Source organism: Vombatus ursinus, unplaced genomic scaffold (genome assembly GCF_900497805.2).
Source record: "Vombatus ursinus unplaced genomic scaffold, bare-nosed wombat genome assembly UNPS02014832.1, whole genome shotgun sequence".
NCBI classification, from domain to species: Eukaryota; Metazoa; Chordata; class Mammalia; order Diprotodontia; family Vombatidae; genus Vombatus; species Vombatus ursinus.
Genome location: NW_020954610.1, coordinates 73,711,302 through 73,783,390, shown reverse-complemented (window position 1 = coordinate 73,783,390; position 72,089 = coordinate 73,711,302).

Here is a 72,089-nt window from a genome sequence, read left to right as displayed (position 1 = left end):
TTGTTTCAACTAGGATGTTGTAAATGAAGTAATAACTTGCTATAGCCCACAGGTGGTTTAGTTTTCAAATATAATGGAGTCATTTCATGAATCAGGCTAAGGAGATTCTATTGGATGAATCCAAGTCAAAATTGTCACAATTACAGAGGTCAAACAAACAAACAAACACATAAACATGGTATGGTTCTTGGAGAGGATTTTCAACATAGTGATAAAGCAGTATAAATTTCTTAATGATCTAAAATAGGTAACCAACCTGGAAGGAATATGCACACAATACTTTCTTGGCATACATGATGGCAAAGACTGCCAAAAACAGATACAAACACTGCAGAGCAAAATTAAATACACAGACAAGCTAATGGAAGTACTTCAGGGGCCTGTCAAATGTCAATTATTTAATCTAATCAGATGAGATTTGGCTGACAAGTGAAAATTTTTCTATCAAGATTATTGAACTCTGATAATAAAATTTGAAATAACCTCAACTTCATAAAGCATGTAATACAAAAGAACTGAGATGAGCCAAGAGTATTTAAATAAAGCAAAATCTTCAGTAAAATGTTTCTTGGTGGTCAAATACTCACTCAGGGATTGATTTAGTTGCCCTGCCACAGTGTGATTCATGCTTGACTTGATATAAATTGAACAGCAAGACTGTTTTCCGATTAATAGTTAAATGTGATGTGAGTCACCTACTTTTCAATCAAAGCTCTGCTTAACAGTGCGCATGTGCACGTGCGTGTGCACACACACACACACACACACACACACACATACACACACACACACACCCCAACAAATACATTCAGAAAGGGAGATCTATGGACCAAATAAAGACATTTAAGTTCTATACTGTGACCCAAAGTTCCTCTTATCTTAGCGAGGGAATGAGGTCCGCAGAGGTTATGGCCCATATCCAAGAAAGGAATGTCCTATCTCAAACTAAATACAATAACAAGGAACTGTAATTTGCAAGCATTAGGTTGGCATATTAAAAATCAAGGGTGTTTTTCATCACAGCCATTTGATCAGATTAAGCACTCAGTGTTCTACAAAACACAGCTTGTTAGCCTCAAAGTCTGAAAGCATCTCTAAAGTTTCATAGAAATGCTAAGTAGTCTCAGACATCTATGCAATACTTAACATCTGGGTGAAATCCAAAAATTCAGTCAGTTATCTGAATCTTTTCTTTTAGAAAAAATACAGATCATTAATTGAATTTGTTGTTTGGACAAATGAAAATAATTGATGGAATCATTCAGATTTTTCCAAACTATTTGTATTATTTGATTCAAACTTGCTTCAGCAAGTTAAAGGCTGTAGGAAATCTCATACATAACTTTAAACTTTTCATTCTTCCACTCTCTCAAACACAAGAAAAAGGGAGGAGTGGGGGGCTGAGCACAATACAAATGTAAAAACAAGAATTTGTCTTCTAAAATCTTTTCCCAAATGGAAAAAATTTCCAAAATCTAAGACATTCTCTCAAATACTTTAAAAATTTATAGCAATTATAAATGCAAATAAAATATTTAAAAATAAGATCAGATTTTCTCTTTTTTTTTCTATGCATATATTACCAGAAAATGTTGGCATCCAAGTCAAATTGACTCTTAACAACTTATGCTTAGGTTTCCAGTCACTGGAATGTAAACCTTGTGTTTGATGACTATTTTCAGTCAGTGACAAGGTCTAAGAAGAAGCATCCTTATTAACTTTTTGAACATTAGCAAATCTGCTGTTTTAACCAGCAATATCATTCTGTCCTAGGGTCCTACTAGCAAACTTATACAATCAAAACCAAGAAATTACTCAAAGTCATCACTTGACTGATTTAAAAATCAAGATGAGCTTCTCTGCCATTTGCTAACCACAACGGGATATATGATAACAGGAAAAAGACCCAAACACCTAATTTATATCTAAAAACCCTAAAAATACTTCAGTTGTAAAGAAGAGATTCCAGAACAAGCTGAAGAAGGAATGTGAGTGGACTTTCCAAATGTACACAGGCCCCGTGGTTTTTAAAATTAGACTTTTAATTGCATTTCCACAGAAGATGAACAAATTGATGAAACAAAGGCATAATCAAAATAAGCTGGCTAACTGCATAGCAACCATCATTAACAGGTTTCTTTAAGAAAGTAATCTGACTTGATATTTAGAAAGTAACTTGGTTGAACAGCAATATAGCCCTTTCATAGGGTTCTGGTCCTCTACTTAAAAATATGAAGGCTAAAAAGAACCACTAATTTTCTGAGTGTTCTAGGAACATATTTCCTATACCTAGGGTAATGAATTGGTCTTTAGCTCAGGATGTAAAAATTTAGGGGGCATTGAAAGGATTTGTACTAGTTTAGTAGGCAGAAACAGTTGAGCTTCCCACCCAGTTACCAAGAATAATCAATTAAAATAGGAAACTGTGATCAGTGAATTGGTCTAACTATTCTGGTAAGCAATTTCTAATTGTGCTAAGAAAGTCACTAAAATGTCCATACATTTTGACCCAAAGATCTCACTGTTAGGCTTATTCCCCAAAGAAGATCAAAGATTGAAAAAAAGTTCCCATTTGTACCAAAATCTTCATAGAAGCATTTTCATAGTGGTAAAGAACTGGAAACAAAGACACAGGAACAGATACATAGTACAAAGAACCTGGTAAACAATATATACAATGATTACAATAATGTAAATGGTAAGAATAACAGCCCAAAAAAACCTACTCCTAAAATTAAATGTTTTTTATTTTTAATAACCAAGCTTTTCCTGAAGAAAAAAAAGATGAGAAAATATAATTCCCTTTCTTATTTTAAGGTGGGGGGACTATGACTATGGAAAACTGCATATTCCATTAGACTTGGGTTATGTTTGTTAATGTAACATGGGTTTACAGAACATGTATGGATATTCTTTACCTCTTAGGGGTGACTATATGTATGGCTCAGCACTTGGACCCCCTGAAGATTATGGACTTTTGACTATTTCCAGACGTGAAGTGGCTCAGAACTAAAAAGATTCATCATTTTGATATTATGAAGAAAACCTTGAGTGGTCCTTTGGTCTTCCAAGGTCACCTCCAAGTTCAAATATGTCTATGTCAAGATTGATGATGTTCAGTACATCTACACATGAAAGGAAAAAACCAAGTGGAAAAGGTAGCCAAAGACCTAAGTGTAAGTTCATCTAGTTAAGTTCCCAGCTCTAGTTACCATGTGGGCAGGATTACCAGAATGCCAAAGCAGAGAAGGTCTAACATTTCCCCACACTTCTCATTGAAAGTCTTAGCATTCTATGATGTCTCTCAGAGAATCAAAGTAAGGCAACTGAAAGCTGCCCACTCTTGTACACTGTAGCATACAACCTCAAAGGTAAGTTACCAGAGAATCTTCTTGCTGGGCAGAGGGGGCAGAGGGAGAAGAAGGGCCCAGATCAGAAGTGTGCATCAATCCAATACTTCAAGGTATGGCCAAGAAGATGTCATCAGGGTCATCGGAGAGTTCAAGTATTGGGGAAAATGACGAGGGATTGAATTTCACAAAGAATCTGAGACAATTTGTAGCACACGGTTTCTTGCTGGTGCACATAAATGCATCCCCAAAGCTAGACCCACTTTTTGCTTTTCTACAAATGTGCTTCACCTATACAGCTCCCGCTACTGAACATTCCCTTCAGAGAAAATGGCTCTCTCAAAATAGTGGCAACCAGTGTTGCCATGATGTGGATTTTTCATTTGTAGTAGCTGAAAGAAAGGTCAATGAAAGTACTGTGATCATTTAGAATTGGAGCTCAGTTTCACAGCTTTTCCTTGTCTCAGAAACTCTATGTGATAGAAAGAAGTTCTCTGAGCAAAATGATGCCAGTGTCAAATATGAAGGCAGCATAATCTATATGAATAATTATAATATTATTTTATTATAAATAAAAAGGTCTTGGACTTTTTCTTGCTTTTCAAAAAACTATCTTTAATAAAGTTTACTTTTATCTTTGTTATAAAGGACCTCAATACTTGGAAATTAATCAGAAGTGCTGGCCACCTCTTTAGCAATGCCAAGAGGCCAGATAGATATGTCTGTTTCCAAATAAAGCTGGCAAACTTGGCAACTGAAGCAGCTGTTAAAATGGAAATGCAATCACAGGAGGAGTTATCAGCCTTATGAATTGAGGAGTCTTGACACTACTTGACATTCATTCTCAATTACCAAGTTCAGGTTTCTTTCCTTCATTTCACAGCACTACAGAGTACCTCAAGTAAATGAGTGGATTCTAGGCACCCATGATGGCGTAAGTAGCATGCTTCACTTCTTTGAAGGACTCAGGTCAGCCAGCAAAGCACTAGGCATTAAATTATGTCTGACAGTAGCCACAGGCTATTAGAAATGTAACCCCCCCCTTTTTCTTTCAGATGTTTATCTTTGAAGAAAGCACTCACTCATTTATTGCAGTCATAAAGTCTGTTGTAATGATAAAAAATAAAAAAAGGCATTTGACCTATGCCTGCTTGCTGTAGCAGACCGCTGAAAGCTTTAATTGCCTTCTTTCACACTTCTTTCACTCATAACTTACAAGGTGAGGTTTGTGTAGAGCACAAAATTAAGGAGAAATGATGAATAACCACCAGGATGGGATCCTGAGATGCAGCAAATAATTTGTCAGCTACCAAAAAGTGCTTGACTTCATAAGCATGAATAGGACAAGGGTTCTGTTCAGATCTGCTGTGGATTTGCTGCAACGTGTTTGCACTGACTTCAATAGAAACAAGATACTGAAGTGTCTGGGGCTCCAGTGAAGTGAGGTATTTTAGTGACTCAGTTAGGCAGTCCAAGTGAAATGAGATCAGTGTGGACATTCTGCACTTAGGTCACCCGCAGGACATCTAGGAATGGCCAAATAAAAAAAATGTTTTTGTCTTTTAATTTTTTTCTTTCCACTGGTAGAGGGACATGAGAAACAAGTGTCACAGAAAAGATGCACGTAATGTTTCTCAATGCCACCCACTCCCTGGGGAAAGGAAGTAAGTTCATTTGGCACCATTAAGATAAGCAGTACTAGATTGAATTTTATGTTGTAACTGTTATTACCACTTAATCCCACACAGGCATAGGCTTCATCAAGAGTGCTGTAGTAACCAAACTACACACTCTGACCAAGGCAAATACCCAGCGCACATCACAGGGCTAAAAGAGGGGAAGAATGCCCAATGCAAACACTTTGGAAATGCAATTGCACCACAACCCCTCCATACTTCCCGCTTCTCAAACTCCTTCCTGGCACTCACTCTATCATTTCCTGTCAATATCATGCAGTTCCCCACCAACCGCTGCTTGATGATGACTAAAGATGACTCTCGACACCAAGGTTGGTTTCATCCACTCTGGCCTATAACATTGATCTGCCTGCTTCCTGAGTGACCAAAATCTTTTAAAACTGAAATCAAAAGACTTGTATGAACAATGCAGAATGAAGTGAGTAGAACCAGGAGGACAATTTGTATAACAACGACAATTTTGTAATAAAACCCAATTTTGAAAGACTTTAGGACTTCAATTAGTGCATTGACCAACCATGATTTCCAAGAACACACAGTGGAAAATGCTACCTATTACTTGATAGAAAGATGATGAACTAAAGATGCAGAATAATACATACATTTTTTTGACATGGTTAATGAGGGTATTTGCTTTGTTTTGAAAGAAATTATTATTTTCTCTTATATTAATAACAATTATTAAATTAGGATTAAGGTTTTTTTCCTTTTATTTCTTCATTCAGAGACCACCTCCTGTAGGCCATTCAGTCTCTGAAGGACATTGCTAATAGATGAGATTGCCCAAATCCTCTGGCTACATGCTCTATGATCTTCGGCAGGGACCCCACCCCACCAGAAGAATTTTCTTCTGTATAGAGTGTAAACAGAATCTAATCTAGGTGAATTCTTTCCCTTAGGAAATAAGCCCATGTCATTGTTCCTCTCCATTGGAGATTAGGTAACCCAGTTTATGAAGGAGAAAACTAGAATGGTCTGGGTAGATATGGATTCCTTTGTCCAGATTGCTGGAGATGGCTGAGTCTCATGATTTCAAGTCGCATTCTCAGCTGGAGGAGCTGAAGACTATTAGCCCACCTTCTCATTAATATATGTACCATTTCATTAATTGTTCACCAATCAGGATTGACTTTCACCTGTTAGAGGCACCTCTTTTTCCAAAGGTATCTAAGCATTCAGTGGTCTCCATGGTTTTGTCTTTGGTTACCAAGAGAAACCACTGACCATAATTTATTGATTATCATGTAGACTAATTAATAAATTGATTCTTAATTACCCAGAAACGGTCTCTCAGGCTTTTCATTCATCTCAGTTTGATGGGTTGGGGTTATTGCTTTTCTTTTTTCCAATGGGAGGAAAGAAAATAAATGCTTGTTCACTGAAAATAAAATAAAAATTTAAAAGGAATCGAAACCCACCAGGCCACTCCCTAGCTGCTCACACAGCAATGAGAACTTTAGAAGAAACTTTATCAGGCTGCAACCACCGCCTTCTCCAACACACACACACACACACACACACACACACACACATACACACTTCTTCCAGCTTCATAACCTTTCTCATGAGGATGACAGCATGGGACAAGGAAAAAGTACTAAATTTGCAGTCATCAGACTGGGGACGGGTTAGTTTTGCTACTAGCTACCTATGTGACCTGAGGCAACTAATTTCATCTTTCTGCCATCTTGATGTAAAACTAAGGCCTTGGACTGAAAGATCTCTAAGGTCTCTTTAAGCTCAAAAATGCTATAGTTGTAACATTCCAGCACTCTCTAGCACCCATGCTTAGCCAGCCTGGAGAGCAGCACCCTTTTAGAATCATAGAACTGAGATGTGGAAGAGATCTTCAAGCTCTAGTTCAACCCCCTTATTTTACAGAGGGGGAAACTGAGGCCCAGAGAGAAGAGGTGGCTTACCCAGGGTCAGACAGCTAACTAGTTATTAACAGACCTGGGATTCAAAACCAGGTGCATTTGTCACTACACAACACTGTCTTCTCCAGGGTAGGAACTTTGCTACTGAACAAATGCCTTAGTTTAGGTGATATTAAGCTAAATGCTATCCTAGAACACTGGGTAACAATAAATCATATCCTTTTCTACATCTAAATTAACCAAGAAAAGGCATAAGGCTAATTTATTTATAATGTGCACTGTAAAGAAGATTTAATCATCTTCTAATGGATCACAGAAAATTTAAGGTAACTTCTTTTTAAATACCTTATGAGATCATTATCATAATTAAAAGACATCCAATTCATTCACCCAGACTGATGAATTCAACAACTATTTTTGGAGGCACTTCAGATGTACAACGCACAGTCTTAGGAGCTATAGGAGCTACAGAGTTGAATGAGGCCTAGCCCTGTCTGTCAAGGAGTATACAAAATGGTAGCAACTCTTAAGCATCTCTTTGCAAGAAATGCCATATCAAGTGCTACACAGAACAATTTATTTTTATTTATTTTTGCTTTTTGGTGAGTCAATCAGGGTTAAGTGACTTGCTCAGGGTCACACAGATACTAAGTGTCAAGTGTCTGAGGCTGGATTTGAACTCAGGTCCTCCTGATTTTAGAGCTGGAGCTCTATCCACTGCACCACCTAGCTGCCCCTGCACAGAACAATTTAAACTGATGTGACACCATTCCCTTAGAGCTTAAACAAGAAATCATAACTTTCTTTTCTGCTTTCCTTCAATGGATGGAAAAGAATTATTTTTTTTTCATTTTATCCTTCCAACACAATAATTTCCCCCAAAGTAGCATCAAAATTTCTAAATTTAATGAAATTAGTTGCTTTCTCTCATATCTTGTCATAGTCATTCTATAGCCCTTTATTGCATATGTACTGTACGCAAAATTTGGGTGAAACATTTGTTGTGTAGTCCTCTCTTTTTTTTGTCTCTGATCTATATTTATTTATGTCTGACTGATGTATGTAGCAAGGGCAGATCAATTAACAGGTATTGCTATTTACTTTTCTTGCTCTTGAGAGATATTTGTACTTTAAAGTTTTATTTTTTTTTTTTACTTTTGATTGTAGCTGTTAGGAAGCATTTGTTGAGCTTTCTACTAGGTAAGATATATAAAATTCAAGCATCTAAAATGAAAATATGCTTTCTTTACTAAAAAGGAAAATTTTATAGTTAAATAATCAATTTGGATTAGAAGAAAAATAAATAAAAATATAATTTTTGTGTGCTAGGTTTGTGATTTCAATGGTACAATGAACTCCAAGTAAATAAACTTCCTCTACCAATGCAAGTTAGCCCCTGCTCTGCAATTTAAAGTATTGGAGAGTTGCTTAGAACATTGAGAAGCTAAGAAACTTGCCCAGGGTCACATAGGTAGTTAAGTGTCAGAGGTAAGAGACTTGAATGTAGGTTTTCCCGTCTCTGAGTTGAGCTTTCTATCTACTCACCACATTGCCTTTCAAAATAATCTATGATTTGTTTTTTCTCTATAGACACTGGTTTGGTCTCTGATTTCAAATAAAGAACAGCTCTCTCTCTCTCTCTCTCTCTCTCTCTCTCTCTCTCTCTCTCTCTCTCTCTCTCTCTCTCCTTTTCTTCCCTTCCTTCCCCTCTATTTTCTGGCCATTAAACTGATTTTTTAAACCACTGAATATTCATTGTTTACTAAAACTGGGATACTCACGTTCAAGCTTATCTTTAATAGTATTTGCAAAATTGTGAAGTGTTTTCTGATCTTCAGATCCTAAACAGACAACATCAAATCACTCCAGAAAGTTCTTGTCATGGTTTATGTGCCATTTTGTATACACTCCTACCCCTCCAAAATGTATGCATTTTAGTTAAATTTGGTATAAAGAATGAATGAATGAAAAAATATTTATTGAGCGTTTATTATATGCCAGGCACCATGCTAAGTGCTGGGCGTACAAATATGAAAAGAAAGATAGCCTCTACCCTTAAGGAGCTTACCTTTCAATAAGGGAAGACAACATAAAGTATAAGAAAATAATAATGGCCCAGGAGGAGTGTTTTGGCCTGAGAAGTCACAAGATTATTGAGTAGAGGCAAAGGGCAATCACCTAACTTTTGCAAGGATGTAGTGTTGACTTAGGTGCAGAATGTGTGTGTGTGTGTGTGTGTGTGTGTGTGTGTGTGTGTGCGTGCGCGTGTGCATGCATGCACTTGCATGTTTTATGGTGAGTGGCTTGGGGAGTTAGAGAACCTGATAGGAGACATGCAAAAATTGACTGATTTAGGCTGGTCCATCCCCAAACTGACAGAATCTACTGAAGTGCAGATAACTGATTTGTGGCTTTAAAAACATGCAAAAATGAATGTAAAAACAGTTCAAAAATATTCAGTTAATAGAAATCTTATTTATAAAAATCCACTCAATAACCAAGTCCAGTTTATCTTCCCATCAAAGTATATCTTATATTCATTCTTTCTCTTCATTTCTATTATCATCACCCTAAGTCAGACCTGGATTACTGTAATAGTCTTCCAACTGGCCTCTGTGACTTGAATTGAAGTGCATACTATAATTTATTCACAATCCTAATGATTCTGGCCTAAAGAAACATAGTGACCTCAAGCTGAGTACCAAATTTTTACAACTAAGAAAAAAATGTAGAAATGAATCATGAAAATCTATCAGAGAATAAACATTAAATGCTCCTGATCTGCTTTAAGGAAAATTTAAGCCAGCATATTCCTTAGTGGGTTCAGAGCTCTGTTCATATTAGACATGGAGTAGTAATATCTATGCTGTAGAGAGCTAAAGTACTGGGAATTTGGAAAAATGTACTGAGACATAGACATAATTCTTGTCAGAATCTGGGCTAGAGTGGTGGTAGTGCTGGTTCTCTTTTGTTCTCAAAGAAAACCAAAATGACATCATTATGTTGGGATCACTATGTTGAATAGTATGTCTGACTGTGGCTAATCAGACCAACATAAGCTTGGAAGGCTCTACCACGGGTCAAGTACAAATAGTCCATATGAGCATTTAGAATGAAGATGTCTCTAAATTTGCACATCTCAAATGAGTAAGACTGTATCCAAATGATACCAGAGAACTGAACTTTCCTCAATTTAAACACACACACACACACACACACACACACACACACACACTTTAAGCTAGGAGACTAATCAGTTATAGATACAATTCCAAGAAGCATAAACGTCCGTCTTGCCGAAGCTGAGGTCTGCCAAGTCTTTTTATGCCAACACAATCATTTAGGGTATAATTAGGTGTGACTTGCGTTCACACTGCAGCATGCCATTCTCTCTGTGCTAGAGTGACACTCAGAGAAGAGATATATTGATATCCTACAAATAGCAGCACATTTGGAAGAGAAGTAAATATGGTGCTGGCCTATTACTTCTCATCTTAAACAGGTAGCTAAGAGGCTAAAAGATTTGCAGTTCACTTTCAGGAGGGAAAAAGAGACAGATTGAACAGGTGCTCAACAGAAAGTTCAAGAGAAAGAATAGGAAAATAGTAATACTCATTTATATACAATCACTTGCTAAGTATTATCAATTCTACTTCTGCAGATCTCTTGCATCTGACCCCCTTCTCTCCTCTCACACAACCACCACCCTTTTTCAATCATTCAGCACCTCTCATCTGAGACTATGGCAATAGCTTCCTAATTTGTCTCCTTCCCCACTAGCTTCTGCTTTTTTCAATCTATATATCTGCTGAATTAATAGTCCCAACATAAAAGGCTGATCTTATCAAACAATAACTCAAATCTTCACTAGATCCCCATTGTCTCAAGAATAAAACTTGGCAGGGGCAGCTAGATGGCGCAGTGGATAGAGTACCGGCCCATTGGAGTCAGGAGGACCTGAGTTCAAATGCGGCCTCAGACACATAACACTCACTAGCTGTGTGACCCTGGGCAAGTCACTTAACCCCATTGCCTAGCCCCCCCCCCCCAAAAGTAAACAGAAGAATAAAACTTGACCATTTTCATCTATACACATTTGCTGGCTCTCCAGCCCTGCTTTTAAGCCTTCCAACTCGTAAAGCATTCTCAGGCCTGGGGGGCAGCAAGTGCAAGAGACAGGAGTATCGAGCATAAAGAACAGTGAAAAGACCAACTAGTCTGGGCCTGGCTATGTTACCACATTTCTAGTTCATACGCCTCTCTCCAGAAGATTTTCTTTCAGGCTGTTTTGTGGCTTACATCCTATCTCCACCAATCCCACCAACCCCTAGCAAAAATTTCATAATTATTCTATTGATGGCCCAAACTTCTACCCAATGTGTAACTCTGTTGCTACACATACTAGAGAAGTGCAGATCCAGTAGCAAGGTATTTAATTAAATCAGGAAATAACACAAAGAAAAGGAAATCAAAGGGTAGAATATTCTCTCCCTCAATACAAAAAGTGGTGCACGTCTCTTACGTGCCTAAAGGAGTAATAATCTAATTTCCCTCATTCTCTTTAGCTCTCAGCTAGGTAAAGTCTTTTTGCAACTCACAGACCAAGGCAATGATTTTTTTTAGTATGTACTTTCTTTTCTTCTTTAAATCCGTCCTGGGAGCCCATTCAGTAGGAGAGAATAATTGTATGCTCCTGCTTCAGTTCAGTAGTCATTTTTATGGCCCAGGCAATGAAGGGCTTCAAGACAACATGGTCTCCTTCCCCCCCTTTCTCAAACTTTGTGATTTGAAACTCCAATTTGTAACTCCATCATGGGTCACCATTCCTGTTTCTCTATCTCTTGCCTTATAAAGACTCCTCACTCAAAGTCCTTATACCTGTACCATGCTGCAGGCTCATTGCACAGTCTTTTGGGAAATGTTCTTTTAACTCCAAATCTTATGAGAAATGTGGTTCTATGAACATACCCTTCACATCACATTCCAGGCAAACTGTACCACTAACTAATCTCTGAATTTGATACTCCATCTTCTGACTTCATTCTTATCTATAAGCTGTGACCTATTTATTAATAGAGTTCTCCATCTTCTCTTAGGAAGTTAGGTGGTGCCATAGTGCAGAGTGCCAGACCTGGAGTCAGGAAGACTCATCTTCCTGAGTTCAAATCTGGCCTCAGACACATACTAGCTGTGTAACCCAGGCAAGTCACTTAACCCCATTTGTCTCAGTTTCCTCATCTCTAAAATGAGCTGGAGAAGGAAAAGGCAGTATCTTAGCCAAGAAAACCCTAATGGGATCCCTAAGAGCTACACATGAATGAAAAATGAACAACAAAAAAGCTTAGCAAGATAATAATAAAGTTGTTTTCTTTGTGACTCCTTATGGATTGCTTTTTGTTTAATTTTTTGTTGGTGCTTTTTCCTTGTCTTTTATGAAGTGAATTTTACTAACTACATAATAACAAAGACTTTCATTTCTGATTTTGCAACTAAATTTGTCACCCCATGTACATACTTAATTTGACTTTGCAATAGTTTCTCCATCTGCAAAATGACAAGAATATTGTGGGATTCCATGACCATTTATAAAGTCCTTTTAGACCGTTCAATACTAGGTATCATATGAATAATGTAATTACTTAAAAGTACAAATATGTATATATTTCTTTCATTGTTTTTACTGTTTGCAGATGCTAAAATGAAATTTAACAGAGATAAATTTATAAATTCTTGCATTTAATTTTTTTAAAAATCACTTGTACATCTACAGGTGGAGGAGTTACATAGCAGAACAGCAACTCATTTGAAAAGGGGCCCTGGAATTTGAGTTGCAGAATGTTACATTGGCCTATGTGGGCCAATGCTATTGAAATGCCTGTAAAAAAAATAATAAATTAAATTTTAAAAAAAACTGACACAGTCCTAGGCTGCATTAACAGAAATAGGTCCAGATGTAGGCAGGTAAAGTCCCATATATTTTGCACTGGTCAGCCACATGAGGTACATTCCTCATGTGATACATTATATTTTAAAAGTTAATAGTAGGCAACATGATATGACAAAAAAAAAGTACTGGCACGAATCTCCACTTTGAGACTCGATAACTGCTTGCCTATGAGCAAATTATTTAACCTCTCTGAGTCTTAATTTTTTCTTTATAAAATGGAGATGATAATATTTGCTCTACCTATCTCACAGGGTGGTCAAAAGGAAAGTACTTTTTAGAGGGCTCTATAAATATGAGTAGAATACATTTGAAAAAGGATAGAGAGAGCTCTGGAAACCATGCCATATGGTTGAAGAAACCGGACATGTGTTACCTGGAGAAAAAAAGACAACTTGGAGGGGACCCACTAGTAGTAGGCTTCAAATATTTGAAGAGCTGTCCTATGGAAGGGAGAGTAGAATCATCTTCTCTTGTTTCAGAAATCAGAACCAGGATCAATAGGTAGGATTTATAATAAGGCAATTTGGGGTTTTATATGAGAAAAAACTTCATGGTAGTTTCAACTATAATACACCTTTCTCTTTCCAATACATTTGGGATTTTGGAATATCAAGTAGTGACATTTATATGTAACTTAGAAAAATGTAGTAGGAATATCTCTTACTCATGAATAAATGAATGAAAAAGCATTTATTAAACATTCACTTGTGCAAAGAAATGTGTTAAGTGCCCATGCCCAGGAATACAAATAGAAAGGCAAGCCCCTGCTTTCTTTGTGAGGCAATCTGGATTAAGTGACTTGTTCAAAGGCACACAACTAGTAAATCTTAAGTGTCTGAGGGCAGATTTGAACTCAGGTCCTCCTAATTCCGGGGCTAGTGCTCTATCCACTGCACCACCTATCAAGACCTTGCTTTCAAAGAGTTCATATTCTAACATGGGAGATGATACATACATATGAAATTTTAGCTGTAAGAAAGATGAAAAGGTACCGTGGCCCTGAAGAGTTCAATGGCAAAGCAAATGGGATTGCATCTTCATTAATGGTATTTCCAGTGATAAAACCTTATCAAAATCTGATGTTGAACCATTTAACCATACCAAGGACTTTAATGGAAAGAACTTTCTTTTTCCATTGTGTGCTTTAACATATCTGATAGAAGGCTTATGTTTTCTTTCTTCAGTGACAATCACTCCTGCTATAATATATATGCTACTATAGAAAAACCTCTATTAAATACTGGGATTACTATTCTCCAAAGAATAATGATAAAACAAGAAAAAATAGAATTTAATGACATATAGGCATTTTTCCTATGAACTCTTTCACTGTATAAAATTATGTTTTGCTTCTTTGAGTGATTTTTAGAAGACATAGTCTTTTAAGTGGATAGAGAGGGGAAAGTGAGGTTACTCATTAAATCTGAATGGGAAATATTGACAATCCTTTTATGTTTTGCAGAGTTTGAGGGGTACCTTAGACTCCTCTATGTTATTTCTTAAGGGTAGCCTTTCAGCTAAGATTAAATAAGTAATCCTTGTTTTGTGACAAATACATTGCATTAACTCAGTTCCCTACATTAATTATTTCATATAGTCTCCTTAACAGTGAATCTGGTCAAAGAACAAAACCTGTTAAAATGGATTAGCCTTCTTACTTTTCTAGGTGACAAAAAAGAGAGAGAGCTGTGTAAATGTAAATGAGCTCTTTTTGTTAGGCCAGGCATTCAAAGCAAATAAATGCCTGCATCACAAAGGCCACACAATTGTTCGCAAGGTGTGAAGTGCTTTCGTAGGCTTCTCAATACTTACTGCCATCTGCTGGTCATACTGAAAACCTCAACCAGAAGGGTGAAACTGAATTAAGCAAGGATGTTTTCTTCGAAGAGAGCCCTAAAAGATGAGAACGTGTGGGAGAGAGTAGAGGATGGATGGGTACAGACAGATATCTGGTCTTTTAGAGTTATGTGGTCAAAGTGGATTATATAGTTGAGCAGGCTTAGAACTGTTCTATGTGTTTAGTTTAGGTGGTACATTGGACAGAAAGCCAGCACTGGACTTGAGGAGGAACAGCTTTAATTCTCAAATCCAGCCTCAGATACTTAGTAGCTATGTGATCCTAGGCAAGTCACTTAACTCTGCCTCAGTTTCTTCATCTGTGAAATGAGCTGGAGAAGGAAAATGGCAAACCATTCCAGTATCTGCTAAAAAAATAAAAAACAAAAAACAAAAACAAACAAAACAAAAACAGAAACAAACAAAAAAATAAGTGGAGTCACTGAAGAGTCAGACATGATTGAAATGACTCAACAACAACAACAAATTATGTAATCAAGGAAATTGCTTTTCTAAGGACTGTGCACCCTTGCTCAGAGTCAGGCCCTAGAAGTTATCACTTGAGTCCTGTGGCTGTATAACAAGGAGCCACACAGTAGCGCAGGACTCTTGTTACTTTGTTGCCTTGGCTAAGAAGTTTTCATTGCCCAGACTAGAGGTGGAGAACCTGCGACTCAAGGCCACATGCAGCCCTCTAGGTCGTCAAGCACAGCCTTTTGACTGAATGCAAACTTCACAGAACTGGCCGCAGGTTCCCCACTTCTGGTCCAGACTCTCAAGGCAAACTCCCTACTAGCCTCAACTTGCTGCAAAAGAACGGGGGCAGAAGAAAAACACTGGGTTTGGAGGCAAAGAACTTGAATTTAAATCCCAGCTCTGCTCCTTAACTGACTGTGTGGTATGGGGCAAATCACTTAACCTCTCTGGGCTTCATTTTCCTCAAATTTAAAATGAGAGGTTTGGATTAGGTGATCTCTTTCTAGTTCTAAATTCTATGACTCTCACACAAATGTCTAGCTATGATTTGCGGGCTACAAGTGCAAATCTCCCACAAAATTATTACTCAGAAAAAGCAGCTCAGTTTATTTTGAACAAGAAATATCCAAAAGAAGGCAGTATGGTCAGTCATTCTGCTAGCATGCCATCAGGCACTGTGCTGAGAAAGAATGGCAAAAGTGCTAAGAAAGAAGGGCAAAAGACAGTCTCTATTCCCAAGAAGCTCACAATCTAATAGGGGGAAAAGCATACAAACAACTCTGTACAAACAGGCTACATGCAGGATAAACTGGAGATAATCACTAAGGCACTAGCATTAAGGGTGATCACCAAAGGCTTCTTTGAGACTTTGGGATTTTTAGCTGAGACTTGAAGGGAGGTAGGGAGGCCCAGAGGTGGAGATGAGGAGGGAAAAATTTCTAGGCATGGGGACAGCCACTGGAAACTCTCAAGAGTAGGAAGATGGAGTGTCGTGTTCAGAGATCAGCAAGGAGGACAGTTCCACTGGATCTCGAAGTATAAAATTATAGAATGAGTCCTAAATCTAAAGTCAAAAGGTCTTGGAGTTGGGGATAGAGAAGGAGAGAAGACTAGATGATCTCTAGAACTTCTTCTAATTCTAGATGCTAGGGAAAGAACATACAGCTTTTAAGAGATGTTATTGCAATAATTCTCCCTATGTCATATCATAGGTCAAAAATTAATTATCCTGTTCCTTCTCACTAGTTTACTGGTTCAATCAATCAATCAACAAATGTTTATTAAGTGTCAATTGTATGTCAGACACTATTTGAAGCACTGGAGATACAATCCTTACTCACAAGGAGTTTACATTCTAGTGGGGGAGACAAGAATGAATAAAAATAGATACAACATAAATATAAAGCTAATAAATGCAAATGTTGTTGATCCTTTTTTTTTTTAGGCAATTGGGGTTAAGTGACTTGCCCAGGGTCACACAGCTGATAAGTGTCAAGTGTTGGTCTAAGGCTGGATTTGAACTCAGGTCCTCCTGACTTCAGGGCTGGTGCTCTACCACTGTGCCACCTAGCTGCCTCTTGTTCGTCCTTTTTTGAAGAGGACCAATGACATCCCATGTGATATCTTGACTTTCATGTAAATTGGATTTAAGTGAGGCAGAGTTGTGCAAGTTATCAGCCTCATTCTCTTCCAGAGTCATCAAAGACCAGGGGTAAGACCACTGGCAATGGTCAGGAATACAGTGGATAACCTTCGTGTCTTCAATGTCTGACCAGGCCTGCTTCAGCCGATTTCATGGCCATTGGAACAAATTGTTCACATCCTCCCATTCCGTCTTTACATGGTTGGGGTAGACATCCCCTTAACTCACCAATGGGTTTGAAGTCTGTTGGTTACCTTCAACCAGATTTAGCCCATTTGTGGAGATTTTAACGGGGTGTCTTAGAACCTAAGGTAAGAGTTGGGTGAGAAGTGGATACTAAAGGTGGATGAGCAGCTCTGAAAAGAGTGGATGGGGTGAACTTGGTTGGGTGAATGCTTTGTAACAAAGGCTGTGTGTGAGTCCCATTTTCCCAGGGATTTATCTGAGAGATTAGAGAATTTAATTTTCCCTACCCCCAGTTAGAGGAGATATACTTTGTAGGTTCTGTTCTTGCTATAACCTCACAGTAAATATTATAATTGATTTTAATTGTTTAAATGATTATTGTTTAGTCTTGACCCCATATGGGGTTTTCTTGGCAAAGGTGCTAGAGTGGTTTGTTATTTCCTTGTCTAGTAGATTAAGGCATACAGGGTTAAATGACTTACCCAGAGACACACAGCTACTAAGTGTCTGAGGTCAGATTTGAACTAAGGTCTTCCTGACTCCAGGCCCAGAGCTCTACCCACTGAGCTGCCTCCACTTGAGCCCACAGCTCTAGACTTAATTGGGGAAGAATGAAATGGAAAGAGTGCTCCCATTGTTAGCATTAGATACACCCCGATCCCCTCAAGAGTCTTGCTTGGAGGCCTAAGGATCCTCAAAGTTTAGAAGATTTAAACAAATATATGCAAAGTAACTCAAGAGAAGGTAGTCTGGGTGGGAGGACAGTAGCAATTGGGATATAGGAAAGACTTCATGCAGAAGATGGTGCTTCCAGGCATATGGGACTGTCAACACAGACACACAGAGACAGCAGATGGAGTGGTGTGAGGCAGGAACAGAGAGAAAACTAACTTGGCTGCATTGTAGTGTGCAGGAAGGAAAGTAATGACCAATGAGATTGGAAAGATAGGTTGGGACCAGGGTATGCAGGAACATAAAATCTAAAACGAGAAGCTTATATCTTATTATAAAACACTATCAGCTAGGTAGTACAATGGATGGAATGTTGGGCCTGGAGTCAGGAAGATGAGTCTTCCTGAGTTCAAATCTGGCATCAGACATTTACTAGCTGTGTGACCTTGGGCAAGTCATTTACCCCTATTTGCCTCAGTTTCCTCATCTGTAAAATGATCTGGAGAAGGAAATGGTAATTCACTCCAGTGTCTTTGCCAAGAAAACCCCAAATGGGGTCATGAAGAGTAGGATATGACTGAAAAATGAATATGTAACAACAACATAGAAACACTAGGAAGTCACTAGAAATTATTGAGCAAGGAAGTTTCATGGTGATACCTGAGCTCGTGTAGAATGGGTTGGAATGGGAAGAGGTTTGAGACAGGGAGCCCAATTAGAAAGAAGGATGCTGCAATAGCATAAGCAAGTGATGATGAAAACCTGAACTAAGGTGGCAGCTGTGTGAGTAGAGAAAAGCGAGAGATATTGCGAAGGAAGAGATGGCAAGATTTAGCAACTGATTAGATATGTGGTATGAAGGGAGAATGAGAAGTCCAGAATAACGGTGGGGTTAAGAAACTTGGAGATTGGAAGGATTATAGTGCCTTCAAAAGAAACAAGGAAATTTGGAAGAGGGCTGGGTTTATGGGGAAAGAAAAAGTTCCATTTGGGACATGTTGAATTTAAGGTGTCTTGGGTATCCTGTTTGAATTGTCCAATAGACAGTTGTTGATGAACGACTATAACCCAGGAGATGGACTAGGGCCGGGTAGGCATCATCTACATAGAAACTCATTGGAGTTTAAAACTATTTTGGAGTTACAAAACTACACTGCAGTTCCAAACTATTTTGGTTATTTGGTGACACTGTTATTTCCTATTGCTATACATGTAGTGTAATGGGATGAACACTTGACTGAATCAGAATATGTGAGCCCTAGCTCTACTGCTTATTAGCCATGTGACAGTCAGTCAGTCTAGTGGTTAGGTCTCGGTTTCATTATCTATAAAATAGAGAGTAATATTTGTACTAGCAATTTCACAGGTGTAGTAAGGCTTAATTGAGTGTATGAATATGGTGGTGCTTCAGAAAAAGAAAAGAAGAAGAGGAGGAGGAGAAGGAGGAAGAAGAAGAAAGATACTATTGCCAAAGGTACATATGGCAGAGGTAGGTGGTGAGGAGAAAAAACCTGAAGCTTGGTGGCTTGGGACAGAAGGATCTGGTTTTTTTTCTCTTTTTGGTGAAGCAATTGGGGTTAAGTGACTTGCCTAGGGTCACACAGCTAGTAAGTGTCAGAGGTCGGATTTGAACTCAGGTCCTCCCGACTCCAAGGCAGGAGCTCTATCCACTGTGCCACCTAGCTGCCCCTAGAAGGATCTTTAAAACCATTACCTAGAGCTCCAGCATTTAAGATCATAATGCCCCTTTTGGACACTATTACCACTCACTGACCAAGGCTGAGGTAGGGGGGCAAGGAGTGTTCAGAAGCTGAGTCCATGATTTATTTTTAAGTATCATTTGTGGTACATGATATTAGTTTGCATGACTTGAGATTGTAGGACTATTGGTTTTATGCTTGTGTTGTCCCTTAAGACTTTAAAAGGACCAGGTTACAGTAGGAGTGGATCTAAGCCTTTCCATTTACCTTATTTCACTACATAATCATCACCGCCGCATAATCATCTAGCCTTGCTTTTTATTTTTTAGTCCAAAAACTGGTTTGTAACTTTTCACTGCATAATCATTGCATGGTATAATCCTGTTCGTCATGCCACTTTAAAGGTAAACAGAGCAGCAATGTATTCACCAGTAGCATATGGATACGCATTTATCTCTCGCACATTACAAGCTTTGAGCCTTAAAGAGCGTGCACATTGTCGGTGTATTTCAGAAAGCTAACTTGTTTGGTTTGTTTAGATCACATCAGTATTGTCGGTATTGTCACAAGCCAATGAAGAGCAGTAGGTATGAGGGGAGCAGGCAGGCAGATGAAGCTGCCCTCAGTAAGTCACATGATATGGTAAGACTTGCATTTTCCCATCCTAGCTAAACTGTACATTGGCCTGCCAGGGATACATTAACATGGGAAGCATTTCTTTCTGATTATGGATAAATATAAAAACCATACTGAGAGCTTCAAGCTGAAAGTGATTGTATTTGCTGAACAACATGGAAAAAGAGCTGCAGAAAGAGTTTTCAGTGAGTGAAGAGTTGGTGCGAGACTGGCAGAAACTAAAAGACAAGTAAATACTGGCACATTTTAAAGCATCACATAATGGTCTCACCCCACCTTTTTGCAAAAAAAAATTGGCCTAAAATCTGCAACGATTATGCTACAAAATGCAGTAAGTTAGCCTGGTCTCTTGGGCCAGTTCTTGAGTAAAATTCAAAGGCAACAGAGAAGGATATTTTCTTTGATCAAAGCTAATATACTAATTAGACAACTCATACCCACCTAGGGTTTTTAGCTACCTAAGAAGTATAGTGTCTACCAAGTCTGAGCTAAAGAAGTTATTAATTATACTGTGATCAGTAATAAAAGGTGTAAAAAAAAAAGTCAACCAATGGCAACCTTGATTTAGACATTAATTTGTGTAATCTTACAAGGGATTTCAGGAGATAATGGTAGAAAATTCATAAAACAATAACAAGCCATAGAGGGGAAAACAAGTTTACAAAAACTTGGAAAGATATCCATCTGAGCTAAAACTTCCTGGTAAAACAGTAGGCAGGAAAATAAAGAGACCCCCAAATGCAAAAGATCTATAAATATTTATGAAACAAACTCTTTTCTCCATCAATGTAAATGGAATCATAACATTTAAAAAAAAATGAGAACAGTTGGACTACCAGACCAGGTAGACACAGAGGTCTGTGCTGCAGGTGACCCAATATTAAAGGTGTTAAGGGATCTATTTTAAAGATAGCTCAGAGGAGAAGATATAAAATGCTGCAGAGAGCAGGGGAAGGGGAGTAACAGACTTTGTTTTATTTATTTATTTTTAACATTCATTTTAAAAAAAATTGAGTTTCAAATTCTCTTCCTCCCTCCAGCTTCTCCCTCACTCATTGAGAAGGCAAGCAATATGATATCAATTATATATGTGAAATCATGCAAACATATTTTCATATTAGCCATGTCACAAGAAAAAAGAGGCAAGAAAAATAAAGTGAAAAAATTTATACTTCAATTTACACTCAGTTCATCAGTTTTCTCTCTGGAGGTAAGACAGCGTTTTTCATAATGAGCCCTTCTAAATTGTCTTGGATCACTGGATTGATCAAAGTAACTAAATCTTTCATTGTTACTGTGTACAATGATCTCCTGGTTCTGCTCACTTCATTCTGCATCAATTCATATAGTCTTCCCAAGTTTTTCTGAAATCACCTCTCTCATTTCTTACTGTTTCATACAATACAATAGTATTCCATTATATTCATATACCACAACTTGTTTAGCCATTCCCCAATTGATGGGCATATCTTCAATTTCCAATAACAGATTTTATTATTAACCAAAAAAATAGTGACTACCAACTCACATATCCATCGCTACAAAATCTATATAAGGAAAATAACTCAATTCAATAAACATTTAAGTGCCTACCATGTATCAGGCACTATGCCAACCACTGAGGATACAAATAAGAAAAAGAAAGACTGACCCTCAAGGAGCTTACAATCTAATGGGGAAAGACACCACACACAAAAGGAAGCTGAAAAGGGAGGGAGAAACCAGGAGGTAGGATGTTTTATGGAGTTAAAACCAAGTAAAGATGCAGATGGAAAATGAAGAATTACCTGGAAAGTTCTGATCTGAGCCTTCAGTAAAAAGAGGCTGTGAAAGGAGTTTTTTGCTCCACCCTCCAATCAGAAAGGAAAAGCAACTGAGGAGGTTGAAAAGGTGTCAAGTAGCAAAAACTGAGAAAATCAGCATGGTGATGAGATTTCAGGCGACCAGCTTGTCCTGGGGAAAGGCATGATGTTCTGCAGAGTCCAAATGAAGCAGAGCTTTTGATGGAAAATGAAGAGTTATATTAGTCAAGGGCGTCCTTGATCAGGTTTGAAGAGAAAAATCAGACTTTTACAAATTATATTCCAGGGAGGAGCCAAGATGGTGGAGTGAAAACAGTGACTTGCTTGAGCTCTCCCCAAAACCCCTCCAAATACCTGTAAAAAAAAATGGCTCTAAACAAATTCTAAAGCAGCAAAACCCACAAAAAGACAGAGTGAAACAAATTTCCAGCCCAAGACAACCTGGATGGTTGATCAGAAAGGTATATCGCGCCAGGCAGGGAGAGGAGTGCAGTTCGGCATGGGCACACAGGCCACAGCGAACCTGGAGCAGGTCACAGAGGACTAAATTGCAGGCAGCTGTGGCAGTTTCCAGACCTCTCAACCCACGAGCACCAGAGACAACTTGGAAGGTCAGTAGGAAAAGTCTGTGACTCCAGTGAGAGAGAAACTAGGTCTCAGCCACAAGTCCCCAGTGTGGCCCCCAGGAAGGTGGCTGCCTCCTGAGCCTCCAGCCCACAGACTGAGGGGGAATCGAGTAGCTGATCAGAGGGGGATTGCAGGGATCTTTTTGCCAGTGCTGAGATAGGAATCTGCTTTGCCCGTGCTTGGATCTGGGTCACAGTTCTAAGGGGTGATCCTGGGGCGAGGGGGAATGCTGGTGTGGTGGAGCTTGTTGTGGAGGTAGACAGGAAACACTTCACCCCTTATCATACCACCTTGGAAGAATTGAAAATTTACAGGTCCTTAGAAGTATCTCCGAAAACAGCTGTACAAACCCCCGAAGCTTGGGACAGTACATTCTCCACATTGGAAGCAGACTCTTACCTGAACAAAGAGTTTAAAACTCAAGTAATTGGCCGGGATCATGAGTAAGCAGTGCAAAAACAGTCCGACTATATTATCTTACTTCGGTGACAAAGAAGATCAAAACATACAACCAGAAGAAGACAAAAAAGTCAAAGCTCCTACATCCAAAGCCTCTGAGAAAAATATGAATCAGTCCCAGGCCTTGGAAGAGCTCAAAAGGGATTTTGAGAAGCAAGTAAGAGAAGTAGAGGAAAAACTGGGAAGAGAAATGAGAGTGATGCAAGAAAATCATGAAAAACAAGTCAACAGCTTGCTAAAGGAGACCCAAAAAAATACTGAAGAAAATAACACCTTAAAAAATAGCCTAACCCAAATGGCAAAAAAGGTCCAAAAAGCCAATGAGGAGAAGAATGCCCTTAAAAGCAAAATTGGCCAAATGGAAAAGGAAGTCCAAAAGCTTACTGAAGAAAATACTTCCTTAAAAATTAGAATAGAGCAATTAGAAGCTAGTGACTTTATGAGAAATCAAGACACTGTAAAACAAATCCAAAAGAACAAATTATATTCCATAGTAGACCACATCTTACAGTCACAGAATTATCTGAAAGGTATAAAGAATGCAAGATCTCATTGTACATTTTGTTTGTTGATTACAAAATTCATTGGATTTAGTAGAACAAAATGTTTCCTTAAAGCTTTCTCCCAACAAGGTGTCTTCTATAGTTATGATATATAAGAGATTCCTGGAAAGATATACAAACAACTTCATTTAATGACTCTCTGATTGTTAATATGAAGTAAGACACAAAATAGGAAGAACAATGCTTTCCAAAAGCTGTTTGCCAACATTATAGAGGTCACCCAAAGGTCACCCAACAGGTGGTATGTGGTGGACATAAGTAGGCTGCAGCATATTACCAGTGAGAAATTGCACAGAGGAAGTAGCAGAAAGAATATCATCAGAGAAATTTATGACTGGGAAAAAACTTGGGCCAATAACAAAGCAAGAGCAGGTGATAGCTGATAGATGTCCTATAAGTCACACCATTATCCACGCAATGTCAAAAGATATAGTAGACTTCCAGCACATTGGGTATAGCCCCTGTGGATGAATTAAGGGATAGCATAAACAAGAGTTGCACACAATTAGGAGGTTTCCCAAGTAAGTGGAGGGGTTGCAATCTGCATCACTGGAGGGAGTAACTACACTGATGAGATCATGTAAGATCATATATTGTAGTTAGAGCTGGAAGGATCCTTAGAGGTGATCTAGTTCATCTTCTTCACTTTACATACAAGGAAACTGAGGCAGGCAGTTTAAGTGACTTAACTAGGATCACACAGCTAATTAAATACCTAAAGAATGTTTTGAACCTAATTCTTCCTGATGAAGTCCAATGCTCTATCCACAATGTCATGCAACAGCAATAGAAAAACAGCATGCCAGTACAGAGAGTTTGAGTGATAGCTGGTGGATGAACCTATACATTTGCCAAGCATAAAACAGCTCAGTGGCAGAGGACTTCTGATGATTATGAGACTAGTTCTGTCATTGTACAGTGAGAGAATGCAGATTGGAGTGAAGTAAACTCATAAGAATTAGGGGAGTGAGTTTCCACCTGCCATGAAGATGGAGCCATGGTGACTGAAAATTCTTACTTATCTTTCTGAGAATATTCAGTAGGTCCTTTTAGAGAGGTTCAGTCAACTCCATTAGATACTCAGGAATAGGTATCTTCCTTTTTTGGACAGTAGCATTCAAGTAAATATGAACTAGTTATATCTGTGTGAAGCTGCTGGGACAATTAGCACAGAAACCAAGAGCATTTCTATCACTAAAGGGTGTCTTTCATTTACCAGTGACAAAAAGAATGCCAACAGACTTGACTATCAGCCACCTGTGTGATAAGACCTGTCCAGAATGTTTTCCTACCCTCAGGGAAGCAGCTGCATCAGAAGTCCTAAGCTCCTACACTTGAATGTTTTGTTTTGTTTTCTTTTTTACATAATTCAGATCGTTTTCAATTAGGTACAATGTCAAGTTCATTTCACATCACACAAGTCCAATTCCTACAACTGACAACAACTAATTGTGGCTTTAAGTAATTTAAACAGCCAATAATAGCTCTGTTCCTCCAAAAGAATATAGGGAGGAATATGAAATTTCTCTGATTTGGAAAATTAATTTAATAACTTACTTTGAAGAATCAATGATTTTATCAGATCCTCTTGTTTGACCACTTTGGTCTCCTGATCTACCTCTATTAGATATTTTTCTTGTGAACTTACATCAAAACTGTCATGTATGCATCAAAACCTTATTCTTTGGTTGCTTAAGTTAGGATCACAAATACAATCCCTTCAGTCACTGAGCGGCAGCTAATGAAAGTTTTTTAAAAATTCACAAGTCAACTACAGCCATGAAAAAGCACAAGGTGATGGTAATGTTGAATTTGAATAACATATCAATACTCTAAAATTTTAAATAATAACCTTACAAATGTCATTTGATGTAAGTTTGTGGATTTATACTTTCAAAATTATTAATGCTTAAAACTGCATTAAGATATTTGGAAAACCATGTATATAGGACTTCTGCACTAACCATTCTTGGAAATAGGATTCTGTCTGCTTGCCCATTCAGTATCCTTTCATTATCCATTAGGTTATTCTTAGTTTGGATTCTTCAGAGATCATGATTCACTTCCACATTGTGTAACCTACACAATATTGGTGTGAGGAGGGTGAGCTATTGGGTGATAAAAAGTTTGTTATATATTTTATTTTATTATATATTTAAAAGGAATAGCAAGTTGCACATAATAGATTTGCAGTCTCATGTGCAATCACCTTTTTTATTATACTATGTTATAGAAATGCTTGTTTTATTCCATAAATTAAAAATAAAATAAATTAAAATTTTAAAAAAGAAGTTTGGAATCACTGAAAGCATTACACAGTGTGACCCAGCTGAATCTCCTACTACTACCCAAATTTGTAGGTCCAAAGTATACATAATACACACATACACACACGTGTATATATGTATAAATACATATGTATATATATATATATAAAATATAAGAGCTAGTATATGACATAGTGGATAGGGTACTAGGCTTAGAGTCAGGAAAAGTTGGGTTCATTTTCTCCTCTAACACTAGTAATTATGACCCTGGAGAAATCATTTACCCTCTATGTGATTCAGGCAACTCTTTAGGACTTATCTACCAAGTTATAGATGGGTTATTGATCTATGGGAGTTCTCTTCTCTGTGAGATTTCATGTATTCAATAATATGTATTTATAGAAAAACTCAATGTTTTGCTTTTTGTCAGTACATTTTCTAGCTAGCTGCAGCTCTGAACAAAGTACACATGGCAGGGAAGGATAGAGAGAATTTTTGTACATATCGTGGGTCACTATAGCAACAACAACCAAAAAAAAATCACCATCTGGTGGCCAACTCTCTGATAATGATACTCTTCATGCTTAGCTAGACTGGTCTTCTGACAGCAGACACATAATCCTTTGTTGGGCCTGCATTCTAAGCTTTATAGAATGTAAGCTCCTCGAAGGCAGGAATAATTTTGTTTTAGTCTTAGTGACTCCAGACTAAGATAATATTTTTTTTACCAGTTTTATTATTTCATAGGTATAAAGGATTCCCTATAACAAAACTCTCTTTGCCAAAGTAGATCAAAATCTGCTCCAAAACATATAGCCTTAGTGAACTGGCTGGGGCACTCATAGATTAAGCAATTTTCCCCTGGTCTCCTAGCATTTGCCTCAGAGGCATTATCTGAATCAGAGGCTTCCTGATCACAAGGCTAGCTATTTGGCCACTATGTAACACTGCCTCTTATATACTTTACACAGAGCAGGTGTTAACAAACGTTAGTTGAATTGATTTGACTTGATCAGATCTGTCATAGATTGTTCTCCACTAGCATAGACTTCAAGAATCCAGGTCTGCAACTATAAAAGGATGACACATCAGAGTAGGACTTTTGTAAAAGTGATTATAAAACTTTCAGCTCCTGGGCTAAAGGTTCTATATAAACATGACGTATTATTGTAATTTTATTTATCATATTTATATCATACTGCTATTCATATAATTCAACTTCCCAGTTAAGTATTATAAATTTTTTTTCCTCGATTGTATCATATGACTCCCAATAAAATTATTTGAACTTGCTAATGAGAATTAGAACAGGCAGTATTCTTGTCCCCTAATTATTTACTCTTGGACTACAGATAGAAAACTTTCATAGCATTATACTCTATTACTAAGATTCATATTCAACTGAATAAGTAATATTTCAGTATTCTTTGTAATTAAAAGGGAAAAGAATAATGACCACGGAAGTAGATAAAAGAGGCTCAAAATACTGACCCCATTTTTTGGAGTCAGTTTTTTAGGGCATATATACCAGTAAGATCAAGTAACAAGAGGTAAAATGCAAACATAATGGAAAGAGGCAATCATTATCATAGGAGGATACTTATCCCAAATTCCTCTATGTTTCCTCACATTGTTCCCAAATGGCCTTCCTTGTTCTTGACATACCCTTTCTCTCTCATTAATGTTGACTGGCATCAACCCTCACTGCCTTTTCCAGAAATGTTCTCAGTTACTTTAAAGTTCTGCTGTCCTAGTGATTCTGGTATCAAGATAAAAATCACTATTGATTTTCATTAGGCTTCACACCAGGACTACCAGAGGTGAGCCTGTCTTTCATACAGGTTTTAATTATAGATTCATATTCATACATAGATTAGAAAAGACAGCAAATGAACAGATTTACGAATTTGATGAAATGTTCTTTAAAATCTGGCATAAATTTCAATGGCATGTGTGGAGCTGAAGTTAAACCTTAAGAAAGTCATTTTGTAAAACAGAAGTTTAATGATTGAGAAGAAAACTATCATATATTTTAAAAACCTAAATATGAAATTTAGTAAATGATACACAAAAATGAAATTTAAAATTGTTTTGAATGTAGCAATATATCCTTTTGAAAGGTATTTTAAAAACAGGGAGTCACTCATATCCAGATAAGATTTAAAAATGAACATCAGTGAATGTAACTCTTTTGAAAGAAAGAACATTTCAAATAGAGGAGATCATGGAAAATAAAATTGAAAATAATAATAGCTAGCATTTAAAGAGCACTTGAAGGTTTCCAAAGTGCTTAACATAGATTGTCTCATTGGATTCTCACAACAACCTTGTGAGGGAGGCGCTATTATTATCTCCATTTTACAGATGAGAAAAATCAAGGCTGAATGGTGTTATATGATTGGCCCAGGATTACACAGTTAGTAGGTATATAGGATTTAAACTGAGGTCTTTCTGACTGCAAGTCAGAAAGTGCTCTATGTATTCTGCCTCATAGCTGACTCTACAGGACAATTTTGATTACATAAAATTGAAAAGATTTTGAACAAATGAAATCAAGACAGAAATAAGTAAAACAGTTAATTGGGGAAATTTTTGTAGCAAATTTCTCAAATAAATGTCTGATAGATGAGATATATAAGGAATACTTTTACATACACATATGTGTATATGAGCTGTTCTCCAATAGAAAAGTTATCAAAAGATAGGAGCAGGAAATTGAAATCCAAGCTACCAATAATTACGCGGAAAAATGCTCCAAGTCTATAATGATATAAACGCAAATTAAAATGACCAAGATTCTACCACATACTATTCAAATGAACAAAGATAAAAAAATAAAGAAAGTGATAGTGCTGGAGTGGGAGAACAGCACACTAATAAACTATTAGTGGAGTTATAGACTGATCCAACCATTCTGAAAAAAAAGTAATTGATTTCTTTTTCTACTCAATTCTATTTTATTGAAGGGCAGAGCCAAAATGGTGGAGAAAAAGCAGGGATTCTCCTGCGCTCTCCGCCAAGCCCTTCCAAACAACTTTAAACAATACTTCAAAACAAATTATGGAGCAGCAGAACCCACAAAACGACTAAGTGAAACAATTTTCCAGCCCAAGACAACTTAGAAGAGTGGCAGAAAAGGTATGTTGCACCAAGGTAAGAATGGAGCATAGTCCAGCACAGGCTGTGCCCCAGCAAAGCAGCAACAAGCCTTGGGAGCAATTGAATCAGTGGCAGCAGTGTTGGTTTCCAGACCTCTCAGTTCACAAACACTAAGGGGTTCAGACAGCTGGTGAGAAGGACATTACAGGGCTACCTCTGCTGGCACTGGAGGCAGGGCTCTGTTGCATTGCCCATATTTAGATCTTGGTTGCAGTCCTGAGTCTCAGTGTCAGTCTCAGAGTGAGGAGGAGCATTAGCACACCAGGGCTTGCAGCCTCGGGGGAGCTGGGACTCTCATCACAGTTCCAGGGCAGAAAAAGAGTGCTTGTGGCTGCTCACAGACCAAAGAACAAGCCACAAGAGTAGTAAACTGATTTCTCCTTAGATCAAATCACCTTGGAAGCATCAAAAACTTACAGGTTCCCAGAAATATCTCTGAAAACAACTGCACAAAAAACCTGAAGCTTGGCACAGTGCCCCCTCCACTCCAGAAGCAGAGCTCCACTTTAGCACAGAATTAAAAGTCAAGAAATAGACTGAAAAATGAGCAAAGAGCACAAAAGATCCTGACTCTAGAAAGTTACTATGTATGGTAACAGGGAAGATCAAAACACAACCTCAGAGGGGCAGCTAGGTAGCACAGTGAATAGAGCACCGGCCCTGGATTCAGGAGGACCTGAGTTCAAATCTGGCCTCATACACCTGACACTTACTAGCTGTGTGACCCTGGGCAAGTCACTTAACCCCATTGCCTACCCCCCCCAAAAAGACATGAAAACACAACCTCAGAAAAAGAAAACAAAGAAAAAATTCCTACATCCAAAGCCTCAAAGAAAAGTATTAATTTATCTCAGACCATGGTAGAGCTCAAAAAGAGTTTTAAAAATCAGGTAAGAGAGATTGAGGAAAAATTGGGAAAAGAAATGAGACTGATGCAAGCAAATCAAGAAAAAAGAGCCAACAGTTTAGTAAAGGACACACCAAAAAAAAAACCCACTGGAGAAAACAATATCTTGAAAAACAGAATAGGCCAGATGGCAAAAGAGGCACAAAAATCCAATAAAGAGAAAAATGACTTGAAAAACAAAATTGGCCAAATGGAAAAGGAGGTACAAAAGTTCACTGAAAAAAAATTCCCTAAAAAATAGAACTGGGCAAGTGGAAGTTAATGACTCCATAAGGCATCAAGCAACAATAAAAATCAAAAGAATGAAAAAATTGAAGAAAATGTGAAATATCTCATAGGAAAAAAACTGACCTAGAAAATATATCAAGAAAAGATAATTTAAGAACTATTGGACTTCCTGAAAGTCATAATAAAAAAAGAGCCTAGAGATAATCTCTCAAAAAATTATCAAGGAAAACTACCCTGATATTCTAGAACCAGAGGATAAAATAGAAATTGAAAGAATCTACTGACCACCTCTTGAAAGAGATTCCCAAATGAAAACTCCCAGGAATATTATAGCCAAATTCCAGAGCTCCAAGGTAAAGGAGAAAATATTGCAAGGAACCAGAAATAAACAATTCAAATATCATGGAGCCATAGACAGGATAACACAAGATTCAGCAGTTTTTACATTAAAACATCGGGGGGCTTGGAATATGGTATTCCAGAGGGTAAAAGAGCTAGGATTACAACCAGGAATCACCTACGCAGCAAAAGTGAGTATAATCCTTCTGGGAAGAAAATGAATATTCAATGAAACAGAGGACTTTCAAGTATTTCTGATGAAAAGATCAGAGCTGAATAGAAATTTTGACTTTCAAATACAAGACTCAAGAGAAACATAAAAAGGTAAACAGGAAAGTGAAATCACAAGTAATTCAATCAGGTTAAACTGTTTAAATTCCTATGTGGGAAAATGATACTCTGTAACTGCTAAAACTTTCTCATTATTAGGGCAGTGAGAAAGAGTATACAGAGACAGAGGGATGGATGTGAGTCGAACATGATGGAAGGATTATCTTTAAAAAAAATTAAGGGGTGAGAAAAAAAGGATGCACTGGGAGAATGGGAAAGGGAGAGGTAGAATGAGATAAATTATCTGACATAAAAAAGGCATGAATGAGCTTTTACAGTGGAGGAGAAAATGGGGAGGAGGTGGCAGGCAACACTTGAACCTTACTCTCATTGGAATTGGCTCAGAGAGGGAATAACATATACACTCAGTTGGGTGTAGAAATCTCTCTTATCCTACAGGAGAGTAGGAGAAGAACGGGATAAAAGAAGGTGGGGAAGTGGGACCGATAGAAGGGAAGGCAGAAGAGGTAAAAGCCAGAAGCAAAACACTTTTAAGAATGGACAGGGTGAAAGGAGAGAGAGAGTAGAATAAATAGGGGGAAAATAGAATGGAGGGAAATACATAGTTGCCATCATAACTAGGAAAAAAAATACATTAAGTTTCCCTGATAAAGACCTCATTTTTTAAATACATAGAGAATGGACTCAAATTTATAGAAATAAGAGTCATTCCTCAATTGGTAAGTGGTCAAAGGATATGAACAGGCAGTTTTCAGATGAAGTAATCAAAGCTATCTATGGTCATATGAAAAAATGCTCTAAATCACTATTAATCAAAGAAATGCAAATTAAAACAACTCTGAGGTACCACATCACACCTATCAGATTGGCTAATTTGACAGAAAAGGAATATAACAAATGTTGGAGGGGATGTAGGAAAATTGAGACACTAAAGCACTTTTGGTGAAGCTGTATATTGATTCAACCATACTGCAGAGCAATTTGGAACTATACCCAAAAGGCTATAAAACCATGCATACCCCTTTGATCTAGCAATACCACTACTAAATCTGTATCCCAAAGAGATAAAAAAAGAGGGGGGAAATAAAATATTAAATTTAAATAAAAAATAAACTAGAAAACAAAAATAATATTTCAGTTCCAGATTCTCTCCTTCTGCCAAACCCCTCCCCCATTGAGAATACAAGAAATACAAACCTTGTTACATATATAAAATCATGCAAAAGATATTTCCATGTTAGTTATATTCTGGGGAGGGGGAGACAAGAAAAAGGAAGAAAGAGAAAAAATATGCTTCAATATACACTCTAAGTCCATCAGTTCTCTATCTGGAGGTTGGTAGTATTTTTCATCCTGAGTTTTTTGTTTTGATCAGAGTTATTAAGTCTTTCACAGTTATTTAGCTTTACAATATTGATGTTACTGTATAAATTGTTCTCTTGTTTCTGCTCACTTCACTTTGCATCAATTTATATAAGTCTTCCCAGATTTTTCTGAAACCATCCCTTTCATCATTTCCTTCAGCATAATAATATTCCATCACATTCATATACCATAACTTGTCTAGCCATTCCCCAATCGATAGGTATCCTCTCAGTTCCCAATTCTTTGCCACCACAAAAAGAGCAACTATAAATTTTTTTGTATATATTGGCTCTTTTTCTTTGATCTCTTTGGGATACCAGAAAACAATTTTAATACTCTCGAGTCACTACATTATGAATACCCATTAACCACTGAGATGCCACTACTCAACTTATAACCCAATGCATTCAAAGAAAAGAGGAAGGTGCATATATGTAGAAAAAATACTTATGATAGCATTTTCTGTTATAGCAAAGACCCAGGAACAAAGTAAATATTTATCACGAGGGAAATATCTGGACAAATTATGGTACCGGATGTGAACATAATGGAATATTATACCATAAGGAATTATGAAAGGGACAGGTTTAGAGTGCAGACTGCACAAACCTGTGCATGCTTACATGAACTGATGAAGAGTGAAGTGAGTAAACTAGAATAATTTATATAGTAATAACAGTACTATAAAGAAAAACAACTTTGAAAGACTTAAGAACTCTGATTAAAACAATGAACAACCATGACTCTAGAGAGGTGAAGTATCCTATGTACCTCCTGGCAGAGAAGTAGTGAACTTGAAGTACAGAATGAGACATACATTTTTGGACATGGCCAAAAATGGATTGTTTTATTTGGATTTTTTTCACTTGACTATACTTATTAGTTGCAAGATTTTTGTTTTTCTCTTGTTTCCACAGAAGGTGGGAATTCAGAGGGGAGATAGTAATAGTATTGCTTCTGGAAAAAAGAGAAAAAGGAAATAGAGTTACTGAAGAATTTTTTAAATGCAAAGAGAAAAAAAGAAATTCAGTGGGAAACACAGACAAGTAGTACAGCTTTTAAAGTAACATTTATTGTACACACCCACACATATTTAAGACAAGCTATACATAATAGAGATTTGTGGCTTCATAATATTTTTTCTCTATTTCAGATATGGAAATGTTCAAGAAGAAATTGATTTCAGGGAAAAAATTTATACTTACCCATAATCATTTGAATTTTCTATTGTAATTTTAGTATTACAACAATCTATTGTATTTGGAAAATGTGTCTGAATATATATGGAAGGCTACATAAAAGCTATATGTACTTTGATGTTTTGATAATCAGACTTCATTTGTGAATATATGTACAAATGTACATACATATGTATGATGTATATGAAATAAATGTCCAAACTTTTGGGTATTGAAAAACTATAGCATATGAAGTCTCATTGCTATACTATGAAATAGAAAATATGCATACTATATTATGATCAGCCTATTGCAGTACAAAAGACTCAAGACATTCAAGGGTCTCCTAAATCTTTTGGTTTCATCAATTTTTTACCCCCAAATATATTTAATATGAAAAGAAAAATTAATAACTTCCTATAGCTTGAATATATTTATTTCTGTTTTCTTAATTAGATTTACCACTTTGGAAACTAAATTATGATTCTGATGGTTGGGAATAATACATTTAAAGACATGAACAACATGGAGCTTATTTTTAAAACTGTGTCTCACTTGTCAAAAAGATCAAAAAAGACTTAGGAAGATGGAATTACAGCACACTCTCCTGGCTTATCCATGTATCATTTTCCTTAGAATGAATTTGTTTCCTAAGTTTTCCCCTCTTGAGTTACCTAATTGATATTCTAAACATGTTGGAGGTGGGGGAACATAAAGAATATGACCCATTAAAAAAGAGAACAATTAGAAGTCTCCTCTTATCTATGATTGTTATTATTGCAGAGTTATGAAGAGAAAAAAAACCCACTCTTTTTTATTGGTGTTAGATTTTAAAGGAATCCAGGACAGTAAGTTACTGAGGGCAGAAATACTAAAAACTTCCTAATTCAATACAACAAACACTTCTCAAGGGTCTTCTATCTATAGTGCATGGTGCTAGGAACCAGGGCTATAAAGACAAATGAAATTGCTTTCAAAGAGTTTGCATTCTGACTGGCTGGATAAAACATGTACATACAAATACGTTGCATTAAGTAAATTTGTATGATGTACTTTGTATTAAGTAAATAATACCAATAGCAAATACCAAAAGTAATTTCAAGGGGGAAAAAAATGCTAGTAACTTGGCATCTGGGAAGGTATTGGATAAGAGCTGAAATCTGAGCTGTGCTTTGAAGGAAGCTGGTGCCATTTTTCAACAGATCTAATTCTTAGGAAATTATAGATTCCCCCATCAATTCTAAATTTTCCTGTTTAACTTCTACCCAATGCTCCTACTTCTGTCCTCTTTGGTCTACCAGAACAAATCTAATTGCTCTTCCATGTTATAGCCCTTTAAGTACTAGTAGATAGCTATCAAGCCCCATCCTCTGAAGCTTCTCTCCTTTAGGTTAAGCATCACCAGTTATTTCAACTGATCTTTATGTGGCATGAAGCCAAAGAGTAGTCATTTATGGCATCTCTCTTCTGATACTTGGTGTTGGCCTTCATTGCCTCTTGCCAGCACTATTGAAGTAGCCTGCTGGTTGAAGGATGGTCTCCCTGACTCAAGTCTCTCCCCACTTTAGTGCCTATTTCATTCAGCTGTCAAGTTGATCTTCCTAGAGCAGAAGTCTGATTATGTGATAAATTATGTCATAATGCTTTCTCCATCCCCTCTCAATAAATTCCATTGACTTTCTATCACCTCCAGGATCAAATATGAAATCCTCTGGCTTTTAAGACACTTTATAAACTAGCCCCCTCTACCTTTCCACTTTGCTTACACCTTGGTCACCCCCACAGTACTTTTCGATCCAGTGATGGTGGTCCCCTTGTTCTTAGCACAAAATTCTGCATCTCCTGATTTTGGGGCATTTTTACTGGCTGTCCCCAATTCATGGAATGCTCTCCCTCCCTATCTCTGCTTCCTGGCTTCCTTAAAGTCTCTGCTTCTGTAAGAAGCCTTTCTCAAAAAAAAAAAGTATAAATAAGCCTTTCTCGATTCCATTTAACCCCACTGTTGATTATCTCCTATGTATCCTGTCTCTATCTTGTTTATATAGAGTTGTTGTCATGCTGTCTCCTTGATTAGTCTGTGAGCTGCTTGAGAGCAGGGATTATTACTCTTTGCCTTTCTTTGTGTCTCTGGCACTGAGCACATTGCCTGGCATATGTTGCTGTTCAGTCATTTTTCAGTCCTGTATGACTCTTTGCAACCATATTTGGGGTTTTCTTGGCAAAGATACTAGGTTGGTTAGCACTTCTTTCTCCAGCTCTTTTTACAGATATGGAGCAAACAGGCCATTTCCAGTTGTCTTGATTTTTGTCTTGCCGCTGGACTTTGATAATTCTGGAGGAGAGGGTGAGGCTAAGGATGATTTTGTACTGCTTTACCTCACTTAAGTCCAATTCATAAGCAAGTCAAGATAACCCCCTAGTGTTGTCATTGGTCCTCTTTGAGAATGAAGGACCGCCACCAACAACAACAATGAGGTCTCTGCACAGGACTCCCAGAGTAGCTGTTGTAAGTTAAATCTTTGTCATATGTATTTCCTACTTGTGTGCCTCACTACTATTATGGTCTAAGTTTGAGCTTACTCCTCCCATGGATGCTGAGTGTTTTTGTGGGAAAGAATGAATCAGGTTTTTAGGAGAACATTTTGTATTAACTGTCTTTACTATGTTATCTGAGCAAATACTTTGGTAAAAACTAATTGAGGCTATTGGATGATTATCAAAGGGGACTACTGCATTTGGCACTCAGGACTTACAGCAGAAGACACACAGCCTCTGAGAGTTATCTCTAGAACCCTGAGAACAGAAGTAACTGCCCTCTGGGGACCCAATCAGTCAATTGGAGCAGAAGTTGGAGAATATTGCCATTTATTTTTCTTTCTTTCCTTCTTTCTTTCTTCCTTTTTTCCCCCTTCTTTCTCTTTTTCTTCTTTTCTTCTTCTTCTCCCCCCCCAAAGGTTCCTCTTTCCTTTTGGGGTACAATATCCTTATATGTGGGTGCTCTGTCTATAGGAATATAGTTTCTAGTCACTTATATTTTGTAAGACATTTTGGGGCTTGGGAGCTAGAATTTTTTAAAACTATATTTATTTATTTTTAAAAATTTATTTATTATTTTAAAAGCTGGGATGATTTGCCCTTTTGTCCTGTACAATTTTCTTTTATGATTTCTTAAAATATAGCTCTGCAAAAACAGGCTTTTAAAAAAGCCCATTGTGTTTCAAATGGAGCTACTTAACAACACCTTTAAACCCAAATCACTCTGGCTTTCACTGAATGGCAAATAATAGCCTCCAGCCCAAGCTTCTGTGGCTCATTGTCTAGATTTTATTGATTTGAGTGTAAAGAGCAATTGTTTTCTGTTCTGGCCAGAAACTTTGAGGGTCTTCCCCTCTTAGATTGATGTTTGTGATGGTAAATTGGGCCATCTTTTGTCTCAATTCTTACTTAGCTCTTAGCCATTGAATGAATGTTGCCTCAGACAAGACCTGGGAAAGACCTTAATTTAGAAAGGCCAAGGTTACCTATGGGGTCACCTCGACTTTTCTCTTGCCACTGGACTCTGATCTTTGATGACTCTGAAGGAGAGAGTGAGGCTTTGCACAGCTCTGCTTCACTTAAATCCAATTTACATTCAAGTCAAAACATCATCCTTTTGATGTCATTGGTCCCCTTCAAGAAAAAAAGGATGAGGGCAGCTAGGTGGCACAGTGGATAGAGCACTGGCCCTGGAATTAGGAGGACCCGAGTTCAAATATGGCCTCAGACACATAACATGCACTAGCTGTGTGACCCTGGGTAAGTCACTAACCCCCATAGCCTATCAAAAAAAAACAAAACAAAACAAAAGATGAACTATAATAGATGAGGAAACTGAGGCAAATGGGGTTAGGTGACTTGCCCAGGATCACACAGTTAATAAACGTCCGAGGCCAGATTTGAACTCAGGAAGAGGAATCTTTCTGATTTCATGCAGGTACTGTATCCACTACACCACCTAGCTACCTGACATATCATAAGTGCTTAGTAAATGCAATATTGGTTGAGTGGCTAAAGATCAACTTGGAAAGTGGTCTTTCTACTGGAGTGCCCTAGGGATAATTGCTTGTTGCTATGCTAAGTAATTTTTATCAGTGACTTAGACAAAGATATAGATAGCTTACTTATAAAATTTGCAAAAGACACAAATGTAGGAAATAACACTTTGGCTGACAATTAGAATCCAAAAATATCTCAATAGGCTAGAACATTGGATAGAAACTAATAAAGAAAAATTTAATAGGGATAAATCTTACACTTGAGTTCAAAAAATAAAACTCACAAATATAAGATAGGAAAAAATGTGATTAGACAGTGGTTTTTCTGAAAAGTATCTGGGGATTTTAATGGACTACAAGCTCAATATTCATCAATTGTATGATAGCAATAGGAAAAAAAAAAAAACTCAGATTGCAATAAGAGAAAAGTAGTGTCCAGGACTAGTTCATTCAGTCAACAAACATTTATTAAGCACTAACTGTGCACCAGGTCATGTGCTAAGTGCTTGAAACATAAATATAAGTAGAAAGACACCTCCTGACCTCAAGGAGCTTATATTCTAACAGAGAAAGACAACACATAAAAGGAAGCTGAAAGGGAGAGGTGCGGCAAAGAGACAAAGATACTAAGCATGGGAGCTTGATAGAGAAAATCCAGAGTGCATCCTAGAGAGAAATAAGACATGATTGTGCTCTTTAAATGGAGGTTTTAGGAGGAATCATTCAATCAGAAGGAGTAGCTGAACGGGTGGATGGGTATTTCCAATGTGTGAATTTCAAGACTGAATGAACTTCAGGATAAAAAGTTGGGGTATGGTAGAAGAAACCTGAGAGTGCATCCTGAAGGTGAATGACTAAAGAAGTGTTAGTCCCATTGTACTCTGCCCTGGCCAGAATCACAAACAATACTAAATCAGTGCCTTTATGAAATGTGCTATAGAGACAGAGCATAGCACTGCCTATTCATATGTTAATAAAGTCAATGACAGCTAGGCTTGGATTCTCTAAAACTTTAGAGGACATTTCAGAATCTCTGAACATATTACATAGAACTTTCTTCTTAACCATCACCTTCTGAGATTTTTCAAAAGATGTTCATTGAGTAGTTGTGTATGGTGACCTTCTAATAATAGAAGGAAAGCGCCTACTGCATTTGAAAAGCAGCACTCCTTGGCCCCCTGCTGACTATAGCCTGCGTCTTCCTCTCCTAATATTCTTATCGATGATGTTTAATCATACACTCAAGATGGACAAACATAGATGATGATAATTTAGCAAGTAGAGACTCAGTATACACCCCTGCAATCTATTTGCAGCACTAGAAATTCTGGTTACCCTAAGCAACAGCTATGCAAGTGATCCCAGACTTGATATGTGGGTTGAATGCAAAACTCAACCTTTGCTTCTGAACAAAGGGTACACAGATTTAGTAACCAGAAGATATTTTAACTTTGCATTACTCAGTGCAATCTAGAAATCCATCCCTTAATATGAATATTCTTCTAGTAATGCTATATAGCTAGAATCATGGAATACCACAATAATCCATGGAATCAAAAGTGCTAGTTGTCCAAAGTGCAATAGAGCCACATTCTATAGAAACTATAGGTGGCAGTATTTTGTCTACAATGATTTACATACTATAAGTAGTGTTAAAGATATAAGCCACAACATTTATGATTGAAAAAGGGGATGAACTGGTCCTTGCAAGTGATAACATATAATAGCTCAAATACTGTACTGACACCCATAGCATCTTAAAAAATGAAGATGAAGGTCTCATGGGGTTTGTGGGGAGGCATAAACAAGAGTCAGATAGGATAAAAAGGTATATCTAGGTTGCATTCTGCATCACTGGAAGGAATACCTATGTCAAAAAAATTGCAGGTCCACTAGAGTATTGCTAAATGTAGGTAATATAAAATAAAATAATTTTAAAATGGACTTTTAAATTGGGCAAGTCACTTAACCTCTGTAGGCCTCAGTTTCCTCCTCTATAAAATTAGGGGGTTAGACTAGATATCCTTTGAGTTCCCCTCTAGCTCTATATCTATGATTCTATGAACCAGCAATTTTGGTACCTCATAGAGGATTTGCTTTCCTTTCTACAGTAAAATTTCACTCATCTGGACAAAAGAAGGAGGCAATCTAAATTATAGAATATATTTTATCAATTTTTTTTTTTGCTTTTTTTGGTGAGGCAATTGGGATTAAGTGACTTGCCCAGGGTCACACAGCTAGTAAGTGTCATGTGTCTGAGACTGGATTTGAACTCAGATCCTCCTGACTCAAGACTGGAGCTCCATCTAGCTGCCCCTAGTATATGTATTTAAAAGGAATTATTTCATTATTTTCATATATACTCAAATGTTCAAATGGGCCTGTGATCTAATCAATTCAGAATCTCTCTGATTCAATTGCTGCCAATACATACCTGCCCATCCCATGCAACTCTTGACCACATGCTCCCATAAATTTGCCACAAGTTGGTCAACCAACATACTGGAGGTCTTCTTTGATTTCTCCTAGCATTGAGAGGTATCCTTGCCATGTGACAGGTCTATTATTTCTTCCTATCATTGTTAATATCTTTTACTAACGTTCTTTACAGTTCCTCATTGGTTATATGTTGTTGCCTATATGTACCATAGGTTTCTCCATTTTCCTCTGTGTCATGTTTTTAAAGTCTTTTGAGACTGTTATATTCTAAGTCTTGCTGCCACATGGAAATAATGATAATATCATCAGATTTTTAGGACCAAAAAGCTGGGCCTCTGATTTCATGGGTCATGGGCTCATAAAATAGCTTTGCCATTTCCCAAAGGCAATCCCTTCTACTCCCTTGCTGTTCAACTGTGGGCCCACCTTGTTGTCCATTTGTGCTTTCTGCCCCTAATGTGTTTACTGAAAGGCAAGCTCTATAGATTAGTTGTTCATCTAAATCCATGTCATATTTCATATTTAAGTCAAATTCCTCTAATGATTTGTTGCCTTTAGAAAATATGTTTCAATAAATACGTGAGATTAATATTAATCTTTGTATGTCAAGTTCTGAAATGCTTTGAGGTTTAAACAGTACTTTCCCTTTCCCCCCAAATAAAGAAGTTACAAGATTGTCTTTTGTTTTCACATTACAATCATTTGGGGATACATACTGACTCAATTCCAGAATTGGAATTAAACCCTTCCTTGTAACCAAGGAAAACATTTAAACAAATACTAGCAGCAATGGCAGCAGCAGCAGCAGCTACCTGACAACAGTGTCTGAAGCACAGTATAATAGAAAGAGAGATGGCCTGGAAGACCTGGCTTCAAGTCCCACCTCTGACATGTTCCAGCCATGGTGCTCAGCAAATCTTTTAGTCTTTCAGTGTTCTCAGGCAAATATCCAATACTCTAAATTTCAGAGCAGATACTGATCTCATTGGTGGTAGAGGAATTCTTGGCAGATGGGCTAAACCAGGTTGAGGGTAACCAAAAGGCCTCAAATCCATCAGTGGGTTAGGGTGTCTACCCCAAGCACATGAAGACTTCCCTCAGTGGGAATAGGCAAATGGCAACAATTTATTCCAATGCCACAAAGGTGGCTGAAGCAGGCACTGTGGAGTTCTTAGAAGTTGGTCAGACACTGAACACGCCAAGGTCATTCACTGCATCCTGGGCCATTGCCAGTCATCTTGATTTTTGTCTTGACACTATACGTGAATGACTCTGGAAGAGAGAGTGAGGGTGATGATGACTTTGTGCAGCTCTGCCTTACTTAAACCCAGTTCTCATGCAAGTCAAGACATTACTCATAGCATTATAGGTACTCTTTGAAAATGAAGGACAAACCACAACAGAGGAATTTCCTCACCAGGTACTGTAGAACTGGGAAATCATAAGTCTGGTCTGTAACACGAAAGAGCTCACATATGAAAGTACATGTTAAGTTCTGCCCTCCTATCTCCTACCTCTATGCGGCATGTTTCATTATGTTTTCTTCTGGACTATTTTCGATTTTTCCCCCTAATTGCTCCAAATTTATCTCCCTTTCTGTGATCTTTTCATTTACGTTGTTGTACTCATTTTGTACATTTTTCTTTTAGTTGTACTTATTTCACTCTATATTGATTCATATAAATTTTCCTATGGTTCTCTAAATTCCTTATATTTCTTATTTCTTATAAAGTTTTGTTTAAATCATTGATTTTTACATTCTATGAAAAAAAGGTTTGAGAAAAGTTAAACTTTAACCCATATCCCTAATTAGATTATTGCTATTCTGAAGCAGTGTAGTTCTAATTAATGGAGTTCTACTGTAAAATACAACAAATCGAAATGTCTTTTTCATTTGTAGTCATAGATGACTATTAAATAAATGTATTCACTTTGATAAAGGTTTCACCTTTGCCTTCATTTTATGTGCACAGTGTTTACATAATCTTTAGTTTGACGATGAAATTTCTATTTGTTGATGCAATCTCTGCTTGTGTCAGATTACATGTGTTGGTAACTAAATAATTAAGGGAAAAGTCAAATCCCACATATCACAAACAGTGCCAATGAAATTTGAATAGTATGTCTGAACCACTCAGAATCTTATCACAGACCAGCATGCAATAATGATTTCTCAGAACCAGCATTAGCATTAGAATTCATTCCTGTTTATCTGAGTGCCTCATTTAAAAGATAATTTTTAGAAAATGTAAGTAATATTCAATACAGAAAACTGTGGCCAACTAACCACCCCCCCCTTTCACTCTTATCTTGGAAGACATTAACTCATATACTGCTGATGTTTGTTTTTAATTTTTTGTGGGAAGGATCTCTGCTTTTACTGGGGAGGTTGGAAATTTCCTCTGCTTATGAAGAACCTCAACTGTCTATAACTGATAGTTTCTGAGAGTTACTGGGGAGCAGGGAGAGACTAAATTTTCTGTCCATGTCAGAAGATAGACTTGAAGTGAAGTCTCTCTGATTTCACAGGCAGACCTTTACCCACTGCATTCAGTCAGTCAATAAGCATTTATTAAGCACCTACTATGTGCCTGGCCATGAGTCTGGTCTGTAACATGACAGTGCCCACATAGAAAAGTGCGTGTTAGGTTTTGCCCCTCTCCCCATCTCCTGCCTCTAGGGGGGCATGTTTTATTATGTTTTCTTCCGGAGTATTGCTTTTTTCCCCCAATTGCTCCAAATTTGTCTTCCTTTCATTGATCTTTATATTTACATTGTACTCATTTTGCACATTTTTCTCTTAGTTGTATTTATTTCACTGCTGAAGATGCAAAGAAAAGCAAAAGACAGTCTCTGCCCTCAAGCAGCTCACAATTTAATGGGGAAGACAACAAGCAAAAACATGGGTAAACAAGCTTTCATTCCCCAAAGCTGTAATCCCCACTTCCAGGTATTGAGTTTCCTAACTGCTATTTCCCTTGTAACACAAGTATCTGGCTCCCCATTGTCCGTTCCCTTCAGGGACGCTGGCATCCCCTCTCACAGCACGGTTCCCTTTAGGGATTCAAGCAGTAATCTTCTCACTCCTAGTTCCTTTCAGGACCTGCATGACCAACCCCAACTTCTTCAAATACTCAGGTGTCTGCCCCTTTGCCCTGCCCCTTTAGAAACACAGGCATCTGATATTCCATTATTGATCCTTTTCAGGGACATCTGTGCCTGGCCTTTCACTATTGATCTCCTTTGAGGACCCCAAGATCTTCTCCCTTCAAGGATTTAGACATCCAGTACCTCAATGTTTGTTTCCTTAAGGGACTCAGGCTTCCAAATCAAACTACCTAATTCCTTTAAAAGGGATTTTTAGTCTGGGGTCTGTGAGCTTGCTTTTTATTATTATATTACAATATAATTGGTTTCATTTGTAATCCTATGCATTATGCACATTAAAAATATTATTCCAAGGAGGTGTACCTAGGTTTCACCCGACTGCCAAAGAGGTGCATGACAGACAAAAAAAGTTAAGAACCTCTGTTATAGGAGTCCCAGCCACCCACAACCCAGTTTTTCCTCTTCCTTATCAGCACCAAGGCATCATCTCACCCAGTTTTGTGTCCAATGCTAGCATCACATCACTGGTCACTTTCATTGGGTATCCACACTGCCCTGGACTTCATGGTACTTACCTCCACAACTCCTCCCCCTCTCCCAAATAAGACAAATAGCACTTCAGGGAGCACTTCTACCAGAACACAAAAGTAAGTTACATTCATCATCAGTGTGGCTGGATTTGGAGTCAAAAGATGCAGACTGGAATCTTGGCTCTGCCACTCACTCACTCCCTCCCTCTGCAGCCTTGATTGAGTCGTTTAAAAACTAGAGGTTTCAGTTTCCTCAACTGTAAAGTGAGGGCATTAGACTATATGACCTCTAAGATCCCTTTCAGCTCTAAATCCACAATTCTGTGATCTAATTTTTTTATTAAAAATTATGGCAGTAAGAGGACCTATACTTCAATTAACATCTAAACAAGACAAACTCTTCTTTTTGAGTAGATATAATACTGTAATTTTACAGTTATTTTGATGTTCTAATTTAAACTTTAGCTTGTGAGTTATTTTGTTTTTGTCTTAGAAAATTCCTAAAACTTGATTTGCAAATTCTTTGTCTTTCAAAACAAAATTCTAACAAATATAGATGCTTAGAATTCAATTTTTTTTTTGTACAATATGTCTTTAAAAACTACCACTAGATGGTGCTTTTTTCACTACCTCTAAACTCGCTGAAGTTCATTTATTCTGCCTGTCTGAGTAAATTTCGAGTTGGTTCAAGCAAAATAGCACACTTGACTCAGGATGTTCCTGGATATCGCCTACCGCTGATGTAGTCTGAAGAAGGTATAAATATGATCATTAGTTTACAGTGATGACTTTTTACTAACAAATGGAAAAATACCAGTCTAACTTTAAAGCCTGTTTTGGAGCTGGTAATTTCCATACACACTCTTTTAGAGATAACAATTTACACAGTTTATACATAAGGAAAATTTAGAAAATATAATGAACCATAACATCATTCAAATGTTCCACATTTTCAGAAAGGTATTCAACCTATTTCTACCCTGGGAGTGATAAGCTTATAAAAATGTCAGAGAGTTTTATATTTGTCTTCTAAAAAAAATGTGGATGAAATCCTTTGGCAACACGTCAACCAAGCAGCATTTGTTAACTGCCTAGGCACAGTGATGGAGGTGGGGGATACTAAATATGAAACCAAGATAGCCCCTGTTCTGTAGAAAAAAAGCCTGTATTCTACTGGGATCTGTTATACACAGAACCACATAATGATCCTTCATTAAACAGATGAAGATGATGAAAACGTGATATATTTTAACATAGAAAACTGGAAAAGAAAGTTGTTTTCTAGCTAGTTTCTAAAACTATTTCTAAGTTATCTTATTGCCAGGCAATTCGTTGTTTAAATAAAGAATACAAAAGCATAACCTGTAATTAGAGAGAGTGTAAAATGGGACATTTGGAGGTGGGTGGAGTTTGCTTGCTTATTTATGGATCAATAAGATGCTTTCAGAGTGTGATTTTACTGTTTGTAGCATTCATGCTAATCAGGAAGAACAATATGGCTGAGAAGATTTTCAATAATTCAGAAATACAAAAATCTAATGAAAACTAATTGAGCAATTTAAGCATGGTTTGATTCTGAATCTTTATTTGAATTAAAGGGAGAAAATATTTTCTAAGTGAAAACTTGCTACTGATTACTGTTAGACTTGGTAAACTCAACTAATTCAATAGCTATTATTATTATCCATGTTATAGTTGTGATTTTACTTGTCCCTGGCATCAAAGGTCAAGATTTCTAGCATGGGCACACCTTCTAGAAGGCTGGCAAGAAAGGCCTATCTAAATGGGTATGACTCCAGAGTGTCTGGGTAATGTTGACCAGGAGAAAATGAGAAGGGAAATACGTTCAGGACAGTAGGGTTACAAAGGAGAAGAAAGAAGGTGAGAAGCAGGAATTCTAGGCAAGCTAGGAATTCTTACTTTGGCCTCAGCCTACAAACACTGAAGGTCCTGTTCCCTTCACTCCCCTGCGCTCTGCTAGCCTTCTCTGACATGTCCTTCAGGGATCATGTCCTACACATTTAATGAGGGGTTCATTAAAAAGAAAAACTTTAAAAATGGCAAATGATATCCAATACAAAAGCACAAGATCTAGTTCATTATAAATCCATATGTAAGACTTACAAATTCATATTTTAAAAAAAAAAAGTCCTCATGGTTTGCACCTTTGCCATTCTGGGCTAAGATCAAACTGGGAGGACTGGAGTTTCTGGGACCGTAATAGAAAAATCCAGAGAATGGTCATGAAGGCATGTTCACCTAGGTGGCTACACCTAGGAAGGTCAGGGAAACTTCTAAGTATTTATTGTTATATGTCAAGCTCCATGTTAGGTTATGGAGCTACATAGGGAAAAAAAACAAACAATTCCCTGCCCTCAAGGATTTCACATTCCAATGGGGGTGACAGCAGGTACATAATTAGATAATCTAGAGGCAACCTTAGAGGGGAAGGCACTAGCAGCTGGATAGAAGGGAAAGACCTCCTGCTGAAGGTGTGGTTGGAGCTTGGGTCTTCAAGGATGCTAGGGAGTCTGGGAAAAAGAGGTGGGGAAAGGAAGCATTCCTGGCACAAGGACTAAAGTCCTACAACTGCCATCTTGCTGTAAAATACTGATAAAATCCTCTGTCCCTGTAGTGTATGGAGATGGGAAGTTTATATTAAACAAATGAACTTCCTTATTTTTTCTTTTGTAGTTTAGGCACAGAAGGGTGAGCAAAGATATGGATCCTTGCCCCTAAGGGTGGATATTGAGGTTTACTGTAGTTTCTGTTACTATGGCTGCTACTATTGAGCTCACCAGGTTTTTTTTAATTAAACCATTTTTCTTTCAAAACCTTGAAAGAGCTAAATGATTTGCTAATAACATGCTGGATTTAAGAGGGAAAAAAAGAAGAGTTTCCAGTAGGAATGGGTTGTGAAGGTGGGGAGAGAGCCATGTATGACTGACTACCAACCCTAGGACTCTGGAGTAACAGAGTTGTTAGCATGCTGAGCCTATATACATGCAGGAATGTCCTACATGTGGGTGGGTATTCCTGTTACAGGCAAAAGGCAAAGGCTTCATTCAGAAGCTTTCTTAGACAGGCATTTCCCTTGAGTCTGAAAGCTCTTACGTCGTAAAATTAAGCAGCGAAGAATTAGAAAGGAGCTGAGAGTCGTCCAGTACCATTTGTCCTAAGCAGAGCTTCCCCTCTAAAACATCACAATCGACAAGTTATTCAGGCTCCACTTGAAGACCACCACTAGCGGGGACATGTAACTCTTGAGGCAGCCCACTCTTACACTTAGGGTTAGCTCTGGTATTGTATCATTGGTCAGTTTTCCTGGGCATTGCCCTGAGTTCCATGCTACTTACTCACACAGATCCAGGGAAAATAAGTCACTTGGCACTTTGAGAACCACTGCTTTACATGTGAAACGCACTCCCTCATTGATGAACTGACAGCAATCTGGATCCCCTTCTTTCTATAACTCACGTGGCCCTGCTACCATGCTCTACTTCCTTTAACTGACTTTACAGGAATCAGATCTTTTCTCCTGTCCAAATCCATGTACCCATGTCATTGATATAAACAGACTATGAAGAGACCCACAGAAAACAATCACAAAAGTGGGAGCCAAGGAAATCCCCAACCACACTGGCTCACTGTCACAGACACCCACCAACTGTCCCGAGCATGTGTGCTATACCTTGCTCTGCAGCTGCAGAATGGCCTTGGCCAGTTTCACAACCTGAGTGGCTTTACGGCAATGGAACCTGAAATTAATACCCCCATGGTTAATCACCACCCTATTAGCAGAAGGATTCCTAACTGTTGCTCCTCCCTGTCCCGGGCTGCATCCAGGCCTAGTGCACCTCTCACTCCCTGATTCATCTAGGGTACATCAGGGGCTTAATGCTTCATGTCCTTGCCTGCTGCTGAGATCACCTACTTTTAGTCCTTTCCCCCATGTCCTCCCTCCCCTTTGGTGGGGTGGCTAGATCTTCTTTGTATGCTTTGGACAAAAACGGAGCATCAGGGCTGGGATGTGCATATTCTCCCTTTCTCAAGTCCAAAACTCAAATCTATTGCTCACTTGATGAGCTAATGAATTTCACTTCTTTCTTTAACAATCCAAGATCTCATTCACCTCATACTCCTCTTGTGTGTTGAACTTAATGGACACCCATGGCTCCTATTACTGTGGAAATTCTTGCTGATATACAGATTTGAAATATATAAAAGACAGTAGATCCATTAGGTCCTGAAGAGGCCTACTTCATAGGTGACTAGTTTGAGCACTTGCCCACAATAAATGTTCCTCAGATTCAAGTAATTCTGTTATCATGAGACATATGCACTACTAAAAATCACCCAGTGTGCAAAATTGTGCAATAATACCCACAGAGCTCACGGTGAAAATGGGGTGAGAGGTACAACAGTCAGACTTGGTCCCAGGAAAACCGGGGACTTGCTATGACATGAAGAACCCCCATTGTGAGGTCTGGGTCACTAATTATGCCAGGTCACTAATCACTGCCTATAATTAAAATTGGGATTGGCACAGCATCTCCTGTGAGGTACCATGGCCCACCCCTCAACAGTGCCAGACCCATTTCCAACGATGTTGTGAGCCTCAGGTCCAGCTTTTCCTTGGCTAAGTCACTCGGGGGTGATGAGAGTCAAAGGCACTGTTTTAGGTGAAGATAAGTTGGGAGTCTCCTTGTCTTCCCTTCCCTTCTGTGTCTGCCTCGCCAGGCCCCCATTTTCCCTCCTCCAAGGTCATATCACGCCCCCTTCCCAGTAACTCTCACTGCGTCCTGGGGGACTCTCAGCTGGAACCAGGGATTTCTTCTTTCCACAGGCCCTGTTGTACACTGGCACACCCCTCTCCAAATTGGTCTGTAGAGGTCCACCTCCAATGCATATTTTGCCACCACAACCTGTGTGACTTTGATGACCAAATAATACATAAACAAAATTCTAGTGCTCAAACAATTTCTAATACATCAATCCTGTTAAAAACAAATTTGCACTCTCCAAATAAGTGTTACAATGGAACTCATTGTACTGCTTGTCCAATGTCACAGGTACTAATATAATAATAAATGCTTATACACCAATTATATCTTGTTTCCTATTTCCAGAAAGGAAGCCTCGGATCTTCAGTTATCTCCTTGTCTACTCTATAGAGCTTGTAAGACCAGGTCTGAAGGAGTTTCTTTCACCTATCCAAATCAGGCATCTTTATTCTTTGGCATTTTCATTGAGCAGAGGTGAGATGTCTAGCTTTAGGTAAATGTGACTGATGAATGATCCCTAAGGTTGAGTTTAATGCAGTGTAGAATTCATAGTCCTGCTTTAGGCATAGAGTGAAATTGAAAAAAAAATTGTTTGATGTCATATTTTGCCTTGTCTATTTGCTTATTGACCAAACTCTTCTCCAAAACTTGGCCATGAGTTGAAGCCCCAATTCTGAGAGGATCTGTGCCAAAATTCTGTGTAATATTACCTTCAAAACTGCCAGACCATCCGTAAAATGGATGTCAGTTTGAGGATCAAGCGACACTGTCTTGAAAAGTGGTTGACCACCAGAAATATGCTAGAATATCCCAGGGATAGTAGTAAAGCAGTTAAGAAATACATCTACATATGATGCCATGGTCTTAGCATGGCTATGAATACTTATCACATAGCTGAATCAACAGGCACTCATCTCAACACTGGTCAGTTCCTCTTGATATCTGTACTGCCCTAAAATCCAAGCTACTCACTTTACAAATCCAGACATCAAATTAGTGGTACTTCTGCGGTCTATTTTATAAAGGAATATAACAAATATGATTTTTTATGGAACTAGTTTTTCTCCTTTCCTCCCCCACCTGTGGCCTCCTTTTGATATAAAACATCACAGAAGGCCACAGAGAACTTAAAAAAGAAACAAGAAAGGTGATTCAGGATGACCATATGCCATCATGATCTTGATTCCCTCATCTTTAAAACAAATCAACTGGACTAAATGATCTCTAAGTCAGTCAACAACATTTATTAAGCACTTTTTATGTGCCAGGCATTGTACTAAGAGTTGAGGCTATAAAGAAAGGCAAAAACCCAGTTTCTGCCCTCCAGGAGCTCATCTAATGGGGAAGACAAAATGCAAACAACAACATGCATATAAGATACGCACGGTGTAAATGGAAGATAATCTCAGAGGTAAGGGAGAAGTGGAGAGAGGGGAGGGACTGGAAGGCCTCTTGCAGAAGGTAGAATTTAAGCTTACTCTTTAAAAAAAAAAAAGCCAGGGAAATCAGGGAAGGCAAGGAAGCCAAGAGGCAGAGGTGAAGAGGGAAAGCATTTTGGTCAAGGAGACGGTCAGTGAAAAGGTGTGAGCTGGAAGATGGAGCATCATATGGGAAGAACAACAGGAAAGTCATTGTCACTGGATCTGAGTATATACGGAGGGGAGTAAAGTGTAAGAAGAGGGGCCTTAAAAAACAGAGGATTTCATATTTGATTCTGGAAGCTAATCTCTAAAGTCAGCTTCTAACTTCAGCATTCCATAAATCTATTCATTTTTGTAAACCTACTTTCCTCTGCTCTACTCCATGAATCCTACACTTCAGACAAAACAGCCATGACATTCTCCAATTACATTTTGTGCCTCCTCTGTTTTCCCTGCCTACTTACCTTTGTTTATGCCATTCTCTTTGGAATGCCCTCCCCTTTTCCATTGGTACCTATCAGAATCTTAACCCAGGGGTCAAGGAAGGTCAAGCTCAAACATCACTTTTGCCTTGTAATCTTTCATTATTAATGCCTCCAGAGCTGTCCTTTCTTCCTCTGAATTCTTTTAGTACTTTATTCATATCAGAGGGTATTTTTTCTATTAAGACCTTGTAGTGTAGTCACATATATGTACATATATATACACGTATATATATACATATATGTTTAATTTTCTCTATAAAGGCAAGAACCATGTCTCATATATCTTCCTGCCTCTGATGACACATAGCAGAAGATCTTACACAAGGCATTCAAAAAACAGTTTTAACTAGGTTGCACAGTGCCTAATCCACCTACCTCCAGTGATCTCCTAGCGAAACAAAAACTTAGAGCCAAGTTCAACTGCCTGTGAGATAGAGTGTACTAGATAAAATCTAGTAGAGATTTCTATCACTACTTACTTTTTAGTGGAATACTACATGTCGGTGGTACATGTTGGTTAGGGAGATGAGGGCCAAGGGGATGGATTAATAACCAAGTCCAAAGCCTCTGTGCACACACCATGATACTCATGAAGAGGAAGTTGTTCTACAGCAAGCCTTGTAGTTTCCAAGGCCCTCAACCTCTACATGCACCTACTCTCACTTTCACCTATTGGACTATACTTGAAGTATACACCATTTCTCTAGTTATTACATTTACCTGGACTCATTGTCCTTCTCAGGCCACTTTTTCTCCTCCTTAGGCCTCACTGGAAATTCACATTCCCCTCCACCAGTACTTCTCTCCCACAGCCTTGTTCACTGATTTCAGGCCTGTCTCCAAACCACATATACTAGGACTATGCCTATTTCCTGGTACTACTAAATCACCTTTAAGGAATTGCAACTACTTGCTCCTGCTTGAAACCTCCCCACAATGACAGCAGCAGGAGAGAAAATCGTCTTGTGGAAAAGGCAACACTTGGTGTGTTTTCCCTTCTCTGTCCTATAGTGACACGATTTTCTGACATTTTGCTCCTTTCAATTTCGATATCATTTTGTTCTCACAATAGCCCTAGAAGGTAGGTGCTATTATGATCCCCATTTTACAGGTGGGGAAACTGGGGTAAATAGAAATTAAATGACTTGCCCAGGGTCACATAGCTAGTGCCTGAGGTCAGATTTGACTCAAGTCTTCTTGACTCCAGGTCCAGCCCTTAAGTATGTTCACATGATAAGGAGGGCTGGATTTAAGCGCCATATAAAAATTTCTTACCTCCAGAAATGATCTCTTTGCCCCTAAAGGTCTCAGGGAGGGATTTCGTCAGCTCTTTCTCTTTCCCATAACTCATCCTGGCCACTAAAAATTTTCTCTGCCTAGTAACTTTGGACTTGAGCTCTTGTGGTGGTGGTGGTATTATAGAAAGATTCTTGGACCTTCCTATGACTGATTTTGGGGAGTGTTACTGTCCAGATCTCACATTAGGGTGCTGGTAGTACTGCCTCCACCAGTGGGTTAAATACTTTGGGTCACTACATCAGTAACAAAGGCTTCTGTAGTTCTATTCGAGGATACTGGGGGGATCTAAGTCCTCTACTTGATGTCTCATAGTAGTTTCCATTTTTCCTGACTACAAGCTCCCTTCCTGTTCTGAACCTGAGGCTGGTGATAATGGCAGGCTAAGTGACCTGGGTCTTCACACTGAAAGTACAGGCTGTGATGTGTTCTCTCCTGCCAGTTCTTAGAATCTTGCCTGTATTAGATGGCTCCTAGGTTCATGACTTTAGGATTTTGTAACTTTCCCATTGAATAAATTCCTGCTTTCTAATTCTTTGGATCTATGCTCACCCTCTCTTCCAGTGTTCTAGTCTATTTTTCAGAGGGACAAATGTGTCTACCAGACCCAACAGGTTACATGGAAAAGGAACCTTGCTAAATGGTCTTGGAGTTCTTTACTCAGGCCCTTAAAGATTTCCCCAGAATTCCTCCTCCTAGGCCAAAGGTTCTCAGTTGGTGAAATTATTTCATAATAAAACCCCTGATGTTCCCTGTCTACTGCTTAGCAAAGAAACTGTAGCATCCCTTATTCTGTTAAGGTAACTGAACATTCAGATTAAAAAAGATAACTTATTCAGTAATGGTATTTCCCTTCCATCAAAGGCATTGTTCAGTGAAGTGAAGCACTTCCCTGCTTCCAGCCTGGAAGGCTACCCATCCCTTACTGGTTATAGTTTAAAGATTTTGTGGCACTGTGCCAGAAAATCAAGGGACCTCCCTTCAAATTTACACCAGTTCACTAATGAACGTATTGGGTCTAATCATTCATTCAACTACTTTCAAATCCACCTGTCATATCATGATTTTGTCCAATACTTAACTGAAATCTAGATATACTACCATCTATATCATTTCCCTGACCTATTTACCCTGTTGAGATTAGTCTGGTAGGACCTGTTCTTGATGAAGACGTGCTGTCTTTTAATAATCACTACTTCCCTTTCTAAATGCTTACAAATCATCCCTTTAATATATTCTGAAATTTTACCAGAAATAAAAGTAAAATCCAATGGTCCATACTTGCTTCATTCTTTTCCTTTCATTCAGTACAGAATAATATTTGCTTTCCCCCCAGGCAATTCTGCAGCAGTGTTCCCTGTATGACTCATAGGCATCTTAAACTTACCACATGCAAAAAGGAACTATTCGTTTCTTCCTAACTTTATTTTTCTTCTAGACTTCCCCATCTTTATTAAGGACACCATCATCCTTCCAATTGTCCAAGTTAATAACCCTGGAATCATCCCTGCATCTTCTATTCTCTCATACTCCACCCCCTTCATCATATAGAATTAATGGTCAATTGTTTTATCAATTATAGTTTCAAAATATCTCTCAACCATCCCTGTCTTGCAACCTACACAGTTCTGTTACGCAGTCATTTCAGTCATGTCCAACTCTTTGTGGCCCCATTCGGGGTTTTCTTGGCAAAGATACTGGAGTGATTTGCCTTTTCCTTCTCCAGCTCATTTCACAGATGAGGAAACTGAGGCAAACTGTCTGAGGTCACATTTGAACTCAAGTCTTCCTGACTCCAGACTTAGCACTCCATCCACTATGCCACCCAGCTACACACTCACACAGTACAGGCCCTCCTCTCTCACATGGACTACTGTATTACAACAGGCAGCTAGGTGGTGTAGTGAATAGAGTGCCAGGTCTGGAATCAGAAACACTCATCTTCCTGAGTTCAAATCTAGTCTCAGACACTTACTAGCTGTGTGACACTGGGCAAGTCACTTAACCCAGATTGCCTCAACTTCCTCCTCTGTAAAATGAAGTGGAGAAGGAAATGGCAAATCACTCCAATATCTTTGCCGAGAAAACTCCAAATGGGGTCACAAAGAGTTGGATATGACTGAATCGACTGAACAACAACCTAAATGATCTACATAGTTAGTCTCTCCTGGCTCAAATCCATCCTTCACAAATGTGCCAAGTTGATACTCCTAAAACACAAATCTGTCCATTTGTCTCCATACTCAAAAATCTTCAATGGTACCATTATATGGACCTTAAGATAAAATGTAAACTCTTTCTGCCATTTAAGGACCTCCACAATCTGACTTATCTACCATCCCCATCTTAGTTTATATTACTCAGATTCACATACTTTCTGTTTCAGGCAAACTGCTCTGCAAGCTATTCTTGTACAAGACAGTCCATCTGCTTCCCCCATGCCTTTGCACAGACTATTCCCCCACATCTAGAAATACACTCTTTTGTCACTTCTACCTCTTAGAATCCCCAGATTTCTTCAAAATGCAGCTCAGGTTTTATGTTCTACACAAGGTATTTTCTGATTTCCCCACTTGTCAATGCTCTCTCTCTTTTGAAGTTTTCTGTATCATGCTTTATATATGTTGTAATTTATATTTGCTCATCCAATTCTATGTTGTGTCCCTTCTTTACTCCCTTTTGCACCCTACCTCTACCCCCAACCTTCATGTGAGCTCCTTACAAGTGTGGTTTTTTCCCCTAAAACTTAGCAAAGTTCTCTAGCTGTCACTTCACAAATTTAATAGAATAAAATAGAACAGAATTTAATTTTTCAGTCTCCTAGTTTTTGCTTGAAATACTCTAGTGATGGTGATTCCACTACCTTCCAGGGCAGGCCATTCCATATTATTTAAGTCAAATTGCTGGAAAAAATTTTGTTTTAAATTCTGCTTTTCTGCAACTTCCATCCACAGCTCCTGTTTCTGCTTTGTACAGCCAAGTTTAACTAATCCAACCTTTCTTCCACATGATACTGCCTCAGACACTTGAAGACAGCTATCAAGTCTCTAGCTAAGCCTTCTCTTCTCCAGACTAAGCATCCCTAGTTATTCTAATAGATTCTCATACGTCCTGGTCTCCACTCTCCTCACCATCCCAATTACCTTCCTCTGTTCCTAAATTTTGGTTTTGATTTGGTTTTGCTTTATTTTGGGGTCCAGACCTGTGATTTCATCAGAACAAGTAACTTCAGGAAAATAAATACCCTTTCCTAAGGCAGACTAGCAGCTGTCCAGCAACTCAACAATTTTAGAAAGTTGCCTGGGACACTCAGTTTCAGTGGTTTGCCTTTTGTTACACAGTCACCGTATGTCAGAGGAAGGGTTTAAATGCAGCTCTTCCTGACTTCAAGATCTGCTCTTTATCCACCATCCCATGCTGTGGCACCCTAAAATAAACTCTGTACTGCAAATGTTATCTGAATGGGCCTGTCCCTTTCCTTCTTCTGGAAACCATATCTCTTAATGCAGCTTTAGCCTAGAGTAGTTTTATGGGGGCTACTATTACACACTGTTGACTCAGTTTCACAGCTGATATCAGAGAAGTTCTGCATCAGTTTAATCTGAATTGTAGGTACAGGTAAGGGGCATGTCACGCTAATAGCAAAGGTTGTGAGTAAATTCAGAGTCCAAGGGCCAGAGCAGCCATCAGCAAACAGGGTCAACGATACGCAGTCCCTTGGAGCCTGAGAGGCAGAATCTAGAGGCTAGGGCTAAATAAAGCAAGAGTCAGTAACAGTGAAGTACTAGGCATTTCATAGGAACAAACAGTATTTGTGTTCCATCAATGAGCTAAGCACACTGGGTTCTTTTAAGTTGGAGTGTGTAGGACTAGTACTGACCCTCCTACTCCCTTGTTTTTCCAAATGTTCAGCTGTACACAGTCGTTACAGTTTGGCCTCTCCTGAATGGGAGACAGCTGTATCAGGGCACCAGCTGAAACAAACCTATAAATGCAAATTATTTAGGTTGATCAAAATAACATACACATATAAACTTGTATGAATAATGAGCAAAATATATGCTGCAACAACTCATAATTGATTTGTAATTACATAATTAATAATAAGTTGTTTGCAATATTTGACAAAGGGATAGAATGCCATTCTGTCAGGCATTCTGACAGTCTCTGTAACACCTCATGCAGCTCACCATTTACACTGAACTACAGCTGTACTTCCAATAAAAGAGATTTGTTTCTTGAAAACAAAATTAGCTTTGTTAACTAATTCTATCTGCCCTCCTTCTTTTGGGGGAACAAACACCTGCCCAGCCAGATTTTACTCCCTTAGTCATACTGTAAAAACCACAATGAAGTAGGGCAGGAAGCAGAAGGGATAGGCAGGAGAAAGGAAGCTCTCACCCAAACTTTAGCAAAAGCCAAAGTCCATCAGATTTGGGAAACAGGTACCAGTGATTTGATAGAAGTAATCTAATGATTAGCTGAGAAGTTATGTGATTATAATAAAATACTCAACTGTTAATAAAGCTAAAAGATGACTCAATCATTTTTATAATCAAGATATATGTGCCTGTCACACACAGGTCACAAAGTGCAAATACATAAACTTCCTTTGATGTGTGTTATGAGAAAAAAGTCCCTGACACCTACCAACAGTGCCTTCCTGAGTATATGCTGCATTGGCCACAGAATGCAGGTTCCTCTTTGCAATTTCTTATTTTTAAAGGGGTAAAGAGAAGAAAGAGGGATTGCTTTTAAATATTTGTTTTCAAGGAATTAAGAGCCCTTTCCTTTCAAATAGTAGACTTTTTCTAAGTGATCTATTCTAAGAAGCAAGTATTTGCTATTTTTTGCTAGACCTGCTTAATAAGCTTGTAATCCATGCTGTTAATATGCATCTCATATGGATGTCTGTCTTTTGCAATTTTCTATGTAATTAATTACATAATGCATTTGGTTGCTTTTTATTGTTCCATTTATACCTGGACTCCAGTGTTCTACAGGAACCAGGCAAGTTTTCATGAGAAATGACTGGTAAAGCACATCTCTGACTCATTCCTATTAAATTAACATCTGTGGGGATCAAGACTGCAGTAAAAGAGTTGCTCAGCCTGAGTTTCCATAATAGTACCATGGGATAAGCAAACCAAAGTATAGACCTATTTATTACTGTAATGTTTCATTACTCTGAACTCCAAAGAACAGCAATTTCTCATCACTTACATAGAATTTTCAGCAAAATTTATATTCGTTTAGTAACCACTGCAATAAAGTAGTATAAACATCATTGGCAGGAGAAATATTTAAAATAGCTAAGAAAATAAACTATGTATGAATGCTCAAAAGTATTTATTTATATATAATAATTGATATTTTAATAACAAATTATTTTCATTAAGGTAAATCCCCCTTTTGATTCTTTTTAAGGCAGCACAGTGTAGTGGAAAGCAAACTGGATTTGGAATCAAGTCACGTCAATAAGAATTTTTAAGTACCTACTCTACTGAAGTTTTTAAGGCACTGTGCTAAGTACTGAGAATACAAAGAAAAGCCAAAAGAAAATCCCAAAAAACCAACACAGTCCAGCTCTCTAGAAGCTTGCATTCGAATGGGAGAGAAAACATACAAACAAATTATATACAGAATAAAATGGAAATTATCTTAGAGAGAAGTCCCCAAGATTAAGGAGGACTGAGAAAGGCCTCTGACAGAAGGTGGAACTTTAGCTGAGACTTAAAGGAAACTAGGAGGTAAATAGGGGGAGGGAGAGAATTTCAGGCATAAGAGACAGTCATTGAAATGCTTTGAGTGGATGGCAGGTTAAAGACTGTAACCCTGCTGAACTCTATCAATATTTCCCTCCAAACAACTTTAAAATAACACCTCAAATTAAATTTTGGAGTGGCAGAGCCAATAAAAAATCAGAGTGAATCATTTTTTCTGGCCTAAGAAAACTTAGGAGGTCTGCAGGAGGAGTCTGTGACACTTGGCTGGAGGCCTGTCCAGAGTGCACACTTGAGGCACAGCCACAGCAGCAGCAGCAGCTTCCAGACCTTTCAGTCCAAAGATGTTCTGAGTCACAGTTCCAGGGCTGAGAGGAACATTTGTGGTCAGTCACAAGAGAGCAGGGGCCCTGGTCGCAGTTCCAGGGCCAAGAGGATGCTAATGCTTATTGCTGCAGGGGAGCATGGACCCTTCCTGGTTAAAGACCAGAGTGCAGACCAAGAGAACAGTCACCACATTTTGCTCAAGATCTCACCACCTTGGAAGCACCAAAAACTTGTAGACCCCCAGAACTAGTTCTGAAAGCACCAGCATGAAAGAGCCTAAATCTTAGGACAGTACCTTCCCACCTCAAGGTGAGCAGAGCCCAAATTTAAACATAAAGTTAAAATCAAGAAATAATCTGGGAAAATAAGAAAACAACAACAACAAAAAAGAACTTGACCATAAAAAAACTACTACAGTATCAGGGAAGACCAAAACATAAATTCAGAAGACAACAATTGAAAACAGATATAACCAAAGCCTCAAAGAAAAATGCTAATTGGACCCAAGCACAACAAGAATTCCTGGAAGAGTTAAAGGAAGAGCTAAGAGTGGTAGAGGAAGAGTTTGGAAAAGTGATAAGACTGGTGCAAGAAAATTATGAAAAGAGAATTCACAGCTTTGGAAAAGAGGCACTAAAAAAAATATTGAAGAGAATAACAGCTTAAAAAACAGAATTGGCCAAATTGGAAAAAAAAATCACTGAAGAAAAAGACTCATCAAAAAAGTAGAACTGGCCAAATGAAACAAAGAGGTACAAAATCTCATTGAAGAAAATAATGCTTTAAAAATTAGAATTGGGCAAGTGGAAGCTAATGTCTCCATGAGATATTAAGAAATAATAAAACAAAGTCAAAAGAATGAAAAAAAAGATGTGTAATATATCAGAGGAAAAATAGCTGACCTAAAAATAGATCAAGGAGAGATAATTTAAGAATTTATTAGACTACCAAATGCCATGGGCAAAAAAAGAGCGTAGATATCATATTTCAAGAAATTATCAAGGAAAACTGCCCCAATGTCTTAGATCCAGAGGATAAAATAGAAATTGAAAGAATCTACTGATCGCCTCCTGAAAGAGATCCTAAAATGAAAACTTTGGGGAATATAGGAGCCAAATTCTAGAGCTCTCAGGTCAAGGAGAAAATATTGTAAGTAGCCAAAAGGAAAAAAAAATACAAATAAAATTTGAAAAAAATTTTGGGGCAGGGTGGAACCAACACGGTGGAGTAAAAGCAGGGACTGTCTTGAGCTCTTCCCCAAACCCCTCCAAATACCTGTAAAATAACTAACTCTGAACAAATTCTAAAGCAGCAGAACCCACAAAAAGACAAAGTGAAACAAATTTCCAGCCCAAGACAACCTGGATAGTCTTTGGAAAAGGTCTATTGCACTGGGCTGGGAGAGGAGCACAGTCTAGTGTGGGCCATGCTGGCACAGACTGAGCACCAGCAGGCCCAGAGCCGGACTCAGGGGACTAAAGCTAAGGCATCTATGATGATTTCCAAACTTCTCAACTCCCAAATGCAAAGACAACTTAGAAGGTCAGCAGGAAAGGTCTGTCGGACCTGGGTGAGAGAGGAGTGCAGGCTTGCACAGGCTGCACCCACATAGCTCCGAAGCAGCAGCAATGGTAGAGGCTGCCCACAGATGGTAAGGGGATGCAACGACTGATTAGAAGTAGATTACAAGAATGTCTTTACTGGCATTTAGGCAGGATTCTGCTGCTTTGCCCATATTTGGATCTCAGTCACAGTCCTGGGTGGCGGTCCTGGGGTGAGAAGGAGCACTAGAATAGCAGAGCTTGTGGCAGCAGTGGAGAAGGAACCCTCCTCATAGTTCCAGGGCAGAAAAGAGTGCTTGTGATGGCTCACAGGCCAGAGCACTGGCCAGAGGAGGAGTAAACACCTCTCCTTAGATCAAACCACCTTGAAAGAACTGAAAATTTACAGGTCCCTAGAAATATCTCTGAAAACAGTTACACAAAACCCCTGAAGCTTGGGACAGTACACCCTCCACACTGGAAGCAGAGTCCTACTCTTTTAACAAAGAGTTAAAAAGTCAAGGAATTGACTGGGAACATGACCAAACAGCAGAAAAAACTCAGAATATAGAATCTTACTTTGGTGACAAAGAGATCAAAACATACAACCAGAAGAAGACAACAAAGTTAAAGCTCCTACATCCAAAGCCTCCAAGAAAAATATGAATCAGTCTCAGGTCACAGAAGAGCTAAAAAGGGATTTTGAAAAGCAAGTAAGAGAAGTAGAGGAAAAATTGGGGAAAAAAATGAGAGTAATGCAAGAAAATCACGAAAAATGAGTTAACAGCTTGCTAAAGGAGACACCAAAAAAATACTGAAGAAAATAACCCCTTAAAAAATAGCCTAACCCAAATGGCAAAAGAGGTCCAAAAAGCCAATGAGGAGAATGCCTTAAGAACAGAATTGGCCAAATGGAAATGGAAATTCAAAAGCTCACTGGAAGGGGCAGCTAAGTGGTGCAGTGGATAGAACACTGGCCTTGGAGTCAGGAGAACCTGCGTTCAAATCCGGCTGCAGACACATAACACTCACTTGCTGTGTGACCCTGGGTAAGTCACTTAACCGCATTGCCTAGCCAAGAAAAAAAAAAAACTCACTGAAAAAAATGATTACTGAAAAATTAGAATGGAGCAAATGGAAGCTAATGACTTTATGAGAAATCAAGAAACAATGAAACAAAACCAAAAGAATGAAAAAAAATAGAAGACAATGTGAAATATCTCCTTGGAAAAACAATTGACCTGGAAAATAGATCCAGGAGAGATAATTTTAAAAATATTGGACTACCTGAAAGCCATGATCAAAAAAAGAGCCTAGATATCATCTTTCAAGAAATTATCAAGGAAAACAACCCTGATATTCTAGAAAAAGAAATAGAAATTGAAAGAATCCACTGATCTCCTCCTGAAAGAGATGCCAAAATGAAAACTCCCAGGAATATTATAGCCAAATTCCAGAATTATTAGGTCAAGGAGAAAATATTGTAAGCAGCCAGAAAGAAACAATTCAAGTATTGTGGAACCACAATCAGGATAACACAAGACCTAGCAGCTTCTATATTAAGGGACCAGAAGCCTTGGAATATGATATTCCAGAGGTCAAAGGAGATAGGATTAAAACCAAGAATCACCTACCCAGCAAAACTGAGTGTAATCAATGAGGGGGGAAAATTGACATTCAATGACATAGAGGAATTTAATACATTCTTGAGAAGCCAGAGCTAAATAGAAAAATTGATTTTCAAATACAAGACTCAAGAGAAGCATGAAAAGGTAAACAGGAAAGAGAAATCTTAAGGGACTTATTAAAATTGAACTATTTACATTCCTACATAGAAAGACTATATTTGTAACTCATGAGACCTTTCTCATTATTAGGGTAGTGGGAGGGAAAATATACAGATATAGATAGAGAGATAGAGAGATAGATAAATAGATAGATAGATAGATAGATAGATAGATAGATAGATAGATAGATAGATAGACAGGTAGGTAGATAGATGGCACAGCAGGAGTAGAATATGAAAGGATAATATCTAAAAAATAAAATTAAGGGGTGAGAGACGAATGTACAGGTAGAAAGAGAAAGGGAGAGGTAGAATAGAGTAAATTATCTCACATTAAAGAATCAAGAAAAGCTTTTACAATGGAGGAGAAGAGGGGGGAGATGAGAGGGAATACATGAACCTTAACTCTCATCAGATTTGGATTAAGGATTTGGATTAATCATCAGATTAAGGAGGGAATAACACATACTCAATTGGATATGGAAATCTGTCTTGGTCTATAGGAAAGTAGGGAGGAAGGGGATAAAAGTGGGGGTTGACAGAAGGGAGGGCAGATTTGGGGAGGGGGTAATCAGAAGCAAACACTTTTGAGGAGGGACAGGGTCAAAGGAGAGAATAAAATAAATGGGGAGCAGGATAAGATGGGGGGAAATATACTTAGCCTTTTACAACATGATTATTATGGAAGTGTTTTGCAGAGCTACACACATAAAATCTATATCAAATTGTTTGCCTTCTCAATAAGGGTGGGTGGGGAGGGAGGAAGGGACAGAATTTGGAACTCAAAGTTTTAAAAACAAATGTTAAAAATTGTTTTTACATGCAACTGGGAAATAAGATACACAAGTAATGGGGTGTAGCAATCTATCTTACCCAACAGGAAAATAGAAGGGGAAGGGGAAAAGAGAAGGCAGGGGGAGAGACAGAAGGGAGGGCAGATTGGGGGAAAGTATAATCAGAATGCACAACATCATGGGGTAGGGGAAGGAGAGAGATGGGGAGAAAATTTGAAACTCAAAATCCTGTGGAAGTGAATATTGAAAACTAAAAATAAATAAATGAAATTTGAAATAAAAGAAAAGAAAAGCCAAAAGAAAAAGAAAGAAATTGGAAAAAAAATCCACAGTCAGGAGCACACAAGATTTAGCAGCTTCCATGTTAAAGTTTTGGAGGGCTTGGAATATGATATTCTGGAAGGCAAAAGAGGTAGGATTACAAGAATGATCTAAGCAGCAAAACTGAGTATAATCCTTCAGGGGAACAAATAGATATTAAATGAAGTAGAGGAATTTTGAACATTCTTGAAGAAAAGACCAAAGCTGAATAGAAAGTGTGACTATCAAATACAAGATTCACGAGAAGCATAAAAAAGTAAACATGAAAGAGAAGTCATAAAGGATTTAAGAAGGTTAAACTGTTTACATTCCTAAATGGAAAGATGATTCATGTAACTCCTAAGAACTTCAGCATTATTAGGGCAGTTCAAAAGAGTCTACATAGAGGGCATGGGAATAACTAGATTGTGTTGGAATGATCTCCAAAAAAAAAAGAAAAAAATGAAGGGGTGAGAAAGAGGAACGCACTGGGAGAAGGGCAAAGGAAGAGGTAGAATGGAGAAATTTTTCTCACATAAAAGAGGGGTATAAGAAAGACCTTTTATATTGGAAGAAGGAAATTGGAGTGTTAGTGATAGTGGCAGACAATGCTTGAACCTCACTCTCATCAGAATTGGTTCAAAGACGGAAGAATACTCAGACACACACACACACACACATACACACAAAGTTGTGTTTAGAAACCTATTTTATCCAATAGAGAAATAGGAGGGGGAAGGGATAAGATAAGAAAGGGAGGGCAGATTAAGGGAGGCTGTAGTTAGAAGCAAAATAGACTTTTGAGAAGGGACAGCATAAAAAGAGAGCAATAAGAATAAACAGAAGAAAATGGGATGAAGGGAAATATACAATTAGTAATCATAATTGTGAATGTGAATACAATGAGTTTACCTATAAAATGGAAGCAGATAGCACAATGGATTAGAAACTAGAATCCAACAATATGTTGTTTGTAATAGACACACTTGAAACAGAAAAACACATACACAGAGTTAAAAACAAAAAGGGCTGGAGCACAATCTTATATGCTTCAGTGGAAGCAAAAAAAGGCTGGAGTAGGAATCATGATCTCAGACAAAGCAAAAGCAAAAATAAAAGAGATAATCAGGGAAACTGCATTTTAGTAAGAGGTAACATAGATAATGAAGTAATATAAAAAAATTTTACAGCCAGTTTCTCTGATAAAGTCCTCATTTCTCAAATATATAGAGAATTGAGTCAAACTTACAAAAATAAGAGCCATTACCTAATTGATAAATGGTCAAGGGATATGAACAGGTAATTTTCAGAAGAAGAAATCAAAGCTATGTATAGTCACATGATAGAATGCTCTAAACCACTATTGATTAGAGAAATGCAAATTAAAACAACTCTGAGGTACCACCTTACACCTATCAGAAATGACAAATGCTGAAAGGGATGAGGAAAAATAGGTACACTAATGAATTGCTGGTAGAGCAGTGAACTGGTCTAATCATTCTACAGAGCAATTTAGATCTATGCCCAAAGGGCTATCAAACTGTACATATCCCTTTGACCCAGAAAAACATTTCTAGGTCTGTATCCCAAAGAAATTATAAAAATGGGAAAAGGACCCACATGTACAAAAATATTTATAGCAGCTCCTTTTGTGGTGGCCAAGAATTGGAAATTTAGGGAATGCCCATCAATTGAGGAATAGCTGAACAAGTGGTAGTGTATGAATGTAATGGAATACTATTGTTCCATAAGAAATGATGAGCAGGCGAACTTCAGAAAAACCTAGAAAGACTTGTATGGACTGATGCTGAGTGAAGTGAGCAGAACCAGGAGAACATTGTACACAGTAACAGCCATATTGGGCAATGACCAACTTTGCTAGACTTAGTTCTTCTCAGCAATACAAGGATCCAAGACAATTCCAAAAGATTCATGATGGAAAATGCTATCCATATCCAGAAAAAGAACTATGGAGTCTGAATGCAGATCAAAGCATACTATTCTCTCTCTCTCTCTCTCTCTCTCTCTCTCTCTCTCTCTCTCTTTTTTCTTTCTTCTTTCTCATGGTTTTTCTCTTTGGTTCTAATTCTTCTTTACAACATGACTAATGTGGAAATATGTTTAATATGATCATACATGTATAGCCTATATCAGATTGCATACCATCTTGGGGAGGGGGGAGCAGAAAGGGGGGAGAAAATTTAGAACTCAAAATCATATAGAAGTGAATATTGAAAACAAAAAACAAATAAACAAATTTTTTTTTTTAGAAACTGCACAAACCCTTTGACCGAGCAATACCACTACTAGGTCTGTTTCCTAAAGAGATCAAAGAAAAAAAGTAAAGGACCTATACATACAAACATATTAATATCAGCTCTTTTTGTGATAGCAAAGAATTGGAAATCAAAGAAATGTTCATCAGTTAGAGAATGGCTGAACAAGTTTTGGCATATTATTGTGATGGAATGCTATTGTGATATAAGAAATGACAAGGGAGGTGGTTTCAGAAAAACATGACAAGACCTATATGAACTGATGCAAAGTAAAGTGAGAACAAGGAGATCATTGTGCACAATAATAACAATGTTTTAATGATGATCAACTGCGAAAGACTCGGCTACTCTGATCAACACAATGATCTGAGACAATTTCAAAGGACTCATGATGAAAAAATGCTGTCCACCTCCAGAGAGAGAACTAGTGAACTCTAAGTGCAATTTTAAGTATAATTTTCTCATGTTCTTCATCATTATTATTATTGCAATAGAGCAAATATGGAAATATGTTTTGCATGATTTCATATATACAAAATTGATATCATACTGCTTGCCTTCTCAGCATGTAGGGTTAGGAGGGATGGAGAGAATTTGGAACTCAAAGTTTAAAAAGAATGTTAAAAATAAATAAATAAATAAATTTAAAGTTTATAGAGTCCGCAGATGGAATGTCAGGCTAGATCACAGAAAAAGTGGTGGAGAGTCAGGTGTGAGAAGAATGGAAAGATAGAAAGGAACCAGGTTATGAAGGTGTAAGGTAAGATAGCCTTAGGATCATATGATCATAGATTTAGAGCTGGACTGGACCTTGGAGGCTCTAGAGTCCACCCTTCTTATTTTACAGATGAGGAAACTGAGAGATTTCTTTAAAAAGGTTAAGCAACTTGCCCAGGATTATGCAGGAAAGAAGTGTCTGAGGCAGGCTTCCAATTCAGGTCTTCCCGACTCCAGGTCCAGCACTCTATCCACTGAGCCAAATAGCTTCCCTTGAGAACCAGGAGGACACCTGGGATAACTGGGAATGTGGACTCTGTTTTCTGGAGTAAGTCAATATGAGCAGACTCTCAAGGTCCATGGCTTTTCCTTCAAATTCGCTCCTGAATCCTTGTTGTCAGTCTTGCTGCCATGTTTGATGGAGTAACTCTTGTGAAACCGTGAGGGTGATTTGCAATAAGTGGTCCTTAGGCCCACTTGGTGAAAGGGGAGTTTGGAGGAAAGACTTGCCCAGGGCTCTGTTTGCTATCAGCTCAAACTAGAACAAATACATTTCTTGGAAACCATTGGGAAGGACAGATGCGGGGGAATTTGCAAGTGGGCCTCGGCTCATTTTACCATTCCTTTCCCTTATGCTCAAATGCTTATTCTCCAAAGCCCAAAGCCCATTCACTTTTGGTTCGTCCCTCATTGTGGACTGGAGACAAGCAGGCAGATCTGTTGACATTGTTTACTCCCAGGAGGGCAAAGAGCAGAAGCATCTGAAACTCAAGTGAGCCACGAGGGGCCATGGTTTTGCGTCATTGGGATGTGTCACCAACTTTGCTCTTTTCTAAGTTGTCTCTAAGGTGGAAAGGAAGTTAAGCCAGTGATCCTCTCTTGGCCAACATTTGCAGCTACCAAACCTGAATAGGTACCTAGGAAAGCCTCCTAGAAGAGGGGGGAATGGAGCATGTTCAAATGACAGATTTTTATCATGGATTTTTGTAGTTTTAGAAGGTGCTGTTTGGAGGGAGTTGGGTGTGAGAAGAGGATTGAATAGAATTTTCTTCTACGGCTATACTCTTTCAGACCTTCTTGTTACAGAGCTAAGATGTCTTTGGGCAGATTTTTAATGATGACAACAACTTAGTGGGAAGAGAGCGCTGGCTTTGGAGTCAGAAGACCAGGGTTTGGATCTTGTTTCTTTTAACTAGTACTTCTTTGACCTTGAGAAAGTTAATCCCCTTCTTTGGGCCTCTATTTCTCTTCTGTCAAATGAAGATTGGACTAGATGGGCTTTAAGGTCCCTTTCCATGATCCTATAGGGGCAGCGAGGTGGCACAGTGTACAGAGCCTGGAGTCAGGAAGACTTGAATTCAGATCCGACCTCAGACACTTACTACCTGTGTGACCCTGAACAAGTCACTTAACCTTGTTTGCCTCAGTTTCTTCATCTGTCAAATGAACTGGAGAAAAAATGGCAAACTACTCCAGTATCTTTGCCAAGAAAACCCCAAATGAAATCATGAAGAATCAGTCACTGCTGAACAACAAAACAATCCTGTAATCTATGTTCCATGGTTGTGAAGATTAGATATGAGGGGTGAGAGACCATGCAGCTAGCAGGTGATAGACCCAGGATACAAACTGAATGTTTGCATCTCGCTCCATCTTGCTGCCTTAAATTGCCCCACTCTCCAGCAGGGCAGGTTCCAGGGCTCTTGGCTCTAGCTTCAGAGGCAGAAAGACATTGAGCATGGCTAGCATTTCATCTTTCAGTTCTACTTGGATCCCTTCCACCATGAAATTGGCACTGGGCTGCTCCCATGGGCAGCTTTGGTTGAGAGGCAGTGGTTTAGCCTGTCACTGGATGCCTGCTGGATGTCAAGGTCTGGATTTCTGTAAATTGAAGCAGATTTATTTGACAGCTTTATTTGTTTCTGGGCATTTGTAATACCCTCGGAGTCTTAACCTGACCTCATGTTTTTGCAGACTGAACACCTTCATCCAGTGATAAGCCTTTTCACCTCTTTGTCTGAATTTAGAGCTCGTGGTCCTGGGGGTCCCATGGAGCCTTGATGGGGCAGGATGGCTTTTTCTTCCCTGTCTCAAAGCTCTGTCCCCTGCTGCACCTCCTTTCTTTGTAAATACACAGAAGAGAGTTGAAGGAAGTTAGGAGATAGCAAGTAGGACAGTTTTGTTACTTAGAATTGTTATTTAATCATTTTTTTAGTTGTATCTGACTCTCTGTGACCCCATTTGAAATTTTCTTGGCAGAGATAATGGAGCGGTTAGCCATTTTCTTCTCCAACTCATTTTACAGATGAATAAACTGAGGCAAACAGGGTTAAGTGACTTGCCCAGGGTCACATAGGTAGTAAGCACCTGAGGCTGAATTTGAACTCATAAAGATGAATTTTCCTGATTTCAAGCTCAATGCTCTATCCACTGCACCATCTGCTCCTGGCTTTCCCTTTCCATCTTGTTTCTTCTTGGATTTTCATGTTCCCACTGTCCAGGAAAGTGACTTTCAAGACCCTACTTTAAAATTTCACTTTGGCAGAGCCAAGATGGTGGAGTAAAAGCGGTGACTTGCTTGAGCTCTCCCCCAAGCCCCTCCAACTACCTGTAAAAAATGACTCTAAACAAATTCTAGAGCAGCAGAACCCACAAAAAAGACAGAGTGAAACAAATTTCCAGCCCAAGACAATCTGGATGGCTGATTGGAAAGGTCTATCACACCAGGGTGGGAGAGAAATGCAGTTCAGCATGGGCACTCAGGCAAAACAGGCCTCAGCGAACCTGGAGCAGGCCTCAGGGGATTGAATCATGGGCAGCTGTGGCTTCTCAACCCACAAATGCCAAAGACAACTTAGAAGGTCAGTAGGAAAAGTCTGTCACCATGGTGAGAGAGAAGCTCAGTTCCAGCCCCAGTCCTGGTGCAGCCCTGGGGAGGAGGCTGCTTCCAGAGCTTCTGGCCAATAGACTGAGGAGGAATTGAGTGGCTGATCAGAGTGGGATTGCAAGGATCTCTTTGCTGGTGCTGAGGCAGGACTTTTTTGCTTTGTCTATGCTTGGATCTGGGCCATGGTTCTGGGTGGCAATCCTGGCATGGTGGAGGTTGGGCCTTGGTGGAGAGGGAATCCTCCTCACAGTTCCAAGGCAGAAAACAGTGCTTGTGGTCACTCATAGACCAGAGCACAGGCCAGGAAAGGAGTAAACACCTCGCCCTTGATCATACCACCTTGAAAGAACTGAAAACTTACAGATCCCTAGAAGTATCTCTGAAAACAGCTACACAAAACCCCCAAAGCTTGGGACAGTACATTCTCCACACTGGGAGCAGACACCTACCTTAACAAAGAGCTTAAAACTCAAGTAGTTGACTGGGATCATGAGCAAACTGTGCAAAAAAAGTCAGACCATAGAATCTTTCTTTGGTAACAAAGAAGATCAAAACATACAACCAGAAGAAAACAACAAAATCAAAGCACCTACATCCAAAGCCTCCAAGAAAAATGTGGAAGAGCTCAAAAAGGATTTTGAGAAGCAGAGGAAAAACTGGGAAGAGAAATGAGAATGATGCAAGAAAATCATGAAAAACAAGTCAAAAGCTTGCTAAAGTAGACCCAAAAAAATACTGAAGAAAATAACACCTTAAAAAATAGCCTAACCCAAATGGCAAATGAGGTCCAAAAAGCCAATGAGAAGAATGCCTTAAAAAGCAGAATTAGCCAAATGGAAAAGGAAGTCCAAAAGCTCACTGAAGAAAATACTTCCTTAAAAATTAGAATGGAATGATCTGGCTTAAGGAGAGTATAACATACACACTCAATTGGGTATGGAAATCTATCTTACCCTACAGAAAATAGGGGGAGAAGGGGACAAGAGAGCAGGAGGACGATAGAAGGGAAGGCAGATTGGAGGAGTAGGTAATCAGAGGCAAACACTTCTAAAGAGAAACAGGGTCAAAAGAGAGAATAGAATAAATGGAAGGGTGGGATAGGATGAAGGGAAATATACTTAGTTTTTATACAACATGACACCTACGAAAGTGTTTTGCATGACTACACATGTATAACCTGTATCAAGTTGCTTGCCTTTTCAATGAGGGTGAGTGGGGAGGGAGGAAGGGAAAAAATTTGGAACCCAAAATTTTAAAAACAAAAGTTAAAAAAAAATTTTTTTTCATGTGCACCTGGGAAATAAGATATACAGGAAATGGGGTATAGAAATTTATCCTGCCCTACGGGAAAAGTGAAGGGGAAGGGGATAAGAGAAGGGGGGGAGAGATAGGAGGGGGGGCAGATTAGGGGTATTTAGAATGCATGCCATTTTGGGGTGAGGGGAGGGATGAGATGGGGAGAAAATTTGGAACTTGAAATCTTGTGGAAGTGAATGTTGAAAACCAAAAATAAATAAATTTTAAAAAATTAGAATGGAGCAAATGGAAGCTAGTGACTTTATGAGAAATAAAGACAGTGTAAAACAAAACCAAAAGAATGAAAAAAATAGAAGACAATGTGAAATATCTCATTGGAAAAACAACTGACTTGGAAAACAGATCCAGGAGAGATAATTTAAAAATTATTGGACTACTTGAAAGCCATGATAAAAAAAAGAAAAAAGAGCCTAGACATCATCTTTCAAGAAATTATCAAGGAAAACTGCCCTGATAGTCTAGAACCAGAGAGTAAAATAGAAATGGAAAGAATCCACTGATCACCACCTGAAAGAGATCCCCAAAGGAAAACTCCTAGGAATATTGTAGCCAAATTCCAGAGTTCCCAGATCAAGGACATAATATTGCAAGCATCCAGAAAGAAACAATTCAAGTATTGTGGAAACACAATCAGGATAACACAAGATTTAGCAGCTTCTACATTAAGGGATCAGAGGGCTTGGAATATAATATTCTGGAGGTCAAAGGAAATAGGATTATAGCCAAGAATTGCCTACCCAGAAAAACTGAGTGTAATCCTTCAGGGGAAAAAATGGATATTCAGTGAAATAGAAGACTTTCAATCATTCCTGATGAAAAGACCAGAGCTGAATAGAAAATTTGACTTTCAAATACAAGACTCAAGAGAAGCATGAAGAGGTAAACAGGAAAGAGAAATCATAAGGCACTTAATTAAAGTTGAACTGCTTACATTCCTACATGGAAAGATGATATTTGTAACTCATGAGACCTTTGTCAGTGTTAGGGTAGTTGGAGGGGAAAAAATTATATGTATGTATGTATATATATATATATGTATGTATGTATGTATATGTATATAGAGATAAATAGATAGGCACAAGGTGAGTTGAAAATGAAGGGGTGATATCTAGAGAATAAAATTAAGGGGTGAGAGAGGATTACATTGGGAGGAGAAAGAGAGAGGTAGAATGGGGTAAATTATCTCACATAAAACAGACAAGAAAAGGCTTTTACAGTGGAGGGGAAGTGGGGGAAGGTGAGAGGGAATGAGTGAATCGTATTCTCATAGGATTTGGCTTAAGGAGGGAATAACATACACACTCAGTTGGGTATGGAAATCTATCTTACCCTACAAGAAAATAGGGGGGAAGGGGATAAGGGGGGGAATGATAAAGGGGAGGGCAGATTGGGGGAGGGGTAATCAGAAGCAAACACTTCTGAGGAGGGACAGGGTCAAAAAAGAGAATAGAATAAATAGGGGGCAGGATAGGATGAAGGGAAATACAGTTAGTTTTTCAGAATATGACTACTATGGAAGTGTTTTGCATGACTACACATGTATAACTTGTATTGAGTTACTTGCTTTCTCAATGAGGGTGGGGAGGGAGGAAGGGAGAAAATTTGGAACCCAAAATTTTAAAAACAAATGTTAAAAATTGTTTTCACATATAACTGGGAAATAAGATATATAGCCAACGGGGTATAGAAATCTATCCAGCCCTACAGGAAAACAGAAAGGGAAGGGGATAGAAGAAGGGGGGAGAGATAGAAGGGAGGGCAGACTGGGGAAGGGGTATTCAGAATACACGCCACGTTGGGGTGGGGGGAGGGACAAGATGAGGAGAAAATTGGGAACTCAAAATCTTGTGGAAGTGAATGTTGAAAACTAAAAACAAATAAATTAATATAAAATATAGAAAGATCAATTTCATAGCTGAGTATAAGATGAAGCAGAGGAGAGGCCTGAGGCAGAGAGACCAGTAGAGAGGGGGATACCTACACTTATCATTTGTAACTTGGATAAAGATCCAGCAAAAGAGACTGAGGAGAGGTCAGACAGGTCATGGGAGAACCAGAAGAGAGCAGTGTCATGAAGCCTAGAGAGAAAAGAGGAGAAGAGAATGATAGACAATGTTTAAAGCTGAAGAGAGGCAACAGGAAAAATCTGCCTCTGACACTAGCTGTGTGACCATGGACCCATCACTTAACACTCTAAGCTTCCATTTCTTAGAAAGTAGGATACCTGTAGAGACTATCTCACAGAATTGTTTCAAGGATCCAATGAGACAATGTAAAGCATTTGGTAAACCTTAAAGTGTTAAATAAATGTCAGTTATTTTTAAGTGTACTTGATTTTTGAGAGAGGTAGTGGAGAAAAAAAGAGAAAGAAGAGAAGAAGTGAGGTGGAGGAAGAGGTGCTCTGAATAATGCTTGATTTTATCCAACTGTTAGAACTAGGGCCTATGCTGTCAATTAAGCATTCATTCAACCTCCCATGTGTGCCATCCAACATGAGAGGCTACTCAGCTCCTTGTGCCTCTTTTGGGGTTGTCTCAGAGGCACTTTAGCTTTGCCCCACTGTAAGTACTATCACTTTTCTCTTCTTAGCGTAGGAGTTTGTGTGAATTATATATAACTCATCCCCCATTCTACTTTGGGATCATTCCTCCTCTTTATCCAGAAATGTGCTGGTAAATGTTTAAAAACCAGCTCTCTGAAAAAATGTATGCAAGATACACTTTGAAATTTAATGTGCATTATTAACATCTTCTTCAACGTTTCCTTAAATCTAGACAATCAAAAAAATAATAAATTAGGTTATTTGCCTATTTCCTAGGTGTAAACGCCCACAATGAAATTTTAACAACCAGTTCTCACTAACTGGTTAGAGCTGTCTCCAGAACAGCTAATTCATCACAGCATGGCCTACTGCATTTTATTTAGGGTCAGTTACCAAGGCATATTTGTATATAGTTCTAGTTTTTTATTCAGACTATTATTATTATTATTTTTGGCTAGGCAATGGGGTTAAGTAAATAACAGCTAGTAAGTGTTATGTGTCTGAAGGCAGATTTGAACTCAAGTCCTCCTGACTCCAGGGCCGGTGCTCTGTCCACTGCGCAACCTAGCTGCCCCAA